Source organism: Chenopodium album, chromosome 1 (assembly GCF_948465745.1).
Source record: "Chenopodium album chromosome 1, dcCheAlbu1.1, whole genome shotgun sequence".
Classification (NCBI taxonomy): domain Eukaryota; kingdom Viridiplantae; phylum Streptophyta; class Magnoliopsida; order Caryophyllales; family Amaranthaceae; genus Chenopodium; species Chenopodium album.
Window position 1 is genome coordinate 77,734,634 of NC_137834.1, and position 72,089 is coordinate 77,806,722.

A 72,089-nucleotide genomic window follows, 5' to 3' on the forward strand; every position below is an offset into this window, starting at 1 on the left:
TGAATTGTAGGTGTTACTTGTATTCTGGGGTTACTTGTATGGGTATTACTGGTTTTGGTCAGGGGTTACTTAGCTTGTAGGGTGTTACTGGTTTTGTCAGAGGTTACTTGTAGGCGTTACTTGTATTCTAGAGTTACTTGTATGAGTGTTATTGATTTTGGTCAGAGATTACTTGTAGGGTGTTACTGGTTTGGTAACCCATACAAGTAACCCATACAAGTAACCCCACGGTACAAGTAACCCATACAAGTAACACCCTACAAGTAACTCATACCAGTAACACTAAAATATAAGTAACCCCTGCCGCACCATGTGGCTTGCCGCACTGAAAAACCTCTATTTTTTTTTATTATTGTAAAGAGGACCCTAATCATATTTCAACCCTTATGATTTTTTTAGTCTAATATTTACGGGTCAAACACTAAGGAGATAAGAGCCTTATCAAGTTAGTCAACAATAAACACTAAACATTTATTAATATTACGGTTAGTTACTATTAGATTAAAACACCAAACATTACTAAATACTTTTTAAAAGTAGTCCAACTCAACACATTTTGATTTCAACCCAAAAAATTCATGTCCTTGGACTTTAAGCCTAGCCTAATTTTGGCTTAGAAAAATAAATCCCAGTCAAATCGCCTAAACAAACCAAACCGTCCCATTAAGATAGGAAAAATTTTGTCAAAATACTTGTACGATAAACTAAAATAGGTAGAGTTTGACTAATGTGGTAAACGAGGCAAGTTTGTTTTGACAAATTGATTTTGACTAGTTCACTTAGATAACCCAACCCATATTTACTTGCTCTAACCAACCACTTCCAAACTAAAAATACTTAGGCCTTGTTCGGTAATAGCGTTTGAGCTAGTGGTTAGTGTTTTGACCGGTCAGAGTGTTTGACAAGGTAGCGATTTTAGTAGCGGTTAGTGATAAATGTAGCGTTTAGGTAGCTTTTCTCAAACGTTAAAAATAATACTTTTTAGAAGTAGCGGGTAGCGTTTGACAAAATTTATTACTTTTAAAACAATAATTACATGAATTTTGATATATATTAGTATTGCAACCGCTACTTTTGTCAAACACTCATACTATCAACCGTTACCTTGACAGCTAACCTCTACCTAGGGCTGTTCATCGGTCCAAGATCGGACAGAACCATACCAGATCGAAAATTAAAAATTTTAAGAGCAGAAGATCGGACCGATTAAGCTAGGACCAAATTCGGACCAAACTGAAAGAATCGGTCCAAAACCTGCACTGGACCGCTTTGAGAATTTTTTTAAAAAGATTTCTAATTTTTTTTTAATAATTTTATGGATAACTCGAAACAAGTAAAGAAAAATCTACACTTTTGCGTTTTTTTTTTTTTTTTTTTTTGGTATATTTAGTACAAAAAAGCTCATAAATTTAAAGTTTTCTAACCTTGTTAAGGATAATCTTAACCATTATTTAAGGTTTCACGCATATTTTTAATAAAAAAAATCGGTCCGGTCCAAGACCGGTTCATAGGGTACGGTTTTAGACCGGATCGAACCGAAAAAATAAATTTCTATATCTAAAGACTAGACCGATTAATTCGGTCCGGTCCGATCCGAGGTGGTCCGGTCCATTTTTTCAGCCCAAGTCCATTTATGAACACCCCTACCACTACCCACTACTAAGGCACTGTTTGATTCACCTTAATTTGGCTGAACTGAAATTATTTTTACTGAACTGAACTTATTTTTATTGAACTGAACTTAATTTTACTGAACTGAAATTATTTTTACTGAACTTAAATTATTTTTACTGAACTGAAATTATTTTTACTGATTTTCTATTATAATTCTTCTTTAAGAAAACTGAATTTTACTGAACTGAACTTATTTTTATTGAACAAAAATTATTTTTACTGAACTGAACTTATTTTTACTGAACTGAAATTATTTTTACTTAATATTATTTTTTTAAGGTGAAGAGAACAGGGCCTAATTGACCTCTACTCGCTACCTTAACAGCTACCTGCTACTCAACCGCTAAAAGCTACCCACTACTGCTACTTTTGCTAAACAAAACCTTATACGAATTATTTTAAGGCCTGTTCTCTTCACTTTATTTTCAGTTTAGTTCAGCTCAATCTGTTCAATTTCTAATCTCCTTATCTCATAAAATATTCAGTTCATCTCCAATTAGTTCAATTCAGTTTTGTTCATTTCAGCTTAGTTCAATAAATCAGAACAAACCCTTATTAGTTATTTTTTCTATATTTCAAAAGATTATCTTATACAAGTAGTTTTAATTTTTTTTTTTTTTTCCTAACATTCCATTAAGTTTGTCCTATTACTATCCCTACTACTTCCTCAATCCTTTTCACCCTCATTAACCTCACTAAACGAAAACTTTAAAATTAATTGTACTCTTCAATAAGTTCTTTAAGGAGCAAATCCAACAAGACAAAGGGAGTAGATCTCTTCACCACACTAACCATTACGGTGTACTCCGTACTTAATAAATTAATAAAATCCTATCTCGTACTCTTATTTCGGTTGACATTGAAAGAAATAATTATGCTCTAATCATGGCAAACAATGCTGAGTAAATTGGGCAACTTTATTATTAATTCTAGGAAAAATTGTTAAAAATAATTTTAATTTTGGCCGGTTCGCTCAAAATAATCCTAATTTTGGATTATTTTTAAATAATCCCAACTTCCCGTCAAAAAAAAAAAATCCCAACTTTAGGGGTATTTTGGTTAGTGTTTTGGTCCATTGTTTTTGGAGGAATGACTAGGAAAAAATCTTAATTAGAGGCATTCATTGATGCTAATTACACTTATTGAACTAGAAAAATAATGTCAATATCTTGGGAGCTTTCTTTGATCGGTAGAAACCGTAGGACAGGGGAGTAAATGTTAAGTGAGCAATTGTTTTGGACTTCAATTCTTAAAATTTTTGGCTAGATTTCAGAAAATAAAAGCTTGGGCTTATATTTATGTTTGGATTAAATAACTGTTTGGACCTGACCAATTGGTCTTAAATTCGAGTATAGGCTTTTTGAAAACAAATACAACTGTTTGACCATTTTAAAAAGTTTTTTACCGAGTAGATTGTTTTGATAGTAAAAATTTGAAAGAAAATTTTAAAAACTCTTTTTAAAAAACTTCATGCAAGGAGCTTTTTGGAAGAGTTTTTAATTTTTTGGTTGTTTTATATTCTAAAATAATCACTTAATCAGTATTAACACTTTTATTAAAAATAAATGAGAAGGTATTGTGTGCGGATGGATGCACAAACTGTTTAGTGCGGGAGGTTGACTAATATATTTTACTCGTTGGCTGATATGTTTAATGTGTTGGCTGATATATTTCATTTGTTGGCTGATATGATTTTTTGTTGGCTAATATATTCCTTTTGTTGGCTAATTTTTTTTTCCTTTTGTTGGCTGATATCAGACATCATTTGGCTTATATGTTTATTTAGTTGGCTAATATATTTATTTTGTTGACTGATATGTATATCTTAATTGTTGGCTTATATGTTTATTTTGTTGGCTTTGCTTTTATTTGCTGATTTCATCCTTTTGTTGGCTGATATGCTTCATTTGTTGGCTAATATGTTTCTTCGGTTGGCTGATTAGTACCTTTTGTTGGCTAATACATTCATCTTGTTGACTGATACATTCCTTTTGTTAGACTGATTTCATCCTTTTTGTTGGCTAATATGCTTCATTTGTTGGCTGATATGTTTTTTTGGTTGGCTGATAAGTACCTTTTAATAGTTAATACATTCCTCTTGTTGGTTGATGTATTCCTCTTATTGACTTATAAATCATTTGACTGATATTTTACTTTTATTGGCTTATATGCATCATTTGTTATCTTTTTTTTTTTTTTTTTTGACAGCGGAGAAAAAGGAGACTAGCTCCCAATAGACTCGGGACTACCAAGTGCGTACAAATAAAGACTGGGAGAGAGTTTAACTCTCTTTACAGAATTAAAACAGGGAAATAAACAAGGGATGGGGGTACAATTTTCGAAACATGCTAAACAATGCAAATGTGAGGGTTCCCAAACTTCATCATTTGTTATCTAATATGATTAACAACCAACAATTTTTTTTTTTTTACTCTCTCCTCTTTCCCCTTCTTCCTCCCTTTCTTCCACTTGTTTCAAGTGAGAGTGAATGATTCATTTCATTTCATTTCCTTCTAATCAGCCGCAAATAATATACGTACCATGCCAATCTCACCGCACCCACCAACCACCAACCACCGAACCACCAACCCCAGCAAGGCACCACCGCGACACCGTCAAGCCACCACCTCTCCCTTAAACGCGACTGCCAGATCTTTTACGAAAACCCTACACAACCACACGTTGCAGTCACGACCAGCCACAATCCCACCAAACCACCCTAACCTCACTCACTACATTAACCCACGACCCTTCCAAAATCACAGCATCACCACTAGCGAATCGAACCACCACCGGTGAACTCCTCCAGCGAATCGCACCTCCGTAATCACCGATTTCGAGATTTAAAGTTTGTTTCATCAGGTTTATGTGGGTTGGGTTGATTTTCGAGTCGAGTATATTGCTCCTTCGATCGATGGTGCAAGGAGATACTCGGCAAAGACGCCGGTAAAAATGACAAAGTAGGGGAAGGGGGATTTTTGTAGAAGAAAGAGGCAGTCGTACGTTTGCACCCAAAAGTTTGTGAAAAAAATAAATAAATAATTACAATTAGCTAGTCAAAAGTCGTTAATTCAGACAGTTAAAAGCTAATAGCTAGACAAAGCAGCTTACACGTTACAACTAAAAGTCCCTAATGCTACACGATTATACAAAGGCTCGTTTTTCTTTACTCCCGTTAAATTGTGTCACATACTTTTGGACCCTCAATTCGATTCAACTATATTAAATTCAATATAGTTAAGTTTAGATTAGTTTATTTCTTCTCATAATTATCCTATATTAAGTTTATTTTATTGATGTTAATTATTTATATAATAATTAAATAATGGAAAAGAAAAATCCAACCTTTGCACTTTTTCCTTACAAAAATCCAACCTTCATATTATTCCTAAAAAATCCAATCTTTGCACTTTTTCCTTACAAAAATCCAACCTTCATATTATTCCTAAAAAATCCAACCTTTATACAACTATACCCCATCTTCTCCAATAGATCCATTTTACCTGTGACCAGGTAAACAGGTTAAAAAAGATTTTTTTTTTTTTTTTTTTTTTTTTATTATTCTCTCATTTTCCCTTCTCACTCCCCTTCTTTCCCTCCCCTCTCTCCTCAAACACTGAAACCACCAACCCCACCTCCGCCACCACCATTCATCACCGCCGTTTCATTCCATGTCTCCTCTCCTCCCGTCCCTCACTCTCATTCTCCCTCTCTATCTCTCTCTCACCTCATTCTCCATGGATCAACCCTCACCCAACCCAAAACCCCAACCTCAATTCTCACCACAGGAACAAATGGATGGCCTTTGATCAGCAAAGTTCTCTTTAACTTTGTACTCGATTAGTAATTGAGTTGGTCTGATTCACTTTGCTGATTATATTGACAAGTGTTGGGTCGTCCTTGGCCTAGCTTCTTTAAATTGCACCAATAAATACAAAAGGTATCACAAAATAAATTAGTCGTAATTGCTAAGAGGACAATGAAATTGAATTCAAGTATAGTTCTTGTTTAAACATTTATAACACTTTCCAAATTTTACATAATAAAATCGTACCTTTAGATTAATGACCACGGGCCATTGCACTTATATGTGGCTTAAATTGAGCTAATTCGCAGCAGTAGTTCAGCAGTTCTACACATCTCCGGCTTTTACGGCAGTACAAATTCTCAATGAATGCCCACATTTTTTGACACAGTACAACATTAGTTACTCGAGTAATTTGAGATAATAACTTGAGCTAATAACTCCAGTCATTCATAACTCAATGACACCCAGGGTAACCTAGTAGTTACTAGTTAGATACCAACAAAGCATTTTGTGTTTGTTGGTAATTTGGTATTAGTGAAGGAATATTTAGGTGTCATGATAATACCATCTAATCACAAATTTATATCAACGCACATTATTATGATCATTAATGACTCAAGTTATTACAGATAAGGAGTTTCCTATTTAAACGACAAGTAGCACATAAGTTAGCATATTGTTGGTATGTACTAGATACGGATATGCCCCAAACAAACTAACATATGTGTATTGCTTATCCTACACAACTATAAAAATAACTGGTTTTGTAGAGTCATTCATCTTAACAACCAAGAACAAAAAAAAAAAAAAAAAAAAAAAAAAATGAACAAAAAAAAAAAAAAAAAAACTATGTATACGCAGTATATTGGATACTAATACGCTCGGATGTCGGAACACGCGAGTAAAGGTAAAATACAGTCCCTAAACTTTTGTATTTGTGCACTTTTAGTCCCTGTCAACTTTTTTGTGCATTTTTGGTCCCTCCTCCACCACTTTAGTGTTTTCTAGGCAAAAGTTTAGGGACTAAGCCTAGTCACCAATAGTTTAGGGACCATGACTCATTATATTATTTTGTTTTTTAAATTTTTTTATGTCAAAATTTTATTTAACACCCCCATTAATAACAATAAATAAATAAAAACAGAAAGAAAAATTCCTTTATTTTTTCTTTAATTAAAAAAAAAAACCTATATTCTTATTTAACAATTATAAAAATAAAAAAGCCATGTAATTCTTTTATCACCAATTCACATTGCTGCTACTCAATCCCCACCGCAACTACCACCAAACACAGCCCCTGTCTCCCCTAACCTCCCGTACCGCACCATTACCAACCTTGCAACTTGCATTAATTCACAACACCACCACTTCTGCTACTCCTCCTCTCATGTCGCCGCAACCGCATCTCCCCCTTCGCACATCTCCACCATAACAACCTAATTCACGCAGTCGCATATCCAACATCAGCTCGCCATTGCAATCCAAACCAAAGCCTAAAATGTTTCATCAACCGTAGTAATTTTAAGCCTTGTAATCGTACCACCCGAATCACCATTAATTCCACCATTAGAGAACAATTACATCTGCATTTACCCAGATAAATCCTTAAATCCGGCCAAATTCAACCCATTCTTAAACACCCTTAAGTGTGAGCAATTGTTGATGCAAGCTTTTGTGGGGTCATGGTGGGAAGATTAGGGAGGATTCAGCGGAGATTTCGAGAGGGGAAATTAGGGTTTGTTCATTGTTTTGTTAGTGGTTGAGGTTGGGTTTTTTAAGGGGTGGGAGCCATTTTCGAAGGAGGAGAGGGAATTGGAAGCCATGGGTGAAGGGAGGAGAGAGAAAATTGGGAAGGGGGTGTTAGGAAGAAGGGGAGAGAGTAGAAGCCATGAAAAGATAAAGCTTAATTTTATTTTTTTCTGTCAATTTTTTTTTATAAAGAAATGTATTATTTTTAATTACTTTTGATTTATAATTGAAGCTGATTTTAAAAATAATGTTGTAAAAAAAAAGAGTAAAAATGACAAGTAATTAAAAGATTCTTTTTTTAATAAATTCTAAAAAAAAAGGAAAAAAAAATATAAGTCATGGTCCCTAAACTATTGATGACTCAACATCCCTAAACTATTTTGCTGACTCATAGTCCCTTAACTAATGCTTAGTCAGCATAGTCCCTAAACTTTTGCCTAGAAAACACCTAAAGTGGTGGAGGAGGGACCAAAAGTGCACAAAAAAGTTGTCAGGGACTAAAAGTGCACAAATACAAAAGTTTAGGGACTGTATTTTACCTTTACTCCGGAACACGCCAACAAAGTCTCAATAAATGGCCTCATTTAAATACTCCATAGGAAGAAAAGAGGAGGGAAAAGCTACTTAGCTTGTTAGCCATACTATGAAGCTAGTACACAAAAAAGTAGGTTGTTTCAGTCACGAGTAATGACAGGGTGAAATCTTAGACCGTCCAATTAATTTTGGAATAATTTAAACATTAATTAGTTGTTATTTACATATATGTTTGTTATTTACATATATATATATATATATATATATATATATTGACAAGGGATAAATGAAAAAAACCTAATACATATTACTACTAAAGCAGATAAAAAGAACTGCAGCCTCTCCTGTAATCTGGTGTGCCCTGTGAACACGATGTCTGTCTGCCTTGTAAATACCACAATGTTGAAAGGTGGATCCGAGACGTTGTATCCGTTGTACAAGCCATAGATAGGATATATCCCCCTTACCATCGCCTCGCAGAAGAGAGACGAGATTGTAAGAATCTGTAAAAAGCAGAGGCGACTGGACGTGATGTTTCGAAGCCCATTGTAGGGCATGAAACAAGCTAAGGCTTCCGAATGGAGAGGTGAACTGCAAAGTCCGAAATTGCTCCCTCCAATAATCCTGTCATCAAGAGGATCAACATTATCAAGGCACCATCCCATTCCTGCATGTCTTGTGTCAGTGTACCAAGCTTCATCAATCTGGATCTGAACCAAGTTAGGGCCTGTACGAGATCTCCCCAGATGGGCGACATGAAATCCTGGCGGGGGGCAAACCCCCCTGAATAGAAGAAGAGGGGGAAACTTGCACAACATCATCTGCATCCATAAAGATAGTGTGAGATTGTAGGATATTCAAGATGTGCAATTCAACAGGTTGCGTTATAGGCGTATCAGGATTGAACACTATGTTATTCCTAAATAACCAAAGCCCCCAAAGAGTGCCAACAAAGGTGCTGATGTTAGAACTCAAAATTCCATCCTGACTAATGAAAATTCGGATATAATCCTGGATCCAATCTGAGAGAGAAAGGTGTCCATGTAGTTGTGAGTGGATGTCCAAACTTCCACCCCTCCATGCTGCCCTGGCAATTTTGCAATCCCTAAACAAATGATTAAAATCCTCAATGTGTGTGCTGCAGAGGTCACATGTCACATCCTGAATTGGGACTCCCCGGTGGTGGAGCTCACTTTTCACTACCAAAGCGCTGTGGAGTAACTTCCATAAGAAGAGTTTCCACTTCGGTTGTAAATGAAGGGACTAAAGGGTTTTCCAAAAAGGATTAAAAAGTTGAGGAGCATCCTATTGTATGAGGAATGTGTAACCCGTCTTGACTGGATAATTCCCGGAGACAGTGCGCTCCCAGAATTGGAAGTCAGCTTCATTTACCTCAGGCGCTTCCATAGAAAGAATTGTCACTAGTGGAAAAATCCTCATCCGTAACGGGCAAAAAGGGGCCATCCGTAACGGGCAGCGTCCGTTACGTATGCGGCCGTTACGGATGGCCATTGTTATTCGTAACGGACACTGTCCGTTACGAATAATGGGTTATTTGTAACGGGCACATGAAATGTCCGTTACGAATAACCCCGTTATTTGTAACGGACATGATATCTGCCCGTTACAAATAGTGTGTAACCCAATTTTAAAAAAAATCCAGCACATGTTGCTGTGCTGGATTAGCTATCTTGCATAAAAATTATAGCACAATTATTTTATTAATTAATTGAGATAAAAATATACTTCATATTTATACAATGAGAAAAAAAAAACATTTATTATTGCCTAAATAATTAAAACTAAAAACCTTCTGCTACATTGATTCTTTTTAGTCCAAAGCTATTTAACTTTTCAATGATCTTCTTAGTCCAAACCTTCTGCTTCATTGATTCTTCTTAGGCCAAAGCTATTTCTGCATCAGCTCAATCTCTTGCTGAAGGCCCCGTACTTGATCTGCAACATCGAATAATATATTGGCCTCTTGAATCAATATAGAGCCAATCCACTGGACAGCTGATACAACAATGGATTCTGCCATGGTTGTGATCTTTCCTTGGTGTTTACCTTAGTTTTCCTGTTGATTTCACATAAATGAATCAATATTAAAGATAGTCAATTCTAACTTACAACAAACACACACGCATTACAGGGAAAAAGAGAATTATGAGGTGCCTGACAGATCCTACTATAGCAATGAACCTTTTATTTGGGTGAAATTCTTAGATCTTTTCACAATTGAGGAAAGCTTATTCTTCAAATAACCAGAAAGATACATCAATGAAAGTAAATAATACTTATGTAACCAGAAAGATACAAATGCAATATATCTTACACTTTGGTAATTCAGGGGTTGTCCTATTTTATGGGTTTTAGGGTTTATCGTCCATGAATTTATTTGCTTCCGCTAGCACTCATAACCGTTACATACTCAATGCAACAATGACAATAATTTATTCATATATATGATCACAGTTTTTCAATATACTAGCTAATGCAGTAATTCATATGACACAATGCAACAGACAACAGATAGCACTTTATTCAAAACTTCCAACACACAGCAGATAGCACTTTATCTTCCACAGGTTTTTTTTATCACTAGGCCTAATCCTTGCAGTACTGGCAGACATGAACAAATTATTTCACACTAAAACTAAAACTAAAAACTAAAATGTCAAAAAAAAAGTAAAACCTTAAATCATGAAACTCTTAAACCTTAAAGTCAAATCAGTAATCAGGTAATGCATTATAATCAATTAATGAATCAAGATCACAAAATTCGGATTCCAGGAAATTCTTAAACTTCAAATCATGTTCATCAGCTAAACACATCAAATACTTAAAACTCTGTTATAAATCTTTAATCATATATCATTTTATCCAATTTTTCAATTCAACAATCCAATAACTTTGATGTACAAGGATTCATATAAAAATGAAGCAATCAATCCACAAAACATGAACAAAAAAAAAAAGCATAAAAATCGTAAAACAATCTAAAATCCAAATAATCAAACATCAAAATTAAACATGAAAAAATTCATCAATTAATCTACTTCATCAGATCTGAACCAAAAACCAATCAAATTATAGAACAAAATCAATTGCAAAAAACAGTCAAACCAAAATCAATTTGAGGTTATTTTAGTGGCTTCAACTTTACAAAATTAAATTAGCTTTTAGGTTGCACACATGAGGTGTTGAGAGAGAGAGAGAGAGAGACACCTATGCACACAATGTATAACTGATTTTTACTTATATAAATCCCCCCTCCCCAAACAGAGCCTAACTCACTCAATAAGCATTTTCTCTAGTAAAGCCAAAATGCATACCTGTAGCTCCCAAGGGATGTCCAAGGGCTATTGCTCCCCCATTAACATTAACTTTCGCTGGATCGAGGTTCATCTTTTTACAACAGTAAACATACTGAGATGCAAAGGCCTGCATTGAAAATGGATGTTACAAATTTGAGAAATGGTGTTGAAGTCACCAACTGAAAATATGAGGCAGCTTGTTCAGAGTGCTAACCTCATTTATCTCAAATAGATTGATATCGTTAAGCTTTAAATCTTGGCCCGAGTTAAACATGTATGACAGATGCTCCACAGCTTTTGATCCACTAACAACAATGCTTTGCACCTGTCAAAAGATGTTTTCTATTTGAGTATCTGTTACTGAAGGCAACTGTAAAATTTGAGATTGCAAGTGAATTTACATACACCGAGTACTCAATAATAAACTCACTATGAAAGAAGAACTAACTGTCAATTTGATATCTGACCAATTACTAGTCACAAATCAGATATATGACAAAACCAAATTGGTAAAATTGGTCCAATTCCAAACCAAACCAATTCAATTGGGACTGATATATACCTTTTTACATTAAATCATGAAAATCTTCATGATTTGTATCTACTCATATTACTTGATCAGCCCACAAATAATCCTCTGATTAGGCTTGAACATATATATTAAAAAATAGATTGATATCGTTAAGCTTTAGCTCGACATATTTCACAGCAGCAAGAATGGCAAAAGCTGGGCCAAACCCCATAACAGAAGGATCCACACCAACAGCAGTAAAGCTCCTAAAACACAGGATTAATAGTAGCAATTCAACCTTACAAATAAACTACAGTATTTCTCAAACAACAAACTCACAAAATCAAACAAGTGCGGAAAATTTAAGATTAAAATACACAATTGAAACCGAAATTCATTTCCAACACTATTACTTCCTCTAAATCAACATGCAAACAAAAAACATCAAACACAGAAAACATAATTCAATTATGAAATTCGTAAAAATGGAAATTCAAACGCAAACAAGATCTAAAATCATAGCAGAAAATGCAGAATCAATAGAAAAGAGAAAACACATACAAAGATCCACGATTGTAGAGGTCGATAGAAACGGAGATACGTTCGACGCCATTGCTGAGCTTTGTAAGGGTAGCCTTCTTGTGAGCTACAGTAAAAGCTGATTCCGAATCCCCCATTGCTGAGATTGAACATGAAGCAAGAATCATAGCAAAAATTACAAACCCTAATTGATTGATTGAAGCCGCCATTATTGAATTCTCTGAAGTTGCAGATTGAGAATTGAAAGGGGAGAATTTTCGAAATGTGAAGAACGAAAGAGAAGCGGAAAAATTCCCAAAACTAAGTCATTTAAATCGATTTTCCAAGAAATAAAAACAAAATTCCCAAATATAATTTTAAAATCCAGAAAAATCATAGAACTTGAATAAAAAAAAGGGTAACAAGTAACAAAAAATTAAAAGAAATAAGATCTAAGAACCTTGTAAGCGGTGGTTTCCAACGATCTAACCTTTGATTTCTCCGTTGCCGTTAGTGACTTCTTCCTCTTTTTCACCTCTTATTTCACTTCCTCCTCTTGGTTTTCAACAATAAACTAGCAAAAATCATTCAAATAAAAATCAGATTATAATCTAATTATAAAACCCAAAAATTCTACCAATTTGAATCTAATTGCTACAGATCTAGTAGCAAAAACAAAACATAAATTTAAAAAAAATGCATAATCAAGAGGAAAGAGAATATGGAGGTAAGCAGAGGTGGTAAAGAGAGTAAAAGAGAATGAATCTTGAGGAAAGAGAAAGACATTGAGTTCTAAAGAGGAGAGAGAAAGGTAGTGAGTGAGTGAAAGAGAAAGTTAGAGGATGATTTCTGAGGAAAGAGAAAGAGAGGGGAGTGAAGGCTGAGGAGATGTGTGAAACCCTAAGTAACTAATGGGCTCATCTCACCAACGCCTGGACCAATCATTCGTAACGGGCCCATGATGTCCGTTATAAATAGTATACTATTCGTAACGTGCGGTATTTTGTCCGTTACAAATATAATAATATTCGTAACGGACATTATTTTGCCCGTTACGAATACTATTTATTCGTAACGGACACTATTTTGTCCGTTACGAATAAATAAGTATTCGTAACGGACACTATTTTGCCCGTTACGAATATCTTAATTGTAACGGGCAAAGCTTTGCCCGTTACAAATAGCCTGTTACGAATGAGATTTTTTCCACTAGTGTGTAGAAGCATCCAAGGGTGTGAAACACTGTTGAACCTTAACAACATCCCAGGATAAAGTCTGCGGATGAATGAAGTAATTGACCGTCCAATCTTTCGCTGCATCCAGAAGGATACCTAATTTGAATTCCGGAATAGTACCATTGACCCAGTTAGCTTGCCCTTCAAGTATGGAGTGGCCATCACCAACTTTCCAGCTGCACCCTTTGGAGAGCATTGCATCCGCACGAAGAAGACCACGAAGGCCGTAAGAGCTTCGACCCGAATAACGTCGAGTAGGAGGTGGAGTACAAGAAAGGAATTGAGCACGGGCTGTAAAGACTCTGGATATGAGCAGCTGGGGGTTGTGAACTATTCTCCAAACTTGCTTCATAAGAAGAGATTTATTTAAAGTCGAGATACAACGAATACCCAATCCCCCCATACCCCTGGGAAGATGCATCTCCTGTTTACCAACCCAGTGAATACCCTGAGTTCTAGAATGAGACTAGAAAATTTTTAACCACAGGGAATCAATTTTCCCTGCTACTAAAGCCGATATTTCAAAGCAAGAAAGAAGATGAGAAGCCATAACCACTAGAATGGAGTTAATGAAAATTAACTTTTGAGACTAAGAAAGACGGGCAGCATTGAGCGTCGTAATACGGGCGACTATTTTATCGATAAGAAACTGGAAACAATCCTTTTTCTTCTCCACAAAGTCAATAGGGGATCCAAGATGATGGTCAAACACCTGAACCTGTGTCATCCTTAGAATGGCCTTGAACTCAAATTGAGCAGGCAAAGGAGTGTTAGGGCTGAACTTAATTAATGACTTGTGGAGGTTAAGCTCCTTTCCTGAGATTTTGGTGAAGCGTTGGATGATATGTAGGATATTAGTGCAAGAATAGGTACTAGCTTGAAAGAACACCATCGCATCGTCATCAAAGAATAAATGGGAGATTACTGGGCAGTCCTTGGAAATTTTAATACCCTGAAACAGTTGTAAATCTTGTCCCAAGTGAAGCATTCGGGAAAATATATCCATGCAGAAGAGGAAGAGAAAAGGGGACAAAGGGTCCCCCTGGCGAAGGCCACAATTAGGCCTGAAGGAATCAGAAGTATTCCCGTTGATGAGGTGTTTGTAGGAGACCGTAGAAATGCATTGCTGAATCATTTGAAGCCATCGAGCAGGAAATCCATAGGCCTGAAGAACTTGTAAAAGGAAACTTTAATGGATTCTGTCGTAAGCCTTACTCATATCAATTTTGAGCGCAGTAGTCCAATTGGCACCAGTCTTAGCCGAATTAATTTTTTCCATCAACTCATGGGACATAAGGATATTATCCGACATAACCCTGCCTTGGACAAAAGCATGCTGAGAGTCAGCTATAAGCAAAGGTAAGTAGGGCCGAATCCTAGCTACCAAGCACTTAGAGGCGCATTTGTAGATTGTATTACAAAGGCTAATGGGGCGAAGATGTGTGACTTGCGTTGGTGAGGTAATCTTTGGAATCATGACCAGGAGTGATTGATTCCATTCCTTGAGAAGGAAACCAGAGTGAAAGAAACTTTGAATCGTTGCAACAACCGAATCCCCAACCTTATGCCAATGAAGTTTGAAAAATTCAGCCATCACACCATCCGGATCTGAGGATTTACAGTTCCCCAAATCAAACATAGCATCTTGTATTTCCGCAGCAGTAAAAGGTCGTTCCAGATTATTAACCTGAGCAGAAGTAAGCAAAGGAAGATGCAGTTCCTGCAGGACAGTATCAATCTTCGGATCATAAGTTGGAATAGCATCACACTTAAAAGTTTCCTTCGACGAGTGGACAACAATTCTTTGGACCTCATGTTGACCACTCTGTAAAACACCTTGGTCATCAAACAAGGAAGAGATGGAGTTCTTCTTTTGACGACACTTGACCTTTGAAAATAAGAGTTTAGAAGAGGAATCACCGTTTAGAATCCAATTCTTCTTACAACGCTGTCTCCAGAACTGGAGTTGTAACAATATATTTTCTTTTGAATTAACTATATTGGATAAATACGAAGAAGTGTCTAAGATAGACTGAATTGCCTCCCCTTCCATCGAAAGGTCGTCACTGAAGTTTTTCCAATCCACACCCCAAAATTTCTTATTATTAAGGCACCAGTTCCTAATAAGTATTCGAACCGAACCCAGCTTTTTTGAGAGAGAAAACATAGGTGATCCGACAGTTTGCATCTGCCAAGTGTGTGAAACAAAGTCATGGATTTGTTGGTAATTAAGACACCAATTATCCAATTGATAAGGTCTATTGGAATGTGAATGAAAGGGAGAGTCTTCAAAGATAATGGCCGCATGATCCAAAACAAGAATGGGTTGATTGAGCAACCTGCTTTCCGGGAAATTCATAAACCAATCAGGGGTCATGTAAGAACGATCTAGCCATTGTAGAATGAGTTAATCACCATCCCGATTATTTGACCAAGTGTAAGATGGGCCTTTGAAAGGTGTTGAGATAAGACTCGATTTTAGTCTAAAGTCAATAAAGGACTCCCACCCTCTAATAACATTTGAACCACCAATCCTATCATAATGATGCTCGACCTGATTGATATCCCCAATAATCAAGGTATTAGGAACAATAGCCAACAAGTCTAAGATTAGGCCTCAAACTTGGGGACGATCTTCTAAAACCGGAGCACCATAAGCAAACATTACACATTTATCTATTTCATTAGGAGTTTTTACATTACAAAGTACAACATTCGTAGAGCAAAAGACACAAGAAATATCTTCCGAACCATACCCAAAAACAACTAAGCCACCACTAGTACCTAACGCATCCTGGTTGATGGGAGAAGGATCTTACATTGTGCCAACACCTTCACCGAGTAGCGATATGAATTTGAGGGTATGTGATCTCATAGATGTTGAAAGGGGTTGCTGGGATAAGGTGGTGATTGATGCCACATTTGCAGTGACTGATAGGAGGGCAATCCTCGATTTGCCTCTTTCTAATTCTTGGCCGTGTGATAGACGGTATTGGTGGCCTACATCGAACGGTATTTATACTGTTAAGAGTGGGTATTGGCTTGGGCGTCTTGGGAATTTGAGGACTTGGGAGCTGTTTCATGGATCAGGTGAGACAGACTACTGGAGTTTGATATGGAATATTGACGGTCCGCCAAAGCTAAGCCACTTCCTCTGGAGAGCGTGCAAAGGGCATATGGCAGTCATGGGGGTGCTACACAAACGTCATATGCAAGACTCCATGGCTTGTACAATTTGTGGTGCAAATGAAGAGAAAATTATGCACGTTATCTTTCACTGTAAGTATGCAAAGGAAATTTGGGCAACTAGTGATTTCTTGGAGCTTTTAAATGAGGCCCCTGTTTCTTCTTTTGCTGATTGTCTAGTGTGGTATGCGAAGAAAATTAATAAAGACAATTTGAGGGTCTTTGCAGCCCTTGTTTGGGCGTCTTGGTATTGCAGGAACTTGCACGTGATGGAGAAGGATGATAGCTTCAATCCTGTCATGGTGGCTGCTGGTTTTTCCAGATTATGTGCTGATTATTTCCTCTATAGAGCACGAGTTGGGGGTGTAGTGAGGGGAGCTCAAGTACTATCTGCAGCTCGTTGGTTGTGTCCTCCAACTGGGGTGTTTAAACTTAATGTCGATGCTCACATTTCTGGTCAGGGATTCGTGCAGCTGGGGGTGGTGTTTCAATGTGACCAAGGTGGTTTGTTGGCAGCAGCGGTGAAGAGAATTAATGCCAACTGGACCCCCGAAATGGCAGAAGCAGGTGCAGCTAAGTATGGGGTTGAATTGGCACTAAGGTTGGGCTTCGATAAGGTCATTCTTGAATGTGATGCAAGTTCTACTGTTCGAGCAATTCAATAGCAAACTACGGGTGTAGCTCCTATTTTCCTATTCTATGAGGATATTGCTAGATTGAGTGGTAGTTTTTCTTATTTCTCATGTAATCACATTAAGCGAGCGGGTAATACAGTTTCTCATACGGTGGCTAGGTGGGATACAAATCGATATGAGGAACGAATATGTATGAACTCTTTCCCTCAAACTCTCCATACTTTGGCGGAGCTTGATTTAATATAATTTCGATCACTCGGTTTCCTTAAAAAAAAAAGTACCTAACACATCCGAGCCCTTGACAAAGGCGGGATTATTACAAGCAAGCATACCAGAAACTACATAAACAGGAACCTTATTTTCACTAAGAAACAGAAAGTTAGGTTTAAACCTATGTACAAGCCACAAAACATAAGGAAGTTTAGGGGAGTTATAGTCATTTAAGCCCCGACAATTCCATGATGTAACAATCATGGACACCTTGGGACCTGTGAAGGGCCAGCCGCCAAACCAAAAGCCACACGCGAAGGAGAATTAATAGTAGCAGAAAGAGCAGTAACATTCGACCAAGTTGGAGGTGCAAAAGAAGCAGCAAGAACATCAGTTTTGTGATATTTTAAGGTGGAAGTAACCCAAGTTTCTGTTGCCTTCCTTTTGTTTCGAGTATGAGCAGTATGTGCCTTATTGAATTCAGCATTCAAAAAGGCAGAAGAAGAAGAGCCATGAAAGCCCAAGTCAGCAGCCACCGAGACATCAGAGAAACATTTCTCATGTGGCGTAGGACTTAGTGGCGGAAGTGAGAAGCCACCCTTGCTGTACAAATTAAGGTTTTTAATTTTCCGACGCTTTTGATACCAAGTGGAGCCAGCATAGCCAAAGAAAGGGAGTTGCTCATAAGATCTGCAACGATAAAACGGGCCTTGGTGACCACGCTTCTTAGGCAAGGCCGCATCAGGTTGTTGGTGCGGGTATGGTTCCGGTGTAGAACGCTTGGAGCGCTTAGAGGGCTGCCCATCAGAATTATTCCGAGCAGAAGAGAAAGACCAAGAACCACAAGAAGCCACTGCATCCGAAATTGAGAGTGAAGCAAAAAGAAACGGAACATCTCCACCCATAGGAGCATGTCGAACAGAAGGTGCAGGGGAGTCAGAGCATGAATCATCTGAAAGAAAGCTGTCCTCCATCTCGGCTGACATTCGAAAGCCACCCCCCACATTAGAAGTTGTTCTAAACCTTGTGAATGGTGCGTATGGGTCGCCTACAGGGACAACAACTCTATTTTCAGCAATAAACCTTGTTGAATTGGGTTTGTGATACGATTTTGGAGTAGTAGGATCAGTTTCTGAAGAAGTGTTGTCGTTGTTCCTTTGCTCCAAAACAGAACCGTAGACAGAGGCCGAAGAGACAGAGGTCGGTGATGTAGAAGCAGGAACCACATTACTCGTGTGAGACATGTAGCCATTTTAGTAGACTCCATTAATGGGAATGAAACCAGGTTCTAAATTATCATTATTATCCCTGCAGGATCAGCAACATTCGCGTGACCATTCGGTAGAGTATTATCCCCCCCCCCCCCGCACCTGACAAATGTGAGTCTGAATTAGCAGAATCTTCGCCTCCTTCAGGTTCCTGATTATCGTCACCATCTTGATCATTATCATTATCATCCGGATTTGCATCATTATCCTCAGAATTTTCATTATTATGACCATTCAAATCATCATCATCATTACCCGAACTAGAACTATCCTCATTAAAATCGAAGTCTTGTGCCAAAACAAGCAGATTAACTCCAGTATTTCGATTCCTGAAATTTGCCTGAGAGCCTTCGATCATATTTGTATACAAGGGCCGAGTATTTTGATTGTAAAGCACTGTTAAACCTTGAGATTCAAACGTTTCCAATCTAGCTTGAATTCTCCTATTAGCCACATAATCGGAACAACAACAGAATTCTGAAAAGTGTCCTACACACCCACACTTTTTGCAAAATTTGAACACACCCTCGTAAACTAAAATATATCCATATCGGCTCAGATTCTCCAGGAACGAAACATCCAGGTATTAAAGGTTTTGAAAGATCAATTAAAATTTCACTGCTAGAAAATTGCTAAATCTCGACGGAAAATTTCCGTCGGAAACACCCCGTTTTCCGACGGAATTCCGTCGGAAGCAGTTGTCGCAATATGTGTTGTAGCAAAAATGACCTATTCCGACGGAATTTCCGTCGGAAAAAGGGTTTTCCGACGGAATTCTTTCTGTCGGACAACATATTCTGGCCTAGGAAAGTCCGTCGGAAATTCCCAACGAATATGATTCCGCCAGAAAATTCCGACAGAAAATTCTATTAAAAAAAAAAAAAACTGCACCCCACCCAGAACCACCAGCCTCCACCCAGAACCACCAACCCCACCCGGAACCACCAGCCTCCACGAAGAACCACCACCCCCACCCGAGAACCACCGCACACCGACCCCAACCACAAACCCTTATCCCACCACCACCAACACAAACCTAGTAAATTAAACACCACCACCACAAACTCAGTAAATTAAACACCACACACCACCACCACAAACCCAGTAAATTAAACACCACACACCACCACCACAAACCCAGCAAATAAAACACCAAAAAACGAAAATTAAACCCATAAACACGAAAATCAAACCCCAACAAAACGAAAATCCCCCCAAATCGAAAATTAACACCAAAAAACAAAAATTAGCCCATAAATCTAAAAATTAACAACAAAATCGAAAAATTCCACACAAAATAAATCAAAACCTGTAGATCTACATATTTAAACAAATTTCGTTAAAAAAAAAACATTAATTTTGTTACAGGAAATATATAAATATACAATTATCTAATAAAATTCATAAATTTACATAACAATTACAAAAAAGTAACTAGATCTACAATCTAACCTAAATTAAAACTAGATCTACAAAACAAAAACCTTGAGAGTGGGTGGCTCGATACGGTGGTTGTTGACTTTGTAATTGTTGCGTCGTTGTTGTTGCGGGTTGATGTTGTGGCGGTCGTCGTTGTTGTTGCGAGTTGATGTTGTGGCGGTCGTCGTTGTTGTTGCGGGTTGATGTTGTTGCGGATATAGACAAGAGAAAGATAAGAGGAAAGGAAAGGGAAGAGGAGAGAAGAGGAAATGGAAGAGGATAGGCGAAAGAGATTGAAAGAGAGGAGGGGCTGAGCCACAGAGGGAAAAGAGAAATGAGAAGAGAAGAGGAGAGGAGAGAGAAAGAGTGAGAAGGAAAAGGGGAAAGTGAAAAGAGGCGGAGAGGAGCGGTAGATGTTTAGGGTTTTTTTTTAAATAAGTGATTTTTTTTAAAAAAGAACTTCCGACGGAAATTCCGTCGTAAATTTCCGACGGATACAAATTCCATCGGAAAATTAAATTTCCGACGAAATAATCCGTCGGAAAGTACATATTTTTCGACGGAAATTTCCGACGGATTTTCGAGGGAATTTTTTATTTCGTCGGAAATATACGACGGAATATAATTCCGTCGAAATTTTTGGTTTTTCTGACGGAATTTCAGGTTCGTCGGAACCTTTCCGTCGGAATTCGACCTGATTCTTGTAGTGTTTGCCCACGGAACTCAGGTTGCTCAGGTAGCCCATCCCCATCATATTCAAGCGTCTCAACCAACCCTACAAGGTCTAGGGTTTTGACAGCCCATTCGGGATCGAGATACCCAAAAGGCAGCCCATAAACATGCACCCACGACCTCGTCATATCAAAATTAACATTAGCCGGAATAGTAAACCTATTACACCTACGGACATTGCAAATTCTACCATCCAAAACGAAGGAGTGTTGCTCAAGTATCTACGTCCGCTAAAATTGAGCATGCAAAGACAAAGTAACAACCAGTACGATGGACAATAATATTACCTCGTGTGAGCCATTGAGTATCGACCATCTGTTGAACGAGCGACCGACATGGAGGATTGGGCCCAAAGAATCTTCCAACAACCGCCTTGTTCCAGTCAATATTAGTAAGATAATGCTCCAAAGGTTGGTTTAAATACACACCCGATTGATACACGATCCAATGATTGGAATTTGCCATATTAAAAGCCAACACAGGACAGAATTTTAAGGGGAGAAGTAAAGACGTGTACTAATTGAAGAACAGAGCAGTAGAAATTTAATTATATTAGAAGTAAAAATCTGGAAGATGAATTTTGGGTAGGTAAATCCCAATTATAATCGTTAATGAGGAAAAGGAGACACTAAGGTGTCTTGCATGAATACCACGTGTAGAAACAGGAAGTAAGAAGTGGTGAGCAAGCTTGAATGGTGGGGCAACTAAGAATAAGACTTAAGAAATAGGAAAGGCTCCTCAGAATGTAAAAGTTGAATAAAAAAACTTAAAAAGGATTGATTGGTTAACAATTTAATAATCTTGGCAGAATAAGACTAAAAAACCAAGAATTAATTGTTAGTATTGGAGGAGAAAAGGAGATTGAAGCTGAAAAAACCTCAAGAACAAAGAAGAAACCTTAGAACCCTAGGCACCGACTCAAATTTTGAGAGAGAATTTGACCCGCTAGCTTAAATAGAAGAGATATATACTATTATTTACATAAAAATAATTGATAACTATTTCGTGCTTTATAGCAGCAAGACAACATTCCCATTTTAAATTTTGGCTCTTGATTGACACATTTTTCGTCAATCAAAATAGATCAAAGTGTATATGACTATATTCTATAGCTCAAAAATAAAGTGAAGATCACATTTATACTTACACTAGCTAGGTACAATATTGTCCAACATAAACTTCTTCAAGAGAGCTAAGGGTCTGTTCTCATAAACTGAACTGAACTGAACTGAGTTGAGCTGAACTGAACTGAACTTAACTGAATATTTTATAAGAGAAGGAAATTAGGAGCTGAACTGAACTGAAAATAAACGTATGAGAAAAGGACCTGAGTTGCATCTTTTTTGAAAAAGGGTCTTCCACCGGAGCTTGTGATTGGGGCTTGGTTTTCTGTAAATTTTAGGAAATTTTGTCTAAAATCACCTATTAAGAGTATGTTCTCATTGACTGAACTGAACTAAATATTTTATAAGAGAAGGAAATTAGGAGCTGAACTGAACTGGACTGAACTGAACTGAATTGAACTGAAATGAGCTGAACTGAACTGAACTGAACTAAATTTCAACGTAAGAGAACAAACCTGTAAACACCCATTTGTGTCTCCCCACAACCAAACCCAGTGATGAGTGTCTTTCACGTCGAATCATAATCGAATGAAACGAAAGTGTGGAAAGGTCTAGTGTTGCGGAAAGTTTTATTTCTTTTCTCTTCTCTCTGTTTTTGAAAACATTATTTTAAGAAAACAGCCAATCCAGTTTGGTTGGTCCATGATATGGGTCCAATAGTGGTGTAGTTGGATGGGGTTTGCAAAGACCTTTCTAACGGTATATTATAAGCCCAATTCCGATGAATATTGAGGAAGTTATGGCCAATTTACTAAACTGGACCTGGTTTGAGCTTTAAGTACGGCCCAATGATCTAGGGGAGGGCCTAATATGATTTATCATTCCTAATGCAATTAGGAATGGTTTTGGTCTTCTAGAACATTCTAGAAGGTTCTTATCATTCTTAATTCAATTAGGATTCTTCAGAGTTTTAATTAGATCAAATAGCATTTTCGACTGAGATTATATTATTTTATCTTCCAGTATGGGAAATTTATCAGATTTTCGAAAACGCGTTGAATTCCGAATTGGCGTCCAACCCCAGGCCTTGGCGCCTGGAACCAGGATTGGCGCCAGACGCCAGCATTGGCGCCTGGCGCTAGCCACTAGTCCTGGCGCCAATGAGCCAGGGCTGGCGCCAATGTGTTTTTGTGGTCTTCAGACTCTGTTTTGATAAATTATCTTTTTTGGATGATTTTCTCTATAAATATCGTATCAAAAAACTCCGTTTTCATCATCAATTACCATTCATTAATTCTCTTCATCTACAAACAATTCATCTCTTTTCATCAATTTTCAATAACATTAATTCTTTAGCATACTTTCATCTTTCTTTTCTAACTTTGCTTTTTTAATACAAAATTCCGCATTCACAAGATCTAGAAACACCTAGCCATATTCGAAGTTGCCTTCGCCCTAGACGTGAAAGGTTTTAATTTCTGAGGGTTTGGTCCCAAATCTCTCTTTCAATTATTTAATTTAATTGTTTTGATTATTATTTTCCTTGAAGTTACTAACGTGTGTATTTTGTTATTAGAAAGAGGTACGAGGCATCCAAGTAAGTACTTTAATGGTTTTATTGATATTATGATGTAGATATCATGTTTATATTGTTATTAGGATATTCCTAGTATCATGTCTAGGGTATTTTTAATATTAAATATGATTGCTATGATGCTTCCTATTTTCTTCCTAATGTTTATTCATGTTAGTATCATGTTAGGGTTAAAGATTTGATTTTTGTTGCTTAGTGACATGCTAGGGTTTGTTATTAATCTTGTTAGTATCATGCCTAGGATCTTGCTATGCTTTAACATGATTATGATTATTATGATTATGATTGATATTGTTATTATTATAATTATTATTCATGATGTTATTTATTTATTATTGTTTGATCACCTTTATTGCATGTTAAAGGGAATTTGTACTTGTAATCACGCTTAATAAGATATTAATAATCTTGTTTAGGGTTAATTGTGATTATAATTCAAGTGATCGCCAATAATAGTTTGTTTGTGCATTAAATTCAACCAACATAGATTAAACAGGTTTAGGGTTAATCCTATTGATTGTATGTTAGTCAGAAAGCGCACATGAATACGAACAGAATAAAGTAGAGGCCTATTATTAGGGCAGGTTCAATCTCTTTTAGGTTGGATTTGTACCATCATCCCCGAACCCTTATTTGGTTCATGACCTTATGGAGTTGACGATCTCTTGGATCGTTAAGGGGTGTAACCTTCACCTCGTGAATGGTTTACAAGTTCCTAAAAAACTTGTTGGCGACTCTTTTGCTCTATCTTCTTCCCTTTTGGACGCCACCGTACTTTAGTGTATGATCACAGTGGGGTTCAAGCTAGTGGGATTTTTAAGGCTTGAAATTATTCCCCACAGTTTTTGGCGACTCCACTGGGGAGGATTTCTATTTTAATTCCTGAATTTGTTTCGGCAATGATTTAGAATGAGTGGATGAGACTCGAAAAGTTCTAAGTATTTCATGTGCGTAATTTTGATTAACATTATTTTCATATGCATAAAAAGGTTCTCATTGGAAAGACCATCCGTAATGAGTAAAAAACATAAGGATTTTTACACGTAGGAAATTTGAGAAATGTCTTTCACAACTAGGACTGAAATAACACCACGCGAAACTGGATGATTTTATTGAGCACAGAAAGCTGCTGAGGCATGTGGGAAGTAGCGTCAGGGGCCAGAGCTTGGCGCCATACTTTTAGCCGTAGCGCCAGACGCCAGTATTGGCGCCAGGCGCTACAGTTAAAAGTTGGCGCCAGTCTCTGTTTGCTGGCGCCAATTTCCCCCAATACCGAGCCAGAAATATGCGTTCTAATTTCGACCGGTTTTTCGTATTGTTTGCTCGATCCTACTTCCTGATTGAATTTTTTCTCACTTTTCTGAAACCCATATGTGTTCTACATATGGACATAACCTTCTGGGAATTCATGCTCTATCTACCCGATTGAACGCTCCTGGCAACAAAGGGTACATCTAAGAGGTTGAATTCACCAAACCATGGAAGTGAGTTTTTTCTAAAAACTCGCGGTGTTCTATCCACACGCGTTAACCCTTCACGGTTAGGCTTCTACGCGGTGCATCTGAACAATTAACCATGGACCCTATTTGACTAAACCATATCCCGAACTTTAGAGAACTAGAGCCATGGTTAGGTTGCGAACTCATTGCATCATGTTGTGCCTACTTGACTAATTGTGCATTATTTGTTGTGCATATATATCCTATGCTCCTCTTAACCGTTTGTTGATTTGTCTTGAGATTATAATTGATGACTTAAAGAACTTTGCCTAATTAATTAATTAATTAATTAATTAATTAATTTGAATCAACAAAATTTTTTCTTTTAATCGGAATTGACCTAGTACGACTTTAGGCATACCCCAGTTGACTAATAATACCGAAAACAGTCCCAGACCGAGGCTCCAATATTGGTGCCAAAATCTGATCTGTAGCGCCACTGTATGGTGTGTAGCGCCAGACATTTACTAAAAAGTCTGGCGCCAATCACCATATTGTGACGCCAGTTCTGTCGCTTGGCCGACAGTTCGGATTATTTGTCGAGTCATCACCTACTGTCTAATTAGTCAGTTTTCTGTTTAAATTCGGTTAATTTTGCCGACAATAATGCTTAATTAAATCATTAATCGAGTCTTGGTCACATAGTCTAGCCACATGGTCATGACACGAGTCTTAACATGTCACCTACATTCACTAGTCTTAGCACACACTTTGAGTACACATCACCATGACCATGTCGTAGGTCCATGCATGAGTCGGTCTTTCCGTCATTTGAGTTGGGGGGTACATTCTAATTCTTCATATCCCTCCATCTAAATCTTTCTTCACATTCTTCCATCTTTCTTCACCTCCTCCATCCATTGCATGTTGAATAAAGTTTGAGTCAAATAATTAACAATAAATATCCCCAATTTCCTTTTCCACAGTACTTGGTCGAGGAGAGAAGGGCGATTAATCAAGGACAACCGCTTTATTCAAGTCTCACTTTTTGATAAACCGATTCGTCAAAAGAGGAAGGCTAAGAAGATAATGGCAACTCAAGAAGAAGTCAATGAGCTTAGGAACCAATTGGTTACCATGACTGAAACACTGAAACTACTCACCCTCAAAGTTGATGATCCCGTGAAGCAACAACGGATGGACCTCATGCAAGAAAGCTTGAGCAAGCTATCTAGTGACTACAAATTTCAGGACATGAGTTCGCAAGGGGTCTCGCTGGACAAGGAACTTCTTCCGCATAAGTTCAACGCCACTGACATCCCTAAATTCAAGGCAACAGATAACCCTTACTTCCATCTAAGAGCTTTTGAAACTATAATGAGCATTAAGGGTATCGATAAGAGGGTTTTCCCCTCTCTGTTCCCACTATCTCTTGAAACCGTTTGCCAACAATGGTTCTTCTCCCTTGACAAGGAGAAAACCTCTACCTGGGAATTGATAGCAAACGCTTTCGTTGATAGGTACAAGGGCAATATTCAAGTTGAAACCGATCATAGACAACTTGAGATGCTTAGACAAAAAGAGAATGAAGGCTTTACTTCTTTCTTTAATAAATGGAGAGAAACTTCCGCCAAGATGATTGAGGTCCCCACCGAAAAAGATTCCGTGAGGATGTTTATCAAGAATCTCCAAGAAAAGTATTCAAAGCACTTAAAATATCAACACAACTTGAATACTTTCAAGGCCGTCTATGACATAGGTATCGAGATTGAAGATGACCTCGCAAAGCAAAAAGCTACTAACAATAGCAACCACGGTGGCTGGAAAGGAAAGAAGAGCGACAATCCTTCTTCTTCCGAAAGCACCCACTCTAGTAATAATGTTAGTACCTTTGACCATAATGATGTCTTAGCCGTGGACAATCAAGGATCTAAAAGGAAACCCAGGCGAGAGTTCACATCCATTGGAATGACCTACGATGCTGCTTTCAATCATCTCTATGATCGAGGATTAATCAAACCTATTGGCCCTACCGAGGATCCAACACCAGAAAATCGATCTTCGAGATGGAATCCAAATTCCTATTGCAAGTACCATCGAGGAAACGGTCATACCACCGATCAATGCTACAGGTTTCAAAATCTCATTCAAGATCTCATAGAAGCAAATAAGATCCCATTGCCTCTAGCTAGCGAGAAGACTGGATGATGTCGGAGCAAACAACACAAGACAAGAGGCGAGCTTCAATGACAAGATTTCATGACCTCTTTTGTCTATTTCTTTTTCTTTTTTTTTTTTGCTTTCCCCAATAAGTCTAGCATAGGCACCTTTTCTTTTCCTTTAGATTATTTTGTAGTTTTTCTTTTCTTTTCCCTTTTTAATAAAATGAGCATTTATTTCCTTGCATATGATCATTTCATTAAAAAAAAAAAAAAAAAAAATCCATGTCGAATTAAGCACAAGGTATACCAATGATTTGAGGCACCTCTTGTAGCCACATCATATCTCCTTTCGCCCTTCAATTATACGATCCTTTCTTCATAAACCCTTTGAGCCTCGTCTAACGATAGACCTTTCTTTTTTCAACCTACATCTATCTAACCTTGGGATGGGATGGTGTGCAACTAATGCAATTTTCAATTTCATAAAAAGCTTGAGTAATTCAAAAAATAGCAAAAATAAGCAAAAGCAAAAATAAATGAAAGTGTACAAAAGGGCAAGTGTTCCAATGTCTATGATGTGAAAATATCTTTGATAAGAACACGTCTCAGATTGCGTCTCTTATCGAGTGCTCGGTACCGTGCCTGAGAAACATGAATGTCAAGTGAGTGATAGACCACATGATCGAGATTGCCCACACTTATTAAAATAAAATAAATGCTAAAGCAAACGAAAGAGCTAAAAAAAAAGAGTAGAAAACCTCAAGCATAAAAATACAAATATTCAAAAGCAAGGTTGCACACCTTGGGGGCTTATCTAGGGTCTTGAGCCTTTATCCCCTTCTTCTTTAAACCTTTAGCCTAACCACGTTACAACCCTTAAAAAGACCTTTTTGAGGTATACACACTTGTGCGAGGTTTGACTAGAGCTACGTTCGGCCTGATTCCTAACGGATACGTAGGCAACCTCCCATCGAGGTGCGGCCGTAATAAAAATGCATTCATATTCACATTCACACACTTACACCATGATCATATCAAGGGATCCCCTGTGCTCATCCCTATTCATTTAGAGCTAGACTTGGGGGCTTGATCCCTACATCATTAGCTTACCTAGCCTAAGAGTCACCATTATTTGGCTCTTTTAACAATAATATTTTCCCACACACTTAGCTCTTGCGGCCTAGCTTTAGTGTCACTATCACACACCGCACAGATACACGACCAAATATGCTTCCCTTAGGAACCCTTTGTCATGAAATCTTAACGTTGAAGCATGCCTTGTCATATCAACATCACTCATCAATCATAATCATCATAGCATCGAAGTATGAAGTGCTTAGCCTCCGTGCCTAAGTTACCCAAATACTTTCATTATGGAGTCAACCATTGAGATAGCCTAGGATGAATTAATCCTTGCACCTTGAGAGATAGTATCAAACAACATTTGACTAAGCTCATTCAACATGCATTCGAAAACTTTGATTTTCTTTTTCACGTCTTTCTTTTTCGGGAGAAAGTCGGTACCCTCCACAAAATTGACAGAAAATTTTTGCTTTTTTGCATTTTTCGAGTCGCACGATCACATTACAATGCACACACGAGTCATGTACACATTGAGTCATGTCGTTTCATATCACTTTGATTTGAGTCTAACACATGTGTCATTACACTTCGAGTCGAGTCAACCTCGAGTCAGTCAAACATATCGAGTCAAGTTTATACCTTGAGTCGTGTCAAGTCGATGAGTCAAGCAACATTAAGCCTTAGGTCAACCCTAAGATAATTAAAGAAATTGGCAAAGTTCTATAGTCAAAAATAAATACAGGTGCAGCAGAACAGGGAAGACCCTACTCCAGCGCCTGGCGCTAGAGATATCTTAGCAACGACAGAGCTCGAAGCCTCCCAGAAAGGTGATTTCGACCTCATACATCAATTTCGGGTTCCTTGGTACGCCAGTTAGCCCCTATAAGCAATTTGACATGATTAGTAGTCGGTTTGATTACAATTGCAATAAGTGATTGACCTGCAAAAAAAAATCGTCTCACTTAGCTTAAGCGCCTAAAACACTGGCTCATTACAATCGGTTCAAAAGCAAGCACTTAAACGACAATATTTCCAAATATGGATTGTCGCGCATTCTTATTAAACGAAAAAGTTTTCCAAAAATTGGATTGTCATCCCCAACTGACAATATTTCCAAAAATGGATTGTCGTGCATTTTCTTCAACGACAATTTTTCCAAGATTGGATTGTCATCTCTGGCAAAGTTTCCAAGCGTGGATTGTCGTGCTCCTTCTTTGTTTGGCAAGTTTTTCCAAGTTCGGTTTGTCATACATTCATACATCGCTGGCTAGTTTTCCAAAATTGGATTGTCATACACCCAGTTCCCTATAGCAAAATTTCCCAAAGGATTGTTGTAGGTCTCTACTCATCATAAATTTCGGCAAAAGTTCCTCAACGTGGATTGTCTTCAGCAAGTGGCAAATTTTCCCGAAGTGGATTGTCGATCGACTCTTTTTTGCAAATGTTCCAAGACGCGGATTGTCAATAGTGGCAATATTTTCCCAAAAGGATTGTCGCACAGCGTTGGCAAATTTTCAAGGTGGATTGCTTTCAAGAGTTATATTCCAAGATGTGGATTGTCGATCGTAGCAAAGTTCTTATGAAAGATTGTTACGAAGCATTGGCAACTTTTCCAAAAATTGGATTTTGGCAAATTTTCCGAGGTACGGATTGTCGCTTCATCGTGACAACATTTCCAAGGATGGATTGTTACGTGGCATTGACAACTTTCCCTAAATCGGATTGTCATACATCATACAAGAGTTGTGTTGGCAACTATTCCCAAAGAAAAGAGGATTGTCATCACATCAAAAGCACCGACATACTGGTTCACAAACAGCAAAGCGCCGACGTACTGGCATAGCAAATATTAAAAAGCAGTGATCTTTTCGAAGACTATCACAGCAGGAAAAAGAAGTTCTTTGTTCAGAACGTCAAAGCAGCAAGGTGGTATTCCCTAGATTGTGGAGAGTTGTCACAAACAACTGAAGGTAATTTTTGGCGAAGTTGTCTTCGATCATATTCCCTTAGGCATGGAAGATGGTCAATGCGGATGAGGATTGTTTCGAGAGAAATAATCTTCGATAATGTTCCCTTGGACGTGGAATATTATCAATGCGGAGGAGGATAGTTTCAGGCGAAGCAATCTTCTAATTTGGAAGCAGTTACGGGCGTAGCAGTTTTCAAGCGGGATGGCATTCTCTAGCTTGTAGGAGGTCATCAAAGCAAATCGGTTACTTTAAGAGACGTGTGCTCGACGGTGCAAGATACGCCTTTCTTAACTCTTTTATCTGTTTAACTAATGCTAGTTTTGCAGGTATCGGCGTTACAAGATTGATTTAGGATCGCAGAACGTTCTGAATCATTCTCCGTCCCTATAGTTACTTTGACTTTCGTTTTCGAAACTTGCGTTTCTCCAAACTCAGTCAAAGTGGGGGCTTTTGTAGACACCCATTTGTGTCTCCCCACAACCAAACCCAGTGATGAGTGCCTTTCACGTCGAATCATAATCGAATGAAACGAAAGTGTGGAAAGGTCTAGTGTTGCGGAAAGTTTTATTTCTTTTCTCTTCTCTCTGTTTTTTAAAACTTTATTTTAAGAAAACAGCCAATCCAGTTTTTTTGGTCCATGATATGGGTCCAATAGTGGTGTAGTTGGATGGGGTTTGCAAAGACCTTTCTAACGGTATATTATAAGCCCAATTCCGATGAATATTGAGGAAGTTATGACCAATTTACTAAACTGGACCTGGTTTGAGCTTTAAGTACGGCCCAATGATCTAGGGGAGGGCCTAATATGATTTATCATTCCTAATGCAATTAGGAATGGTTTTGGTCTTCTAGAACATTCTAGAAGGTTCTTATCATTCTTAATTCAATTAGGATTCTTCAGAGTTTTAATTAGATCAAATAGCATTTTCGACTGAGATTATATTATTTTATCTTCCAGTATGGGAAATTTATCAGATTTTCGAAAACGCGTTGAATTCCGAATTGGCGTCCAACCCCAGGCCTTGGCGCCTGGAACCAGGATTGGCGCCAGACGCCAGCATTGGCGCCTGGCGCTAGCCACTAGTCCTGGCGCCAATGAGCCAGGGCTGGCGCCAATGTGTTTTTGTGGTCTTCAGACTCTGTTTTGATAAATTATCTTTTTTGGATGATTTTCTCTATAAATATCGTATCAAAAAACTCCGTTTTCATCATCAATTACCATTCATTAATTCTCTTCATCTACAAACAATTCATCTCTTTTCATCAATTTTCAATAACATTAATTCTTTAGCATACTTTCATCTTTCTTTTCTAACTTTGCTTTTTTAATACAAAATTCCGCATTCACAAGATCTAGAAACACCTAGCCATATTCGAAGTTGCCTTCGCCCTAGACGTGAAAGGTTTTAATTTCTGAGGGTTTGGTCCCAAATCTCTCTTTCAATTATTTAATTTAATTGTTTTGATTATTATTTTCCTTGAAGTTACTAACGTGTGTATTTTGTTATTAGAAAGAGGTACGAGGCATCCAAGTAAGTACTTTAATGGTTTTATTGATATTATGATGTAGATATCATGTTTATATTGTTATTAGGATATTCCTAGTATCATGTCTAGGGTATTTTTAATATTAAATATGATTGCTATGATGCTTCCTATTTTCTTCCTAATGTTTATTCATGTTAGTATCATGTTAGGGTTAAAGATTTGATTTTTGTTGCTTAGTGACATGCTAGGGTTTGTTATTAATCTTGTTAGTATCATGCCTAGGATCTTGCTATGCTTTAACATGATTATGATTATTATGATTATGATTGATATTGTTATTATTATAATTATTATTCATGATGTTATTTATTTATTATTGCTTGATCACCTTTATTGCATGTTAAAGGGAATTTGTACTTGTAATCACGCTTAATAAGATATTAATAATCTTGTTTAGGGTTAATTGTGATTATAATTCAAGTGATCGCCAATAATAGTTTGTTTGTGCATTAAATTCAACCAACATAGATTAAACAGGTTTAGGGTTAATCCTATTGATTGTATGTTAGTCAGAAAGCGCACATGAATACGAACAGAATAAAGTAGAGGCCTATTATTAGGGCAGGTTCAATCTCTTTTAGGTTGGATTTGTACCATCATCCCCGAACCCTTATTTGGTTCATGACCTTATGGAGTTGACGATCTCTTGGATCGTTAAGGGGTGTAACCTTCACCTCGTGAATGGTTTACAAGTTCCTAAAAAACTTGTTGGCGACTCTTTTGCTCTATCTTCTTCCCTTTTGGACGCCACCGTACTTTAGTGTATGATCACAGTGGGGTTCAAGCTAGTGGGATTTTAAAGGCTTGAAATTATTCCCCACACATACCCTAAATAACACTTTTTGTAAAACCACCCACAATAAAAATTGTTACCTAGGACCACCCAAAAAATTAATATTTATGTTGTAAAATGTCACCTATCACCGGAAATTTTACCTTGATTAAATTTTTCGGCGTTGACCCTAACACGTGCCTTGACTTCCTTTTTTTTTTTTTTATTCTTTTTCTTTTTTCCTCTCTTCTCTCCTTATTCTAAAACCCACCCTCTAAACTTCATCATTCCATGGCCTGATTCCTAACGTTTCTTCATCTTCTACTCCTCTCCCCCTTGTTTGTCTTTAATTTTTTAAATTAATTTAATGTCTTTTGTTTCTTTTTTGCCCCAAATCAAAGAGGTTGATTTCGTGTGGGTGACTTGTTTTATCTAGGTGGGATACGAATTAAGGATAATTCAAAGGATGTTGCTACTATCCAATAATGGGTGATAAGAATTTCAGAACTTAAGAAGTAAAAATGGAGATTGAATTGAAAAGAGAATAGGGAAGAAGAGAGGAGATAGAAGAGAGGGCACCAAAGATATCAAAGGAAAAAAAGAAAGAAGGGGGATCTCGTGCAAGTCATGTGCCTTAAGTCAATGCTAAAGTTTATGGTTATTGCCAAAGTTTATGGTCAATATTGAAATGTTAAGTCAGGTGGTCATTGACAACAAAAATTTTAATTTGGGTGGTGTTGAGCAACATAATTTTTTAAGTGAGTGGTTTTTGACAAAAAAGTATTATCAACATGTAGTTTTAGACAAAATTTCCTTAATTATAATTATACTTAAATAACTCTATTGGACTTGTAAAATATTGTGGTATAAAGATTAGAACAAAGTTTAAATATTGATCTTTTATCATTTCGATCAAAGATTTGTCACTTTCTTGCCGAATAAATGCCAAAAATACCTCTGATTTTGATTTCATATCTCAATCACCATACACTGAATTCATTGCACAATAATTTTAAATAAAAAAACAGAATCAAAATCAAAACTGAAGACAACTACTGCACCACCAATAGCAACACCCAACATATTCATGAAACCATCAATCCCTTCAATTTAAACTCAACAGAATAGATCATATTTATCGGCAAATTCAGGTTAATCTCTTTGATTGCTATAAGATGTTAATCTAGGGGCTCTATAGGTATTTCAACCTATTTAATGAAGGACAGAATTGTAACTTCCTGCTCGTGACATGTACAAGTAGCCACGTATAAGGTGACTATTCAGCAGAGCTCACTAACGGCTTTAAACCTTGATTTAACGCCATCTCTTGGCTGTAAATTAACTCTACATCGACATCTCAACCTCCAAGCATCTTTCTCTCTCCTTCGACATTCTCAACCCAGATAATGGGGCAAATTGATTTGGTGAATTCAACATGCAACACGAATTTGTAAGTTGTAAATATGAAGTAGTTCAATTAAGAATCACTACCACCAACTAACCCAGGTAACACCTCCACAACTTCCACCGTCACCTTCACTCAGCCACCACCAGACCCGACCTCGATTACCGCTCCGTTCCAGTGAATCCACCGTTGATGAGTTGCTCAAACTTTTCCTGTTTCAATGGAGATTGGAGAAAGATAGTTGAGTTTGTTGGGGGAGGGAATTTGGGGGATTTGATTTTGGAGCTATGAACAGCGATGTTCCGACGATTTAGGGTCGTCGGCGGGTTAGCTGTACCGGACGCCGACAGCGAAGGGGGAGGGGAAAAGGTTGGCTGACTGGTGGAGGTGGTGGTGTGGGTGGCTAGCGGTGGCTGTTATTTATTGAAGTGTTTTTCTTTTTTTTTTTTTTATTAAAATAAAAAAAAAGGAAGCTACTATAGTTAATTTTAATTAACTACTACTATAATTTAAAAAATTAAGTATTAAATGAAATATGGTTACTGCATTCAAAAAAAAAAAAAAAAAAAAAAATGAAATACCGTTACTATTGGAATAAATTTTTTAATTATGGTCATTTTGTGAAAAAAATAAAAAGAAGGTCATTGATTCATTTCATGGCTACACTTTTGGAGGGTTACCATTAAAAAAATTCCCAAATTAATATTAACATGTTGGTAAACCTATCCGGCATAACCACATGAAGTATGGAAACATTATTTGAATATGGAAAATAAACTCTCACCAAAAAAAAAAAATCAAAAAAATCAAAAATAAAAATTCAACCCAATATTAAAACAAAGACAATTGATTCCTTCAAAAAAAAAAAAAAAAAAAAAAAAAAAAAAAAAAAAAAAAAAAAGACAAAGATAATTGATTCCTTCAAAAAAAAAAATTAAAAAAAAAAAAAGAAAAAAAAAGATAATTGAATAAATTAAAAGTGAAAACAATCAAACAAATGTAATTGATATAAATTGAAATAAAGACACTTTCAAACAAAGCTATTAAATTAAATTGAAGTTGAAACACCTTTGAACAAGCCGTGTTGAATCTATTTTAATTCAAATGCATTCTAAACGAATTAAATGAAAGGCCACAAGGTAAGCTATACTATATACTCCGTACTAAACTCATCATACATGTATCCCAAAAGTACACGTGTCGCATTTACATTAAAAATTTTGCCACCCAAATTTTTTTACCTTTTCTCTTTTTCTTTTTCTTAAAAAATAACGTAATTTTTTTTTTTTAATGAATAAGAACTTACGGAGTACAATAATTTATAAAAATATTTTAAGCAATGTGTATCTAACAAAGTAACAAGGGAGTTTTAAGGATAGACATTAAAAAAATTCAAATTTCAAATAAAAAACGATATGTATAAGTCAGTTCATTTAAACTAAATTATTTTTAATTGGCTTTTATTATTTTCAAGTCTTGTTATAAATTCATGCATTTGCACAGGGCAAAAACTAGTCGAACATAAAGAAACTCATCACATTGAAACAAAACAAATTGAATAAAATGAAAGTCAAATGCATCCAACAAATCAAATTGACTTAAATGAAAGCCAATTTCATTCAACAAAACTAATTAAATCAATAAAAAGTCAAACACATTCAAACAAAAATTATTGAATCATATGAAAGTTGAAATCACTTGAATAAACAAACACATTCAAACAAAAATAATTGAATCAAATTAAAGTCAAACTCACTTGAATAAACAAACACATTCAAACAAAAATATTTGAAATCAAATTAAATTCACACTCAGTTGAATAAATAAATTGAATCAAAGGTAAATAAACAAATTGAATCAAATGTAAGTCAAACACATTCAAATAAGACCCATTGAACAAATACCAGACAAATGAATTAAAAAAAAAAAAAAAAGACATTTGAATCAAATGTAAATCACATTCAAACAAAACTAGTTGAATAAAAAGAAAGTCAACTGTATTCAACAAAACTAATAACTGCATGAATCAAATGAAAGTTAAATGCATTCAATAAAACTAAATGAATTAAAATTAACAAAGTCAAACAGCCCTAAAAAAAATTAAAGTCAAACATATTCAAATAAAGCTAATTAAATCAAAGAAAGCGAAATGTATTAAACAAATCTAATAGAATTACATGAAAGTCTAATTCCTTTGACAAAGCTAATTGAATTAATAGAAAGTCTGTGTCAAAAGAATTAATAAAAAGTCAAACAAATTGAAACAAAAATAATTGAATAAAATTAAAGTATAAAATGTAGAAAAAACAAATTGAAACATATATGAAAGTCAAACACATTCAAACAAAGTTTAGTAGATCAAATGAAAGTCAAATGAATTCTACAAAAGCAAAATGAATGAACGTTAAATGCATTCAACAAAGCTAACTAAATCAAATGAAAGTAAATTACGATAATAAAACTAAAATAATCAAATGAAAGTCAAACACTTTCAAACAAAGGTAATTAAATCAAATAAAAGTCAAATGAATTCGTCTACAAAAGCTACTTGAATCAAATGTAAGCTAAGTCAAACACATGCAAACAAAATTAAATGAATCAAATTAAATGAACGTCAAATGCAATCAACAAAGCTAATTAACTAAATCAAATAGAAGTGAAATACATTAAAGAAAACTAAAATAATCAAATGAAAGTCAAATACTTTCAAACAAAGGTAATGAAAGTCAAATGAATTCAATAAAGTTAATTGAATCATATGAGAGTTAAAAACACTATACTTCGTATAATAGTTTGGTTTTGATTTTACTTGTTTTATGGTGTTTTTTTAGTTCCTGTTATTTGTCAAGTACATATAATTTGAGGTTTATCCGAGACGAGTTTGAGTTTGGGGTGGGTCTAATCCACTCGTAAACATATTGATTTGAGCTATAACGGGTCCAGTTTTAACCGAGTCAATATCGAGTATCTTGTTCTTTTTTCCACTTTTTCTCTTTAACTTTTGTATATATTGTACTTTTCACCTTTTTTAAAAAAAAAAAGAAAAAAAAAATGTAATTCATGCATTTTCTCCTCCCATTTCTTAAATACTCCCTCCATTCTACAATGATGTTCATGTTTGGAATCTTTCACTTTTAAAAAATAAGAGAGAATTTTCTAAATTTCTCTTAGTCTATAAGAATAAATATAGTAATATAGAATCTAATTTGATTCGTCTTGGTGAGTACATTGTTACGGAGTACTATCTTAACTTTTATTCCCTTTGTGTTTTAATAAGTGTTACACTTTCACTGACACATAATTTTAGACAATTTAATTGATTTAAATAAAATAAGAGGTAAGTGGGGTAGTTAGAGTATTAAAAAAAATTGTAAAAGAAAAATAGTGAGGTAAATTGGTAACGGATTTGGGTGGGGATTACAGGAGGAGAGATATATAATATTAAAATGTAGTTTTTCGCCAAAGAAGGAAATATAACACTTATTAAAACACAGTTGCATTAGATATGGCCCTTTTATTCACCTTATTTTCACTTATTTAGGAAAAATAAATTCTACATAAGTTCATATCAGGGTCAATAAGTTCTGATAAGTGTTACACAAGTAGAATTACAACTAAAATAAGTTTGTATAAGTTGATTAAGTTCAGATCAGTGAAAATTAGGTGAATAAAACACACCCTAAGTGCAGCCCTTATTAGAACATCAAAGGTCTATTATTTTTTGCTAGTGTGACATTAAAGATATTTACGGTAAAAAATGTATAAAAACTTGCATCGATTTACATAAATAGGAACATTATATTGATACGGAGGAGTATGAAAAAACAAAAATAGAAACTATAATGAAAAAAAAAATAATAATAAAATGAAGTCAACATTATTAATGTTATAATGCATACATTGCAGGAAAATAAAAAATTAAAAAGAAAAATTAGCTTTCACGTAGGAGAGTGGGAATGTGGAATCTGGGAGAGCAGTAGGTAGTAAATATTTCCTTTCAAAAAAAAAAAAATTACTCGTAGTAAATATTTAAAGTTTAATTTTTTGTTTTTTTTTTAAATTTATAAAAAATATTATTAGCTAGCAACAATTAGTACTTTATATTCCCAATTCTCAAATGCTGCTTCTTCCTATTCTCTCTCCTCTCACGCTACAGACCGCAACACAACTAGATCGTCCAGATGACCACCAAAATTATGTCGGTGATATATAACTATGGCTGGAGAATATCAGAATACATCGATCGACTCACATGACTTAGGCGAGAAAAGCCCCTATATATTTTGGCTTCGTAGATGTCTCATGATTCTCCAATTGCATATTGAGGGATTTTTTGGTTTCGTAGATGTCACATAAATCTCAGATCAACAAACGACGGGATCCTTAGAGCAACCCAACTCGGAGATGACCAGTTCAAGAAATACGATTTTTATTTTTATTTTTTATCTCTAAAAAACGAAAGCAGATATGATCAACACCATATCCACAGTATACTCGTATACTTGAACAAAAGAGGTAAATTCATTTCATTAAATTCACACAACAACTACCAAGTTAACTAACGTCGTCTACCAAGTTAACAGATGGTGTTGTGACGGTAGGCTATAGTTAATTTGCATTCATACTGACTTGGCAGATGACTATGATAACTTATGTGCTGGCAACATTTACTGTTCACCAATATTACCAAATGTGCCATTAGATTAACAAGTCTCGTTGATAAAAAAGATCAACTGGGGCTGCCTCCATATTTATTTCTTGATTATCAAATACTAGAAATCACATTAATCACATTACAAATCACACCCTTGAAAACTCATTCATTACAGATAAACTAAACTAATTTATTAAAACTTGACAACTTCAGGAATATGAAGAGGATACTTATCAATACAATCAACCCAAGGACTATCTTTGCTAACAGAAGTAACACCTCGTAAACACTTCCAAGTAGCACTATTACACTTAAACCCACTTCCAAACCCAATTTGCCAAACTCTATCACCCTTCTTCATCCTCCTTTTGGCCTCAATGTAGGCCAACTCATACCACAAAGACGACGACGAAGTATTTCCAAACCTATGTAGAGCCATCCTAGATGGCTCTACATGCTCACCTGACAACTGAAGGTTCTTCTGGAGTTCATCAATAACCGCCCTACCACCAGCATGAATACAAAAATGCTCGAACGCCTGCTTGAAATCGGGTATATAAGGCTTCCATTTGGGGTTAACGAGCTTCCTCCCGATCAAAGAGAGTAGAAAAAGGAGTTGCTCGGAAGTTGGTAGGACTAATGGACCTAAAGTAGTAATATTTGATTTTAGCGCTTCGCCTGCTATAGTCATAAGGTCTTTTGAAAGTGCAGTCCCAACTATACCACAATCATCTTCTTTTTGAAATACACAGTTATAAGCCTTGTCATCGGCTCCTTTGTGTGTTCTTACTACGTGCAGAAGGCGGTACTTAGCCCGCCTTCTGTACGCAGTCTTGTTAGAAAGAAGAATAGCCGCTCCTCCCATTCGAAACAGACAGTTTGGGAGGAGCATTGCTCTTTCTTTCCCACAATAAAAATTCGGGACTAAAATTTCCGTACTTATAACGATCGCATTAGAGTTAGGATGAGCCTGTAAAAGATCCTTAGCTAAGTCTACTGATATTAATCCTGCACTACAACCCATCCCAGATAAATTAAAGCTCTTAATATTACTTCTTAACTTATACTTGTTCACCACCATTGCTGACAATGACGGAGTAGGAGAAAACAAACTACAATTAACAATCAAAATATCGATATCCTTTGCCTTAACTCCGGTACTGGTAAACAGCTTGTCGAGGCAGCTGAAGATAACATCCTCAGCTTCCTCGCGAGCTGCAGCTATACTCGGCGAAGGCGGGATGTAATGAATAGGGGCAGGCAAACACGTCTCTTCGCCTAACCCGGAACGTTCTAGAATCCTCATTTGGAAGTCTACACTTTTCTGGTCTTTTACTATGTGTTTGGAATGTTCCATAAAAGCCGAAAATGGAACCCTAAGCATAGCGGGTGGCTTAAAACAAGCGTAGTCCACCAAGTACACGGCCCGTGGGCGGGACGTGTAGTACAAGGTGGACACAAATACAATAACTAACAAAGACGATATAATTTGTAACGAGTTAAGGTAATGGAAAGACGAGAATACTTGGATGATCTCACACGGGCCGTGTTGGAGAAGGTGTAGTAAGATGCTTAACATGACTGGAATAAGCAAGAGAGTAATGAAGTGATTAACTAAATATTGGTAACCGAGTTTTACGTATTTGAGCTTCACTGAGCTTAAGAAGTCGGGTAAATTTGGGGTCATTTTTTGTTGTTGTTTGTGAGTTGAATTGCAAAGAAAGTGTAAAGAATGAGGTGAGATTTAAAGGAAACGGGAAAGGCAATGAATGGGGAGACGGATGAGAGAATTAAATGAAGTTACAAGTAATATAGCTAGCTAGCGTCACTCAACGCTCTGAATTGTGGTTTGTTATTGATGGCTACATTTATTCTTTCTACTTCCGACCCAAAAACTAACCTTGCTTTGTTTTGTTAGGAGGAAGTCCGCACCAATAATTACTCGTTATGATTAACAATAACAATTGTCCATTGGTTCTTTTACACTACTGTATTATATTCAAATATCATAATTTATTCAATATTAGTCACTTAGTCAAGGACAATTGTTATGTTAGTGACTTAGTTAAGCTTTGGATTATATTAGTCATGCACTCATGCTCATATAAACCATCTTAGGTTAGTGACTTAGTCATGCTCATATAAACCATATTATGCTAGTGACTTTAGTCATGGTCATGTAAACCATACAATATTCAAACACATGCAATAGTATATCTTATATTTCTAACCTTTTTTCTTGATTAGTTTCTATAATCTACTGTATTTCTTTACTTTTCTTGTTAACTTGGTAATAAGATTATATGTTGTAGTAAAATAAAAGGTTTCCTCCCTGTCTGGAAATTTAATAAGTGTGAAAATGTTTAATGCTTAATATATAATATTGTTTACATTAGGTTATGGAAGAAACTTGCTGGCCATAATGCGGCCAATGCTAAAGCAACTACAGTATATATTTTATAATTTGTATTAAGAGATTTTCTATGTGCATGGAAATCTGGTAAACTAAAAGTAGCATTTTCATGCTGAACACAAGAGTCAATTCAATTTCAGTACATGAAGGAATTGAATTGAACCTTTTTAGGACAAGAAAGAAACCTTTTAAATTAAAGATCAAAAGAGAGATTTAATTAAGACAATTAATCAAAAGAGTTGAATTGAAGTTTATTAAAAATACTCGACCAAAATTAATTATTCTCAATAATTAAATTCTTGACAAAATGCATGAAATGAGATTGGATCGAGGTGGAACTCCTAAGATGGTAGTACATGATAAGGTATAGATGAAATAAATCACTTTTAGTATGTATAGGACGGCAATAATTATTTCTTAATATGCTATATGGCTAAATGTTAGTCATTCATTGTCACACACATCTCACATGTAGTTACTATATCAACTATAGACATAAAAATTATTGATCCACTAAACCCGTGATGGGTTAGTATCAAATTAAATAAAATCCACCAGAATCACCATCGGTCCCATTTAATGCATTTTTGTTAACATAGTTAATACTAGTTTAATTTACATGTATTGTTTATCATAATAGATCACCATACCGGGACAAAAGTTTACTTGTCTTAGGTTTTTCGGTCTTTCTTTTTTAAAAAAGAAAGATACCCGATTAGCTTAGATTTTGCCTTTTGTTACAAGGTTTTCTACAGACATTCAATATAGATGGCGCCACGTAATTGAAATTAGCTAAGTTTAGGATTGGAAATTAATTATGAAATTTGGTGCGACTACAAATATGACGAATGACGAACCGAGTGCATCAAACTTTGATGCATGATATGTATAGTACATAAATAAATATATGGGGGTAGCTAAGGCGATTTTAGGGAGGTAAAGCCATAAATACGTACGATATCTGATCTATGATGTTTGAATATGGGTTCAGCTGAAAGTATTCCTTATTTTAGTGGAAGGATACCTCCTTTTTAACTTGTAGCTAGTACGAGTGGTACCTGAATTTTATGTTACTCGGTACTCCTAATAAGCTACTGTATAATAATAATGTAATTATATAAAATGAATTTGTAATATATAATTAAAACATATGTTCTTCTAAGTTGTAATAATACAGATTAAAAATATTTTATGATGCTTGTATTATCGACACATGCCAATTATTACTCGTAACATTCAATATGAGTTTGATGGAGTGTAACATTGTTCCCAAACAACATAGACAAAATATACTACGTATATAAGTGTCCCACGTTGATTAAAAAAATAAAAAAATAACTTTTATTACTCATATTGTCATATAATTTCGAGATGAAATTACTTTGGACTAGTGAAATAGAAAACAATAATAGAGAATATAAAAATTAAATAGGGTGATCAATTCTAGAACCTTTCCCTTGGACATCAACTTTCTTTTTTTATAATTGGACATAATCCCATTTAATCTGTTACTTTTCCATCTTCTTGGCCTGTAAAATGGTGCTTTCGTGTGCACCAAAATTTTTCTTTGTTGAAATGAAAATGACATGTCATTTTCAAAGTTTTGTTATTTTTATGGAAATTTATATTATTATATATGTATTGGACTATTGGAGAATATATGTTACTAGGTTAATTCCCGTGCCATGCACGGTTATAATTAAATTTTACAATAAATAAATATGGTGTTAATTCAACAATAATTTATCCAAAAAATTTATTTGTAACAAAATAACTTAATTTAAATGTACAGATTATTGAATTGGATTGTATAAAAAATATATAGTAATAGAAACTTAGAAGATTTAACGTTTGTATAAGAAAATTAAATTATTAGCTTAGGTAATTAGGTTAGTACCCATATACGAACTCATATACATTTGTCCTTAAATTTTTGACACACTTTGATCGGCATAATATAAAAATTTATTTGAGTTCATTTTACTTTAGGATAATTAGTATTCCGTAATCAACTTTTTAAATATATTTTAGTTTGTGGATAATTAGAACAATTAGATTTAATTTTTCAATATATGTTATGTACGAAGTATACTATAACAAAATTATTTTGTTCTTATAAACGTTATGTATAGTTTTAAGACTAATACTTCGTAAAAAGTATGCTACCAAAATTATTTTTCATTAAAATTGATATTGATAATATTATAATAATCTTGGAAAACAATATATTCCAATACCTTATTTTTTAAAAGCTATGTTAGTATTTTTGTAATTAAAAGTTTCCTAGTATATAAAGAATATATGTAAAAAATTTAATTGAGTAATATTGGATTAAATATGTTGTCAAAATAGAAATGACTATTATTATAGGTTATAAATATATAGATGTCATTAAAATATGGCAAAAAAATTAAAAAGGAAAGGGAAAAAAAAAAGGCGGGAAAATTTTTAACCAGGAAATGACAAGTGTCATTCCTGGTTTTGCCTTTAGTATAAGTTATTGATGATTTTTGTAATTAAAAGTTTCCTAGTATATATAGAATATATGTAAAAATTTAATTGAGTAATATTGGATTAAATATGTTGTCAAAATAGAAATGACTATTATTATAGGTTATAAATATATAGATGTCATTAAAATATGGCAAAAAAATTAAAAAGGAAAGCGGAAAAAAAAGGCGGGAAAATTTTTAACCAGGAAATGACAAGTGTCATTCCTGGTTTCGCCTTTAGTATAAGTTATTGATTGATGATTTTACGCTCATCATTATTCCCTTGAGTTCCTTAGACCATTATCACTCATGGAGTTATGGTATAAAAATGTATACCATCCCTCTCTCTCTACCACTTTCTCACTTGAGTTACTTCTCCACATTATGTATACCACAATATAATATACTTTCTCCAAAAATCACCCCACGCATGGTATAAAAAAAGTTTACCACCACACTTTCTCTCTCTTATATCTATTATTTATACAATTAATTTAATTATAAATATATTTAATTTTATTATTGGAAATAGCTACTTAATGTTTGTAAAGTTAATTAAATAAAATAAGCAATTTAGGTGGTAAAAAGCGAATTCAAAAAAATATATAAAACTATATCAATATGGGTGTCTATGTGTAGGTCTTGAAAAATTATGAACAATGGTAATTTTTTTCATGATTATTTACTTTAAAAAAATTTCTTAAAGTGCAATTGAAAAAAAATATTAAAAGATACATGATAACAAGGCCACATGGCGTGACCTGATTGGTTCATGTTACACTGGGACCAAAGCAAATGCTTACCATGAGATGGTATATACCATCAAATGATAAAATATTAAAAGATACATGATAACAAGGCCACATGGCGTGACCTGATTGGTTCATGTTACACTGGGACCAAAGCAAAAGCTTACCATGAGATGGTATATACCATCAAATGGTATAGTTTTATAGCACCAATGTAGTAAAAATATGCAGCTTTTGGATGAATATTTACACCGTGGTATAAAATTATACTATGAGTGTTGATGCTCTTAATGTTCTTATTCAATTTGGAAATTAGGGTTTGTTTGGTTCACTTTATTTTTGCTTATCTAATCTTGTCTGGTTTGGTCTGATCTGATCTTATCTGATGGTCTGGTCTGATCTGATCTGATCTGACTGTCAAGTTTGACCAAACTTTGACCTTAAATATATGATAATCTATACGGAAACAAATATCAAGTGGGGTCTTGTTACACTACTAGAAAACAACCAAATTACGAAGGAAAAAATTCGTTGGAAAGACCTTGTTTTTTGTCGGAAAACTCGTTTCCGACGGAATTTCCATCATTTTCCGACGGAATTTTCGTTAGAGCTGGTTGTTGGAAAACGGTTTGTAGGATAAATGACCTTTTCCGACGAATATTCAGTCGGAACCACTTTTCCAATGGAAATCATGCATCGAAAGAGACATTTTGGCCCGGAAAAGTCCGTCGTAAATTTCTGACGGAATATAAATCCGTCGAAAATTTCCGACGAAAAATCCGTCAAAAAATGCTTTAAAAAAACCCACACCACCTCTACCAGCCCACCTAACCCGTACCACCACCCAATCAAACGCCCAACACCACCCACAAAGCGACCTCAACACCCACCAAAACCAATAAACCACCAGGCCACCAGCACCCACCTTACACTACCAACCCAAACCCTCACCACACCCACCCAAACCCTAACCGAACACTAACCAAAACCCCACCAAACCCATACCTAGATCCACCCACCTAAAACACCTAAACCCTAACCTTGATCGAACCCTAACCAAACCCACCTTATCTTACCAAATTAATCCACCCCACCCTAACCCTTAGCCTTGGCGGCACCCAAGACCACTGCCACCAACAAACATAAAAAAAAAAAATTCGCCGCCATTGACAAGTCCACCGCCACCGCAATTCAACTACAATTCACCGTAAAATTTAAAAAAATATTAAAAACCAAAAATAAGTTAGAAAAAAAAGTACATACCTTTTCACCAACAAAACCCCAAAATTGGCTCGAATTTGGGTTTTAATGGTCAAATTTGACCATGAAAACTCTAGATCTAAAGTTTTAATAGTCGAATTTGACATGAAAACCATTAATTTCTAGAAATCGACAAGAAATTGACGAGAAATCGACTTGAACACCACTAAACATACTAACCGGCGTCTTGAACACCGCCATACTCGTCGGCGTCTTGAACACCACCAACTAAGAACAGAAGAAAGAAAGAGAAGAGGATAGAGGAGAGGAGAGAGGGAAATCTAGAAGATGAGGTGCAACAGGCAGAGAGGGAGAAGAGGAAGGAGAGAGAAGAAGAAGAGAGAGAAAAAAGAGAAGAGGCACAACAAGGGAGAAGAGGAAGGAGAGAGAAGGAGAATGAGAGAGAAGGAGGAGAAAAGGAGAAGAGGAAAGAGAATGGGAACAACGGAACGCATGGAAAAGGATTTTAGGGTTTCTTTAAAGATTTTTTAAAAATTATATTCCGTCGAAAACTTCCGATAGATTTAAATTCCGTCGGAAATGGTACTACACGACGGAAAAATCCGTCGCAAAAGTCAAAATTTCCGACGGATTTATATTCCGTCGGAAATTTTCGACGGATTTCCCATGGAATTTTTGAATTCGTCGGAAATATCCGACGGAATAAAAATCTGTCAAAAATTTCGAATTTTGCGACGGAATATTGTGTCCGTCAGAACCATTCCGTCGCTATTTGCCTGTTTTCTAATAGTGTTAGATTCGTAATAATGTGCATTTTACTGTTGTGTGATTTTAATAATTTTTTTCATTACGAAATTAAAGATATTTAGCGATAAAAAACTGCATATAAAACGATAATCTGATCTAAACTTATTTTTTCTAATTTGATCTGATCTGAACTTATTTTTTCTGATATGAACCTATTTTTTTCTTCTGAAATAAGTAAAAATAAGGTGAACGCCTTATTATAACGATATACCCTGTATTAATTTTTCTCCAAAGTATCAATTGATAGATCACGATGAAGGAGTTTTGCTTTCGATAAGTGCAATTACTAGATATATCAAGGATCACTAATATGGAGATAATAAGTTCGTTCTTTTGGGTCGTCATTATCTGTTGCTAGACTATGATCATTGATATTTGGGATAGTCAAATAGTCAAAAGCCCACTAGAAGGGATCATATGAGGTCACACAACAAAGGTATTGGGTTAAGCAAGTTAGAGACCCATTTATGGGCCTCATGAACAAGTAACCAATCATGAATTGGATTGGGCTAGTATAGTTAGATTAGAGTTAGGATTTGGGCTTTGTCATGGACTCTTATTTAGAATATGAGATCTATAAATAAAGTCCATGCCTAGGGTTGTATGATACAACACAATTAACAGTTAATTGTGCACCAAACAACCAGTAATTCAAAACCTCTCTCTATCTCTCTCTGTACCACACGCCTATCCCCTCCCTTCGTGGTGGTTCGTGATTTGTTCGTTGCTCGTTCTTCTCCATAGAAGGTCAATTGAAGTGTTCGATTGCGACTAACTACCATTAATGGAGGTCTTAATCTGTGCCTGTGGACCAAGTAGAGGAATCACGCTTCAAAGGTATTAATTCTAATTCTTTATGTGTTATGCATGATCTTGGGATTAGGTGCTATATGAATATGATTCATGTTTTCCGCATTCGTACCTATAAACTCCTACAGTGGTATCAGTTAGCCTATGCATGTACATATATTGAATATTAATTCTTTGATAGTCCACAACTTTAATTCAATTAGGAGGGAGAATAATTTAATTATGGGTTAATTATTATTTTAAATGTGATTTAACAATATAGAATCATTAAAAGTTGTTTAATTTGCTCCGAAGTAGCCCTAAAGCACTCGAAAAATTCGAACCCCCTCACCATAATTTCAAAATTTTCGAAACCTTACACCCTAATTTGTGAAATTTTGTGTTTTGGTTTTGATTTAATTCAATAATTATATGTTTAAAGAATTTAATCTATTTGATTTCATGTTAAATTATGAATTTTTCATGATCAGATCAAATTATTTAATTTAAAAGTTAAATTGAATTGAGGATTAAATTCATGAAGAACCCTAATTTTGAAATTGAATATGATTTAATTTTAAAATTAAAAGGACCACATTAATTTAATTTTAATAAAATGTTTTGTTTTAATTAAAAAAAAGGTTTTTGGGTGCGGCAGCCGCGGCTGGGTGGCGCTGCCATGGCGACTGCCGCACCGGTGGTGGTCCAGGATGGAGGGTGGGTTAGGCAGGAAGTCGAACAGGAGCAACACAACAATGCACCACAAGTTGCGTGTGCTGCTGCTGCTGTTCTTGCGTCGCTGCAAGGCAGCGTACACCGTGGCCAGCTCCGGTTGGCCACACCATGGTGGCTGGCGCATGTTTCAAAATAATTTTTTTATTATTATTTTATTTATTTTGGAAAAAAATCAGATTTCAAAATTAAAATTAAAAGGATAAGTTTTGATTTTGAAAAGATAATTAATAAAATTAAAGTTGTTATTTTTGTTAAGATAATTATGGAGCAAAAGATTCTATTTGGATAATGATTGATTTAATGAGATTATCCCATAATTATTTTTGATAATAATTGATTTAAAATTATGTGATTGGCTAGCAATTAGGATAGAATCTCCTAAATTAATTAGGATAACCATGGAAAATAAATATGATTTGACTCTATCTCTTACCTTAAATAAAATATATGATATTTTATGGTTGGTTAGAAATAATATATGATATTATCTAATTGCAATAATTAATTAATTAAAAATATGAGATATTTTATGCCATGTTTCCTTAATTATGATCATTCGATGTTGTAGTTTAGGAAAACATGATAAGTGATTTATTATGTGGCACTTTATAATATATGATATTATTTATTGCTATATATATAGACTAGTATGGCCCATAGATTCTAACTACGATTTGCGCATCGTTTCGTATTTTTGTAATCTAAATACGGTCTGCGTACCGTTAAGTATTTTTGTAATTTATTTTATTTTATTTAAGTAGTAGATAGAATATAATAGTACACAGGTTACAGTTGATCCAAGAAGCCAATGGAGTGAAGGCCCAAAGGAGCCAAATGGATGAGATCCATGAAGATTCAAGTGGGAGTCTTTATTGCTTTATTAGTTTTCTTAGGATTAAGGGGCCATACTATGTCATGTTTTATTTATGCATTAGTAGATTATGCATGTTAGATTTTATTTATATTGATTGATGATGCGCTAGAGTTCACTAAATAATCACAACATAATAAATCTAGGTCTCGGTAATATTGAGGTTGCTTTTCCAGTTAAAAACCCAATGAAACCTTCGATATTTATGATAGGTCATGCCAAAGCTAGGTGTCATATTATATCTTGGGAAAGTTAGGGTAAATCAAGTTTTACAATTTTAATTGGTTATACTCAACAAGGTTACCTAAAGAGTTTAGAACCTTGAAGCTAGGGTAATAATTAAACATTTGATGAGTAATTATTCAACCAAGAATTACAAATGTTGTAATTAGTAAAGAGTTTACTCACCTTGAAAATGTAATGTTTGATGATAGGGCCAAAGTCCGGTCAATTATTGCACAATTAAATCAATAGGGATCAATTAAAATTGAATAAAATGTTTTAAAGTTACCAATAATTAATATCGCTTATGGTACTTTAAATTTATTAAACATAATTATTGAACTTTGCCTCGTTTTGTTTTTGTTTGTAGATGAATAACCATAACGACAACACTATTTTGCCAAAGAAGCTAAATTTAAGGCTGAATCTCATAAACTTTAGGGAATGGGAGAACGAGCTGAGAAATGTTCTCATAAGCCAAAAGCTTGAATCTTGTTTATATATACCTGTTTAGAGCGAGTATACTAAGGGTTATGAACCTGAAAGGCCGTGCGGAAATTTTTTCGGACGCAGAGAAAATCAAGAATCTCATTTTGGAATCTATTCCAAATTGTTGGAAAAGAAAATTCAGGAACTATAAGCTAACCAACTTGCATAAATGTCTTCGTGCTATCTGTCGAGGTGGCATTGGGGCATTAGGAAGTGGAGGCTTCAAAGATCATAATGTAAGAGAGGTCGTTAATTTGATCCCTCAGATTTACTATTCTTGGACTGACAGTATAAGGTATGTGGCTTACAATGTTCATTGTAAGATAATGGCTAAGAAACTCATGACTGGTCAGTCAGTAAGGACCCATGTCACTGAAATGATTGATTTGTTCAATCAAATGGACGTCCTTGGGAAACCGTTCGATGATGACTTGACAGGGTAAAGTCGTATCCCCTAATCAAAAATAATTACCTAAGTCCTCTAACTAAAGTAGATAGGGAAGTAGGGTCGAACTCCACAGGGAAACAAGTCTTTCTATTCCTAATTAACTAAAATAATCTAGATTATGAAGTAACCAATATTTATATGTGAATAACAAACTAAACTACGGAGATTGAGAATAGGGAGAAAACAATATATAAAAGGATCTAGGGCATAGGTTCACCAATAAATAATACTCCAGGGTAAAACATAGTAATCAATCATTGACATTGCATAAATAATATGATTAACAGGCTCTCGCAATTTATTAATCAACATAGATCTAACAGGCTCTCGCAATTTACTAGATCTAAGTCCTTATTGAAAATATCCTTTAATATCAAATTAACATCTGCTCGATTCATCAATTCAATATTGCTATACTTTTACAAGCCGTAATTGTAAAGCGTTAAAACAGTTCAATAAGAAATTATCATGCAATACCAATAATCAATAATAGTCAATCATCAATGCATCAATTAACCAGATTGTAAAGGGCTTTCGCTACGTATTACAATCACAGAATTAATCTACCGGTATTAAATCTCATCTCTCGAATCTCGAATTAACCATTTATAAATTAATCTGTCTATTGAAACTAGACCTAAACATCAATTCTCATCTGTCGAATCTCGAATCAATATTGTCAAACTCATGCATAAAAGATCAGGCCTAATCTAGTCACAGAGCATTAAATCAATCAATAGGAAATTAATCTTGCATTGATAATTAACAACAATAAATTACCCCTTCATATTATTTATGGATCCCCATAAACCCTAGAAATAAAACTACTCACACATAATTAAATCTAAACTAATCAAAGCAATTAAAGGAGATATGATGAAAGAAAGAAAATAAATAACTGAGATTAAACCAAGAGTTGTAGAGAGAGAAAATAATACTAAGAGTTTAATTAAGGGAGAGAAAGAAAAGTTAGAGAGAGAAAAGAGAAAAGAAAACTAAACTAAAACAAAAACAAAAACAAAAACAAAAACTAATAAAAAACAAAACTAAAACTAATGAAAAGGAAACTAAAAACTAATTAATCTCCCCCTCCTATACTACGAACTACTACTCCTACTTATAATAAAAAGCCCACAAATCCCACTAACTATAAAACACTCCATCAAAGCCGACATAAGCAAACCAGGAGCCCACAAATTAACTTTCGCCCAGCTGACTTTCTTTTGGGGACTGGGCTTCGTACTTCGTTTTGCTTTGGGCCCAAGATCCTTAACTTGCTTGCTCATTACTTGATCCGAAATATTAATTTGGATCTCTTCACAAGTTAAGCCCTTGTTCACCGAACCAAATTTCTTAAACTCGGCCTTGAGCTTTAAATATACGGTCACAAAATACAATCCGACTCCAATATCTTTGTAGTGGATCAAATAAGCTCGGGAATTGTCATAAATCTGTAAATTCCTACAAAATAATACCAACTCTACAAAAACACTAGAAAACGTATATTAGTAATAAAAATAGCTCCGTAGAGCTCATATAAGCACAAATATGATCGTGGGACGTGGGACGGGGAATAAAAATATATATAAAATAGACTCATCATGACTCCGTGCATGACATAATCTTGTTCTCACTCCACGATGGTTTTGAATTTTTGATATAGTTAGGCTCACTCATAATGATGAGGGCTCGACTGTGACATTAGTCAACCTTTTACTCAACCATGTTGAGGAGTATTTGAAAAGGAGACAAAGTGAATGCTTCTATAGTGGTGATTAGCTTCGCCATACATCAGGGTGTCCCCATTATCCACCAGTGAAAACAGAAGGTAAGGAGTTACTTGATGTTTTGTTGTAGAAATAAATCTTACTTCTTCTTCAACTTGGGTATTCGATACCGGTTGTGGAGCTCACATTGCTAATAACATGCAGGGCCTTAGAGGAAGTAGGAAGCTAGCAAAAGGAGAAGTCACACTCCGAGTAGGAAATGGAGCAACGTTTCTACACTTGCTATTGGAGATTATCATTTGAGACTTCCTTCTGGTTTACTTTTGGTTCTTAATAAATGTTATTATGTTCCAACACTTACCAAGAACATTATTTCAGTTCCTATTTTAGATACTGAAGGTTTTTCTTTTGAAATAAGAGACAAGTATTGTTTTATTTCCAAAGAAAATATGTTATATGCTAAAGCAAATTTATTTAATGGCTTGTATGTCTTAGATTATACAACTCATGTCTACAACATAGATCATAAAAAGCAAAGAACAGATGGATCAAACCCAACTTACCTATGACATTGTAGGCTTGGACATATTAACCAAAAGCTCATCAAGAAATTACATAAAGATGGACTCCTTTCAACATTTGATTATGAATCATTTGAAAATTGTGAGTCATGCTTGCTTGGTAAAATGACTAAGTCACCCTTTACGGGTGTAGGAGAAAGAGCAAGTGACCTCTTGGGACTCATATATACGGATGTGTGTGGACCAATGAGTTCAAAAGCTAGGGGTCAATATAGATACTTCATTACTTTTACTGATGATTTAAGTAGATTTGGATATGTTTACTTAATAAAGCAGAAGTTGGAAGCCTTTGAAAAGTTCAAAGAATTACAGAATGAGGTACAAAACCAACTTGGGAAAACAATTAAAACATTACGATCTGATCATGGTGGTGAATATTTGACTCAAGAATTTGATGAACATCTGATAAATTGTAAAATTCTTTCACAGTTAACTCCTCCAGGGACACCACAGTTGAATTGTATGTCAGAAAGGAGGAATAGGACCTTACTAGATATGGTTCGGTTCATGATGAACTTTACTGATCTTCACATATCATTCTGGGGATATGCATTAGGAGCAGCTGCGAACATACTAAACAGAAGCCCATCCAAAGTAGTTGGGAAGACACCAAATGAATTATGGACTAGAAAAGTTCTAAAGTCGTATTATCTCAAGATTTGGGGTTGTGAAGTCTATGTTAAACGTTTACAAAGTGACAAACTCGGCCCTAAATCAGACAAATGTTTCTTTGTGGGTTATCCCAAAGAAACAAAAGGGTATTACTTCTTCAATCGCGAAGATGATAAAGTGTTTGTTGCTCACGATGGTGTCTTTTTAGAAAATGAATTCCTCTCTAGAAAGCCAAGTGGGAGTAAAGTGGTTCTCGAAGAAATTCGAGACGAGCAACAAATGAATGTGGATAACACCACATCAGAGGCGAGGGCACATAATCATGTGTCGGAGCAAGCTAATTCAACTAGCGAGACTCCTATCGTCCCACTTGAATCTAATTCTTGCGAAAATCTTCAAAGAGTTGAAGAGAACATTTCTATTGATGCTCCTACCCCACGTAGGTCTGACAGAATCAGAAACAACAGTTTGTTGAAGTTCTGATAACTGAGGATTCTGAAATCTTCTTATTGGAGAATGAGGAACCTTCTACCTACAAGCAAGCTTTGGCGAGCCCCAACTCAAATGAATGGCTTGAGGCCATGAAATCCAAAATGGAATCGATGTCTGAAAATGTTGTGTGGACCCTGGTGGACTTGCCTAATGGGGTAAATCCTATTGGTTGCAAGTGGGTTTACAAATTTAAAACAAACAAGGATGGAAATGCCTATATCTATAAAGCAAGACTGGTTGTAAAAGGGTACAAACAGATTCATGGTATTGACTATGATGAAACCTTTTCTCCAGTAGCAATGCTTAAGTCCATTCGGATTCTTCTAGCGATTGCTGCATTTTTCGATTACGAAATTTGGCAGATGGATGTCAAATCCGCCTTTTTGAATGGGTTCTTGATGGAGGAAGTGTATATGACACAATCTGAGGGTTTTGAAGATCCAGAAAATCCTGGAAAGGTATGCAAACTTCGGAAATCCATTTATGGATTGAAGCAAGCATCAAGGAGTTGGAACCTTCGTTTTGATGAAGCAATCAAACAGTTTGGTTTTCTCAAAAGCGAAGAGGAACCTTGTGTATACAAGAAGTTTAGTGGGAGCAGCATAGTTTTCTTAGTCTTGTATGTAGATGACATACTTCTCATGGGGAATGACATACCAATGCTTGAGTCAGTCAAGGACTAGTTGAAGAGTTGTTTCTCTATGAAAGACTTGGGTGACGCCGAGTACATTTTGGGAATCAAGATTCATCGAGACAGGTCTCGAAGGATGATTGGGCGGAGTCAAGAGACCCATATTGATAAGGTTCTTGATAAGTTTGAGATGTCAAAATCCAAGAGAGGATTTCTCCCCATGTCTCATGGCATTACGCTCAGTAAATCTCAATGTCCGGTTATGCCAGACGAGATGAGACGTATGGCGATTATACCTGATGCTTTGGCAATAGGGTCGATAATGTATGACATGATTTGTACAAGGCCGGATGTTTCATATGCTCTAAGCATGTGTATCAGATTTCAGGCAAATCCAGGAGAAGCACACTGGACAGCTGCCAAGAACATCCTTAAGTACTTAAGAAGGACTAAAGGAATGTTTCTAGTATATGGTGGCGAAGATGAGTTGGTTGTCAAAGGTTATACGGATGCGAGTTTTCAAACAGACAGAGATGATTTTAAATCCCAGTCTGGATACATCTTCTGTCTGAATGGAGGAGCAGTGAGCTGGAAGAGTTCAAAGCAAAGCACTGTTGCAGATTCTACGACAGAATCAGAGTATTTAGCTGCTGTTGAAGCAGCCAAGGAAGCAGTTTGGATAAAGAAGTTCCTGACTGAGCTGGATATCGTACCAAGTGCTCAAAAGGGAATCGAGTTGCATTGTGACAACAATGGCACCATTGCTCAATCAAAGGATCTTAGGTCACACTTCAAATCAAAACATGTTGAGAGGAAGTATCACCTCATTCGAGATATCGTTGGCAGAGGAGATGTCAAGATGTGCAAAGTTCATACGGATGAGAACGAATGTCTCTGATCCACTTACTAAACCCGTTTCATTGCCTAAGCATGAGAAACACACTAGTGCAATTGGATTGAAGCTAATGATGTAATTTAAGTTGTACTTGTTTTTGAGAAAAACTTATTAATTATGTAATACATTCATCTGCAGAATTATGTTTAATCAGAAATTCATCATTTCTCTTATTTAATAGTGGTTTCAATATCAAATAAAATGTCCAAAATAATTATGGATTGATGGGCTCGTCAGGTTGATTTATTGAAATAACCTAGTGAATGAAACCCCACGGGTGAACTAAATTCATATATTATTTAAGTTCTTAGTTCGGAATCATTAAACTGGACATAAATGATTTCAATTAATGGACTAGCATGTAAGATTGATTGGATAGCGGAGTTTCATGGGCTATAGGAGCGTAGTGATGCTTGGTTAATCACATGGATATGCATGAATGACGCATGATCGAACTATAGACCTACTTTGAAGCTCAAGTATAGAGCTTCCGGATATATTAGTGGATTCCTTTGACATGAATGGAACATTGATTTCATTCAATGATTGATGTAACTATGTACATTCAAACGTCTTCCCGTAACTGGAGATTATAAAGGGTGTTTCCTGGTTACCTCATGATTTGAGTGGGAGCCTTGGTTGCCACAAGATTGGATTGAGTCTACCTATTTTAATTAGGAATGTGTCTTGGCCCCTTGAGGAAGGAGAATTCAGAAAATGTATGGCCGTACTCCAATGGATTACAAAGTAATCATTTGTTTTGTAATTCTAACTTAGTTTCTCAAGAAAAGATTTGTAGATTAATATGATCACGACATGAGATGCAATCATATTATCAAATCCACACACATTGACTTAAGGAATTTGACTATTGTGCACTCGTCTCAGACAAGTGGAAGATTGAAGGAGTTATGTGTTCGATAAGTACAATTACTAGATATATCAAGGATCACTATTATGGAGATAATAAGTTCGTTCTTTTGGTCGTCATTATCTGTTGATAGACTATGATCATTGATCTTTGGGCTAGTCAAATAGTCCAAAGGCCACTAGAATGGATCCTATGAGGTCACTCAACAAAGGTATTGGGTTAAGCAAGTTAGAGGCCCATTTATGGGCCTTGACAGGGTAAAGTTGTATCCCCTAATCAAAAATAATTACCCAAATCACTAACTAAGGTAGATAGGGAAGTAGGGTCGAACTCCACAGGGAAACAGGTCTTTTTAATTCTAATTAATTAATATAATCTAAATTATCTAAGTAACCAATATTTTAAATGTGAATTCTATACTACGAAGAATGAGTTTAGGGAGAAAAGAATCAAATATAAGGAAACCTAGGGTCACAGGTTCACCAATAATTAATATTCCGGGATAGAACGAAGTAATTAATAATTAACAATGCACAAATAACATGATTAACAGACTCTCGCAATTTATTAACCAACAAAGATCTAACAGGCTCTCGCAATTTATTAGACCTAAGTTCCTATTAAAAATAGCCTTTAATATTAAATCAACATCTGCTCGATTCATCAATTCAATATTGCTAAACATTCACAATCAAATTACATCTGCTCGATTAATAATCTAATTGCAAAGAATTAGAACAATTCAATAGGAAATTATCATGCAATATCAACAATCAATAATAACAAACTATCCCTTCATATTAATTATGGATCCCCATAAACCCTAGAATTAAACTACTCACTAATCATCATAATTAAACCAAACAAATAAATAAATAAGAACATGATCAAGAAAACAATTGAAATAGCTGAAATTAAAAAGGGAAGAAATTGTACCAAACTAAATCTGGAATTAATGAAGGAATTCAGAACAAGAGTTAGAGAGAATTTAAGAGAGAGAAAAATACTAAGTAGAGAGAGAAAGTCTAAGAGAAAGAAAGGTCATTAATTATCCGTACAAAACGTATAAATACTTCCCCTAAAACACGAATTAAACTAAGCTTAATCAGGCTCTAGAAAAACACGCGCCCGATCGGGCGAAGGGGCGCCCGATCGGGCCCGCCTTTTTTTCTATGCCCAGTCTAAAGTGCCGCGCCCGATCGAGCCTACGCTCACCCGATCGGGCGCGCCTTTCCTTGATAGCATTCATGGGCGCAGCCGCCCGATCGGGCGTATGCTTGCCCGATCGGGCCCGGTCTTCATCTTCAAGGCTTAGACTTCGATTGGGCTAGATTTCTCGGCCCAATCCATATTTCCTCTCGGGTCTCGAATACATGGTCCAATTGCCTCGTGATCCAAATAACCGAGCCCTTAATCAACGGCTCGATGGCTTTAGCCGGCTTTGGGCTCCAAAAGCGGTCGTGTTCCTCCAATGCTCGTAGTTGCTTCATAAAAATCCCGGGAAAATGCTCCAAAGGTGCAATTCCCTGCAAAACTTAACCAAAACTACGAAAACACTAGAAAACACATATTAGTAATAAAAGTGGCCCTAAAGGGCCAAAAACACTACTAATTATGACCAAGGGACGGGGGTAAAATACTATATAAAATAGACATATCAAACTCCCCCAAGCCAACCCTTTGCTTGTCCCTAAGCAAAGAGCTCATCAATGAACATATAAAACATACTTCACCCCAATCAACAAATCAAAAGCCAACGATTCAAGGTAAAATTAAACAAACATGCTTCAACGTCAATCAACCCTATTCATCTAATCACCCTTCCTCCCCAACAATTGTCAAGTAGAGCAAACCACAAGAGCATATAGAATTCAAGACTAGTGCTCACACACTCGACTCTCATTTATGTGGCGAGTAAAGAATGTACTCGATCGCTCTCCACCCAACCCCTTTAATGTGAACAATGCCCTCCCAACTCACACTCTCGTGTGTATAAAAACATTGAACGCTCATCCTACTAGTCGACTCGAAATATGTCAAGTCATAACTTGCATTGAAAAACAACACTTTCACATTTACATAACTTCTATTCACAAGGTCGGAAGGTCTTTTAAGCATGTAATGTAAGGCTAGGGTAAAGGTAGGATAAATTTGGGATTATGTGAGAGAAAAGCTATGCATTAAGGGAGCCAAATCCTAATAAACCCATGATAAAAAATAATGATCATACACATCTCCAACATAACCAACTCCAAACAACAATCCACCAAATATACTCCAAACAATAAAACAATCCCAACACTCACAATTTCACTCATAAAAATATGATAATGTAGAACAAGAGTGAATAACAAACTTTGAACTCATAACTTGAAATATTTACATTGAAACTCAACCCTTTTTCTCTTTCTTTTGATTAACCTTCACTTAGAACATTTGAACATCAAGCATTTTTTTCTCTTTTTTTTCTTAGAAGTTCACTTTCTTTTTTTTCAAATTTCTCACTTTTTTTTTTCTTTGAACTTCCTTTTTTTCATCACACTTTTATTTTTCTCAAATATTTACAACTTTCAACCTCGTAAAAACAAAAATATGATCAAAACAAATTACTTCTCAAAACCCACCCAAATTGTGCAAATAAAGTGCACACTACAAACTCCCTCACCTCACTCACTAATAGCTCCCCCAAGCCAAGCTTGGGACTAGTAACCAATGGGGCAATTAAGGCTTGTAATGTGGCTATAAACAATAAAAGGGCACAAGCAACAACATGGGTGACAAGAAGGGAACAAATGTATCTAAATACTCTGAAGGCTACCTAAAAGAATGAATGCCTTCGTCCTCCTCATGTGCATAATAAAAAGTCATGAAACACTACTCATAGTTGCAAATCAATACTCAAATTCATTGACATACCAGGAATCATGGAACTATCACACATTTCCTAACCAAATCAACTAGTCAAGCAATATATTCACAAGTAGTTGGACAAAATTGACGCATGTTTAGGAATCCAAACAATTAGACTTCAAATCATGACCAACAAATCCACAATATTCATCATCAAATACCAAGAATCAAAACAATTTTCTCAAGTATGGGGCACAGGGAAGCATGATTTACAATTCATTGGAACGTATTTTTGAATTTTTTATTTTTTCAATTTTTTTTTTTGTATTTTTCAAATATAAGAAAGCAATAAAAAAAACTACACTAGGAAAGCAAATAAAAACTATACTAGAAAGCAAATAAAGAGAGAAAAGGAAGAGAATTTCCAAGTGAAAGAACACCCCCCCAAGCCAAATCAAGCAATGCCCTCATTGACTTGGGAGAGTAGCCTACTCTTCATCCTCATCCATCCTAGAGTACCCCCCACCGTGGCTAGAGCCGGCTCCTCCATGGCTAGAGCCACCACCACCATACCCCGAACCACCGGCATAGTAGTTAGGGTCTACATTCCCACCCATACCCCCATATCCGTGGACCAAAGAGTAGTCCACATAAGTACCATAAGCACCGGGGTGAGAATACCCTCCTTGGGGGTATTGGAACCAATCGGGAGTAAGGGAATCGGGAGGAATAGCCCCCCGACGGGCATAATCATCATACATTGGGTAAAGGCCCCTCCCAAGGTTCCTCTCAATAAGACCAACCCGCCCATCTAGGGTGCTTAACCTAGAGTCTAGGTTTTGCATCATGCCCTCAACCCTCCCTTGCCCCGTCTCAATGCGGTCTAGTTGGCTCCTAAAAGCCGAAAAGTCATATGGGGCATTGGGGTCGACATTGTAATCGACCGAGGAAGTGGGCATGCCATAGGTGAAAGGTGGGGGTGGTTGGTAGTGGGGTGAGTGGTGAATGGGGGATTGATGAATGGGGGATTGGTGAGGTTGTGGTGAGGGGTGAGGAGGTTGAACCTCACCTTGACCATCTAACTCGAAAGTGTAAGAGGGCTTCCCCCTCTCAAATTTGGTCAAGGCGGGGTTGGGTAAGGTAAAGGCTTGGTCCCTCCTACCCGATTGTCGGTGGACAATCCACCAAGTATCACTCCCCACCGGTTGTACCCAATTCAAGCTCCCTAAATAGGGTAGGTCCATTAGGTTCGATCCCACAACTTTCCTATGGCCATCGGGGTTCCAACCTAAGTGTTTCCTAGCTATATGGGTCACTAAACCCCCAAAGTATATAGGTGCTCTAGACCTACTAGCCTCGGCCGCATTGGCCGCCCTTTGGAAATGGTTGGCTATCCTATGGGGTATATTTAATTTTTCAGCATTAGGAATTATATAGGAAGCCAATAATTCCAATTCATCCCTCCGAACATTTGCCGGTTCATGCCTCCCAAAAATAGTGAGGCCGGCAAATCTTTGCCAAAGTTTGGGGACGGGATGTTGAATCCACGTCCCTTTGGCATGTTGGAGGTTCACCAAATCCTCCCCTGTTAACCTCTTATAGACCACGGCGATGTGGTCTTGAGAAGGTTCAATAGGCTTGTCCGATTTCAAGTCAAACAACTTACCAAATTCTTTTAAAGTTAATCTCACATTGTTGTTTAACAATCGAAATTGGACATGAGTGATAAGTGCATTCATTTTGATAACATTAAAACTTGATATAAATTCCAATGTTAAATAATCATAAGTATCGTGGCACATTTGAAAAAACCCACTCATGCCTATGCCCTTAAACAATTTTTCTACGTATTTATCAAGACCTAGCCTAGCTAAAGTAGGATGATGAATGAAACGGGTAGAAATTACCTGACGATCGATGAGGTTGATCATCCGAACCCGTTGCTCCTCCGAGGTGATTACAACCTCCTCCCATCCCGGAATTTGAAGGTCCGGGTTGATTGTTGGTTGTGGTGCACTAGAGCTCTCACCCCTTTGATTTCTTGAACGCTTGGAGGCCATTATCTTTGAAAATAGTAGAAAATTTGAGGTTTCTCCCTCTTAGGGTTTGAGAAAAGTTGAGAGAAAATTGGGGAAAATTAGTATAGAGTGTAGAGGAAGGTGAGGGGAGATGGAATATGTAAAAATTTTTGATTTTGGATGGAAGAATTGGAGAAGATCTTGGATTGAAGTGTAAGTTTAAGGTTTGAAAATGGAGGTTTTAGAGAGAGAAAGTGAATGAAGAAGATGAAATAAGGAGGAAATGAGGAAAGAAAGAAGAGAAAAGAAAATAAAGGGGGGTCGGCCTGAAGGCGCGCCCGATTGGGTGAGCCTCGCCCGATCGGGCGAAAGTGCGAACATCCAAAACTCAAGTTGCGCGCCCGATCGGGCGAGCTCCGCCTGATCGGGCGCGAACGCGAACGAATTTTCGCCCTTTTTCTCACCCGATCGGGCGAGCTTTGCCCGACATTTCTTTTTCTTTTACTCGATTTTCCAAAAAAATTGCCCGATCGGGCAAGCTTCGCCCGATCGGGCGAAAATAGCCCCTGAATCCAACTGAGCTTGCGCGCCCGATCGGGCAATGTCGCCCGATCGGGCGAAATTGCTGCTGAATTCTGGGTAGCTTGCGCGCCCGATTGGGCGAGCCTTATTCTTCGATTTCGTTTCTTCTTCAAAAATTTTCTAAGTCTTTATACCCTGTCAAATTCATACCTGTACAACAACACTTAAAACTGGTGAAATATCACTCTCCTCGCCTCTCTAAAAAAATAAAAATAAAATAAGAAAAATTAAGGAAAAGGAAAACTAGCCTATAAAGCATGAAATACGGGTTGCCTCCCGCAAAACGCTGGTTTATCTAGGTCCCGCACGACCTTCTCACCACCTTGAGACTCATGTTGGAAGTGGAGTTAGGAGAGTCTCCTCCACATCTCTAATGGTAGCACCTTCATGATACACTTTCAACCTTTGGCCATTCACCTGGAATTCTTCACCTTTGTCATTCACCAACTCTACCGAACCAAATTTGTTTACCTTTGTGACAGTGAAGGGACCGGACCATCTAGACTTCAACTTTCCTGGGAAAATCTTCAATCTAGAATTAAAGAGAAGAACCTTATCGCCCAGTGCAAACTCTCTTGGTAGGATCCTCTTGTCGTGCCACTTCTTGGTCTTCTCCTTGTAGATCCGCGCACTATCATATGCCGACAATCTAAACTCATCCAACTCATTGAGTTGGAGGAGTCTCTTCTTACCCGCGACCTTAGAATCCATATTAAGCTCTTTGATTGCCCAAAAAGCTTTGTACTCCAATTCTACGGGAAGATGACATGCCTTACCATAGACCAATCTATAAGGTGAAGTACCGATCGGTGTCTTAAATGCCGTTCGGTATGCCCAAAGTGTGTCATCAAGCTTCATGCTCCAATCTTTCCTTGACTTGGCTACTACCTTTTCTAGGATCGCCTTGATTTCCCTATTAGAGACCTCAACTTGACCACTAGTTTGAGGGTGGTAACTAAGCCCTGTTCTGTGATATACGCCATACTTCTTGAGGAGGTTATCCAATTGTCTTTCATGGAAGTGGGTACCCCCATCACTAATAATCGCTCGTGGAACACCGAACCTGGGAAATATGATCTTCTTGAAGAGCTTAATGACTACCTTGGAGTCGTTTGTTGGTGAAGCTATGGCTTCTACCCACTTGGACACATAATCGACGGCTACAAGTATGTAACAATTCCCATTGGAAGATGGGAACGACCCCATATAATCGATACCCCAAACATCGAATATTTCAACTTCGAGAATCCCAGTTTGGGGCATCTCATGCCTCCGCGAAATGTTGCCAGTCCTCTGGCAAGAGTCACAAGCCTGCACAAAAGTGTTAGCATCTTTAAACATAGTAGGCCAAAAGAAGCCTGACTCATTAATCTTAGCCACCGTTTTAGTGGGGCCATGATGTCCACCATAGGGTGAAGTATGACAACTGGTGAGGACGCCGTGAACCTCCCATTCGGGAACACACCTGCGAAATAATCCATATGCACACTCACGAAACAAAAAAGGGTCATCCCAAAAATAATGTTTAACATCATAAAGGAATTTCTTTTTTTGTTGGTAGGACAAGTCAGGAGGTAGAGTACCACCCACTATATAATTAGCAAAATCGGCGTACCAAGGGTGATGCTCTACAACTGCATACAGGTTGTCATCAGGGAAAGAATAATCTATAGGTAAAGAATCCTTACCCTCATCATACCTGATACGTGACAAGTGCTCTGCCACTACGTTCTCTGCTCCCTTTTTATCTTTTATTTCGATGTTGAAATCTTGGAGCAAGAGAACCCAACGGAGTAGCCTTGGCTTTGATTCCGCCTTGGCTATCAAGTATTTCAATGCTGCATGATCAGTAAAAACAATAACTTTAGAACCAACTAGATATGATCTAAATTTTTCTAAAGCATAAATAACAGCAAGAAACTCCTTTTCTGTGGTGGCATAGTTGACTTGGGCTTCATCTAAGGTTTTGCTAGCATAATAAATAGCATGCAAAACCTTATCCTTCCTCTGTCCGAGCACGACTCCTAGTGCAAAGTCACTTGCGTCACACATGATCTCGAAAGGGAGGTTCCAATCGGGAGCACATATGATGGGTGCCGATATCAAAGCCTGCTTAATCCTATGAAAAGCCTCAAGACACTCTTCAGTAAAAATAAATGGGGCATCCTTGAGCAAAAGCTGTGTCAGTGGTTTAGCAATTTTAGAAAAATCTTTGATAAAGCGGCGATAAAACCCCGCATGACCCAAGAAGCTTCTAACTCCCTTAACATTGACTGGGGGAGGTAATTGCTCAATCACTGATATTTTAGCTTTGTCTACTTGTATGCCCTTATCAGATATAATATGACCAAGGACTACTCCCTCTGTCACCATAAAGTGACATTTCTCCCAATTAAGTACTAAGTTGCACTCCTCACATCTTTTCAAAATTTTAGCGAGATTATTTAAGCATGAATCAAATGAAGAACCATATACGCTAAAATCATCCATAAAGACCTCCATAATAGACTCTATGAAATCAGAAAAAATGCTCATCATGCAACGTTGAAAGGTATCAGGTGCATTACATAAACCAAAGGGCATTCTACGATATGCAAAAGTGCCATAAGGGCATGTAAAGGTGGTCTTTTCCTGATCTTCAGGGTGAATCGGAATTTGGAAAAATCCCGAATACCCGTCCAAATAGCAAAAGAATTTGTGATTAGCTAACCTCTCAAGCATTTGATCAATAAAGGGGAGAGGGAAGTGATCCTTTTTAGTGGCGATATTTAATCTACGATATTCTATGCACATATGCCACCCTGTGACAGTTCTAGTGGGAATTAATTCATTTTTATCATTAGTTATCACAGTCATCCCACCCTTCTTCGGTACTACCTGCATAGGACTTACCCACTTGGAGTCAGAAATAGGATAGATGATACCTGCATCAAGTAATTTCATCACCTCTTTCTTGACTACTTCCTGCATGTTTGGATTTAATCTTCGTTGGGGTTGAATGCAGGGCTTGTAATTTTCCTCTAGATGAATCCTGTGCATGCAAAAATCAGGGCTAATACCCTTGAGATCATCAATACTGTACCCTATAGCCTTCTTATGGATTTTGAGGACCCCTAGAAGTTGGGAAGATTGTAGGTCAGTGAGTGCAGTACTGATGATCACGGGGTGTAGTTCCTGCTCATCTAGAAAGACATATTTTAAATGAGAAGGGAGAGGTTTTAGCTCAGGTTTCTTGACCTCTGCAGGTTTTGATTCCTGAACTAAATTTACTACCTTCATTGTCTCCTTGGGGCTTAACTCTTGTAAGGAAAGAGCCTTTTCAATATCCTGTATCTCATTACCCCAAATGCTTGCATTGTCGCTAGATAAATTCCCGCAGAGAACTTCCTCCAAGGGATCCTTCGCAAGAACCTGTGGCAAGCTATCAACACAAATATCGTCCATTATATCAATTGTATCAATATAACAACAATTTTCCTCTAACATAGGCCCTTTCAAAACCTTCCCTAAATTAAAGGTAACATTATCGTCACCTACAGAAATGGTTAGTTTACCATTTTTCACATCAATAATAGCTCCTGCAGTATGGAGGAAAGGCCTACCTAATATAATGGGTATTTGTGTGTCCTCTGCCATATCTAAAACAACAAAATCAACCGGAATAAAAAATTTACCAACTCTGACAGGTACGTCCTCTAAAATACCTAAGGGATATTTTACCGAACGATCTGCCATTTGCAGAGTTATATTAGTAATTTTTAATTCCCCCATATTTAATTTAGCACATATAGATGATGGCATGACACTGACACTAGCACCCAAATCACATAAAGCTTTATCAATAAAAACATTCCCAATGTGACAAGGGATAGAAAAACTACCGGGATCCTTTAATTTAGGAGGGGATTTATTTTGCAAATAAGCGCTACACTCCTCTGTGAAAGCTACAATTTCTACTTCATTAAAGGCCCTTTTCCTAGTCAGAATGTCTTTCATGAATTTAGCATAAGCAGGTACTTGAGTGATTAAATCAGTGAAAGGAAATGTTACCTGCAGGTTTTTCACAACCTCTAAGAACTTACCGAATTGTTTATCAAGCTTACTCTTCAGTTGTCTATTAGGGAATGGAAGCTTGATAACTGGGCTCTGCACAACTCCTCCCTTATCCTGCAATTTACCCTGCACAGAAACATTAGTAGGGTTAGTATCTTTTTGTAGCCCTGCAGGGCTAGCAGGATTACCGTTTGGTATAGAGGAATCTAGATCAGGAACTGGTCCATCTTCCTTTGGCATAGGAGGTCCATCATAATGTGAACCACTCCTTAGAGTGATTGCATTAGCATGATCTGTAGGATGGATAGGTTGTGATGGTAGAGCTCCCTGCTGACGGGATTGTAGGGTATATGAAAGTTATGCAATTTGATTGTCCATGATTTTATTATGGGCTAGAATAGAATCAATTTGCGCATCCCTACTCTCCATGTACTTTTGCATATTAGCTAGCATCGCTCTAATTTCTGTCATGGCAGGGTCGGAAGATGATGAGGGTGATGCTTGGCTTTTCTGGCCGGCATTAGGATGATAATATTTTTGCTGTGGTGGGGGTTGCTGTTGTGGTTGTTGTGGAGGTGGAGGGTTTTGTACATTGGTACTCCGGTATGAAAGATAAAGATGGTTTTTATAACCGGCATTGTAGGAATTGGAATAGGGGTTATTTTGCCTATAGGTTTGGAAGGCATTAACTTGTTCCATAGAGCTCCTACAATCTTGCTCCCAATGACCTACAATTCCACAATTTTCACAAAAAGCTTCATGGTTAGCAACAGCAGAAACATTAGCTACAGAGTTAGGAGCAGCAGTAAGATTATCTAATTTTTGGCAAATAGATGTTAATTGAGCTTGCAAAAAGGATACGGAATCGACATTATGTTTTCCCTTATTTGCAAACCCCCTCGGATTCCCATATTGGGAATTGTGTATTGCCATGTCTTCGATAACCTGTCCTGCATCATCCACATTTAAATTCATAAACCTCCCACTAGCTGCCGAATCTAGTACTGATCTAGAAGAATTTCCAAGTCCATTATAGAACGCTTGGATCAATTGCCATTGTGCTAGATTGTGGTGGGGGCACTCCCTCTGTAGATCCTTGAACCTCTCCCAAGCCTCATATAATGTTTCGTCGGCCTCTTGAGCGAAGTTCCGAATAGCACTTCTTAGCACCGCTGTTCTCTCTGCAGGATAATATTTATTATAGAAATTCAAAGCAAGAGTTTCCCAGTCAGTAATACCAAGTGCAATTCTATTCAAACCATTAAACCATAATTTTGCTTTGCCACATAAAGAAAAGGGAAAAAGAATCTCCCTGATTTGGTCCTGCGTGACCCCGGCTTGTCTAATGGTGTTACAATATTGGCAGAAATCTGCGATGTGAAGATTAGGATCTTCACCCTTAGCTCCGCTGAACTGCTTCCTCTCTATCATAGTGATAAATTGGGGCTTGATCTCAAATTGAACTCCATCTAGAGCCGGAGTAGGAGTAAGGTGCGGGAAATCTGTGAGCTTCGGTTGCGAATAATCACTGAGTTTCTTCTGGGCCGTCATCTCTGATTCTGAATCTGAAGGAATATCTGTATCACTAGAATCAAGGGGAGGATCTCTTCGATCGTTGTCCTCCTCAGAACCCGCCAAAATTTGTCTATAGAGTCTCCTTTGCCTATGAAAAGAACGCTCGATCTCAGGATCAAAAGGGATGTCACCTGATCTAGAACACTTGGGCATAAACAAAGAACTAAAGACAAATATGAGATTTGCCTCAAAGAACTAATGTTCTCTGAGGCAAAAGGGGGATAATCTAGACTACAAAAATATAATCAGAAAATAAAAAATAAAACCGTTTCCCCGGCAACGGCGCCAAATTTTGACAGGGTAAAGTCGTATCCCCTAATAAAAAATAATTACCCAAATCACTAACTAAGGTAGATAGGGAAGTAGGGTCGAACTCCACAGGGAAACAGGTCTTTTTAATTCTAATTAATTAATATAATCTAAATTATCTAAGTAACCAATATTTTAAATGTGAATTCTATACTACGAAGAATGAGTTTAGGGAGAAAAAAATCAAATATAAGGAAACCTAGGGTCACAGGTTCACCAATAATTAATATTCCGGGATAGAACGAAGTAATTAATAATTAACAATGCACAAATAACATGATTAACAGGCTCTCGCAATTTATTAACCAACAAAGATCTAACAGGCTCTTGCAATTTATTAGACCTAAGTTCCTATTAAAAATAGCCTTTAATATTAAATCAACATCTGCTCGATTCATCAATTCAATATTGCTAAACATTCACAATCAAATTACAACTGCTCGATTCATAATCTAATTGCAAAGAATTAGAACAATTCAATAGGAAATTATCATGCAATATCAACAATCAATAATAACAAACTATCCCTTCATATTAATTATGGATCCCCATAAACCCTAGAATTAAACTACTCACTAATCATCATAATTAAACCAAACAAATAAATAAATAAGAACATGATCAAGAAAACAATTGAAATAGCTAAAATTAAAAAGGGAAGAAATTGTACCAAACTAAATCTGGAATTAATGAAGGAATTCAGAACAAGAGTTAGAGAGAATTTAAGAGAGAGAAAAATACTAAGTAGAGAGAGAAAGTCTAAAAGAAAGAAAGGTCATTAATTATCCGTACAAAACGTATAAATACTTCCCCTAAAACACGAATTAAACTAAGCTTAATCAGGCTCTAGAAAAACACGCGCCCGATCGGGCGAAGGGACGCCCGATCGGGCCCGCCTTTTTTTCTATGCCCAGTCTAAAGTGCCGCGCCCGATCGAGCCTACGCTCACCCGATCGGGCGCGCCTTTCCTTGATAGCATTCATGGGCGCAGCCGCCTGATCGGGCGTATGCTTGCCCGATCGGGCCCGGTCTTCATCTTCAAGGCTTAGACTTCGATTGGGCTAGATTTCTCGGCCCAATCCATATTTCCTCTTGGGTCTCGAATACATGGTCCAATTGCCTCGTGATCCAAATAACTGAGCCCTTAATCACCGGCTCGATGGCTCTAGCCGGCTTTGGGCTCCAAAAGTGGTCGTGTTCCTCCAATGCTCGTAGTTCCTTCATAAAAATCCCGGGAAAATGCTCCAAAGGTGCAATTCCCTGCAAAACTTAACCAAAACTACGAAAACACTAGAAAACACATATTAGTAATAAAAGTGGCCCTAAAGGGCCAAAAACACTACTAATTATGACCAAGGGACGGGGGTAAAATACTATATAAAATAGACATATCAGGCCTCATGAACAAGTAACCAATCATGAATTGGATTGGGCTAATATAGTTAGATTAGAGTTAGGATTTGGGCTTTGTCATGGACTCTTATTTAGAGATGAGATCTATAAATAAAGTCTATGACTAGGGTTGTATGATACAACACAATTAACAGTTAATTGTGCACCAAGCAACCAGTAATTCAAAACCTCTCTCCCCCTTTCTCTGTACCATACGCCTATCCCCTCCCTTCGTGGTGGTTCGTGATTTGTTCGTTGCTCGTTCTTCTCCATAGAAGGTCAGTTGAAGTGTTCGATTGCGACTAACTAGCATTAGTGGAGGTCTTAATCTGTGCCTGTGGACCAAGTAGAGGAATCACGCTTGAGGTTCTTTATCTCCTTTGTTCTTGTTCGATCGTACGTGGAATCACGCTTCAAAGGTATTAATTCTAATTCTTTATGTGTTATGCATGATCTTGGGATTAGGTGCTATATGAATATGATTCATGTTTTCCGCATTCGTACCTATAAACTCCTACACACGAAACACTTAATTAGGCCCCGTTCACTTTACCTTATTTTTGCTGAACTGAAATTATTTTTATAGAACTAAAATTAATTTTACCGAGTTGAAATTTTTTTTTGCTGAACTTAAATTTTTTTTACTGAACTTAAATTAATTTTACTGAACTGAAATTATTTTCGCTGAACTGAAATTGTTTTTACTGATTTTCTATTATATTTTTTCTTTAGGTTTACAGATATTTATTGAACTGAAATTATTTTTACTGAGCTGAAATTATTTTTGCTGAATTGAACTTATTTTTACTGAACTGAAATTAATTTTACAGAACTGAAATTATTTTTACTGAGTATATTTTTAAGGTGAAGTGAACAAGGCCGTACTTCTTAATTCTTCTTCAGCCCCCCTCAATAGATACCGACGAGTTCGAATTATGATTGATGTGAGAAAACCCCTTCGACGATATCAATGGATGAAAGATAAGAGTGGTAATTAAGTCAAGGTCGAATATAAATATGAACAACTACCATATTTTTGCTTTGCTTATGGAAGTATGGGACATTCTGAGAAGGACTGTGTAGTTATTATTGAAGAAGAGAAGAGCAGTAAGATGGGGTAGGGTATGTTCCTTAAGGCTTCACCAAGAAGAGGCTTTGTGCAAGAGGCAGAAGAGGTTGCTCAAATCTTTGCATCCTGAAAACTTCTGTATGTGACTAAGAATGAAGAGTAGTGTAGTGACAAAGTGGTCTCGAAGCATGATAACTCTTATAAGAGGCACATGGTAGTATTTTGAGGGAGGAGGAGGGAGTGAAAGCGCTGGAGGAGGGGTTTAAGGGGGTCAGCCATGCTCTACCTGATTCTCTTGATGAATCTGTATTACCAAACCCTGGCAGGCAAGCAAGGGAGTTTGAGAAAGGTGGATAGAAGAGTATTGATGTTAGTAGTGTAGCAGGGCCTTTTGTTTTTTGTGCTATGAAGAAAAAGGGGGCGTGGAAGAGAGTGGAGAGAGATCCGAAAGTGGGAAATATGGAGGTGGATGAGGAGGGGATGACATCATGGAAAATCCATACAAAAAAGAAGTATAGGGCATGTTAGTTTAAAGGTGGGGTTTAAGGATTTGGCCCGGGGGATGGAAAAAGGAGAATTATCGATTCTCAATCGGATGAAGCTGCTTTTTTTTCGACGCAGATTGGTTCAAACCAACCCCGTTAAGCATTATGAGTCTTCTATGTTGGAACTATCGGGGGATGGGCAGCCCCGAGACAGCTCAAAAGCTCCGAAAGTGGAGTATGCGTATTGCCCCTAATATAGTTTTTATCTCGGAGACTATGATCAGTAAGGAAGATGTGGAAATGAAAAAAGAGAGAATTGGTTTCTCTAATGCTTTTAAGGTGGCAAGCCGAGGTAAATCGGGGGGACTTTATCTTTTTTGGAATGAGGAGGTGACTGATTTTACACTTGTTTCTTATTCACAAAATCACATGTGTGGTGATGTGAAGAAAGGGGAGGTCATATATATAGAGATTTGTTAGTATTTATAGATGGTCGGATGCTGGGAATATATGTCGCACTTGGTCCCTCATTATATTGAACATTTGTGTAGAGGTGTAGAGGTGCCAATTATTTTTGGGGGAGATTTTAATGAGTTGTTCTTGCATGAAGAAAAGGAGGGGGTTCGGAAAGAGAGGGGTGAAATTGCTACATTTAGAAAAATAGTTGACACTTGTGAATTGAGGGATCTCGAATTCGAAGGACAATGGTGGACTTGGGAATGAGGGAACATGAGGGAACTCTATTGAAACTTGGGTTGTTAGGGAACATTTGGATCGCTTTTTGGCCTCTCCTTTTAATCTGCATCTTTTCCCTAATGCATATGTCGAACATGTGTTGAGGCATGGTTCAGATCATACACCTATCGTGGTTAGCACTAAGGAAAGAAATGAGAGACACAAAAAGCCTAAAAAATTCTTTAAATTTGAAACTGCCTGGCTCTTAGACAGTTCGTGTGAAACAGTGATTCGAGAATGAAGCTTGGAAGACGAATGTTTGCAGCAACATTATTATGATGAAAATGAGATTAATGGGAACGGGATTGATGAAATGGAGTAAGAAGACTTTTGATGACGTTGGGGGAAATATTGAGAAGGCCAAATGTGCATTAAAAGAAATACAAAAACAGCCTATCTCACACACTAATTGTGAGAAACGTGTGGCTCTAGAGGATGATATAGATGACTTTCACTCAAAGCATGAAGCTTATTGGGTTTTGAGATCAAGGGTACTTGAAGTTCGTGATGGAGATAGGAACACAAGTTATTTTCATCACAAAGCCACTCAGAGAAAAAAGAAGAATCGCATATAGGGACTCTTTGATGCTGATGGTATATGGCCAAAAGATGAGAAATGTTTTGATAAAATTGTTTGTGACTATTATTTGAACCTTTTCAATACTACTAACCCTTCATATGGGAGTATTGAAGAGGTGTTTTATCATGTAAAATCTTTCATTTCCGAGGAAAAACAATGGAGCTCTGCTTAGGCCGTACACAAAGGAGCAGATATACTTAGCTCTTAACCAAATGCATTAGTGCAAGACCCCGGACCCGGACGGTCTTCATGCAATTTTTTATCAAAAGTTCTGGCATATAGTTGGAGATTATGTAGTGAATTTTGTGAGCAACATTTTACATGGTAATGCTTCTTTGAATTCTATGAATAATACTAATGCTGCTTTGATCCCGAAAGTTAGTAAGCCTACATGTATGTCAGAATTTCGGCCTATTAGCCTCTGCAATGTTTTGTATAAACATGTTCGAAAGCTATTGTTCTCAAATTAAAATCCGTTCTCTTGGGTATAGTTACAGAAAATCAAAGTGCCTTTGTTGCAGGTCGTTTGATTACTGATAATGCTCTTATTGCGCTGGAAAATTTTCACATCATGAAAAAGAGAAGTCGAAGTAGAAAAGGCATAATGGTTGTGAAGCTTGACATGAGCAAAGCTTATGGTCGAGTAGAGTGGGGTTTCTTGCGAAAGTTGCTTCTTATGATGGGTTTTGATGGTAGCTAGCTGAACTTGATTATGGATTATGTAATGTATGTGTCGTACTATTTTATTATTAATGGAAGAGTGTGTGGTGCGGTGTCTCCAACCCGGGGGCTTCGATAGGGTGATCCCCTTTCTCCTTACGTTTTTAATTTTGGTTGCTGATGTTTTCTCTAATATGCTGAATAAAAAGTACAAGGAAAGGTGCTTCACGGGGCCAAAGCTAGTAGGG

General features: G+C 36.6%; 1 protein-coding gene, 1 long non-coding RNA gene and 1 pseudogene across 4 annotated transcripts; 1 reads left to right on the forward strand and 2 right to left on the reverse strand.

Moving 5' to 3' along the window:
* Window positions 1–9,456: 9,456 nt before the first annotated feature.
* On the reverse strand, window positions 9,457–13,012 carry LOC145558014 (uncharacterized). 3 transcript variants are annotated; one of them, XR_014092352.1, is made up of 6 exons: window positions 12,603–13,012; window positions 12,155–12,272; window positions 11,645–11,859; window positions 11,297–11,407; window positions 11,101–11,209; window positions 9,457–9,842 (listed from the first exon to the last, which is right to left on the reverse strand). It is a non-coding gene; the product is annotated as an uncharacterized LOC145558014 (long non-coding RNA). The 3 variants fall into 3 exon arrangements; XR_014092351.1 differs by lacking the exon at window positions 11,645–11,859 and having other exon boundaries at window positions 12,573–13,006; XR_014092350.1 differs by lacking the exon at window positions 11,645–11,859 and having other exon boundaries at window positions 12,603–13,005.
* A 3,136-nt stretch (window positions 13,013–16,148) lies between these two features.
* On the forward strand, window positions 16,149–17,198 carry LOC145635930 (uncharacterized). The gene has a single exon (XM_081687311.1). The coding sequence runs from the start codon at window positions 16,149–16,151 to the stop codon at window positions 17,196–17,198; it is 1,050 nt and encodes a 349-aa protein (XP_081543437.1).
* A 21,482-nt stretch (window positions 17,199–38,680) lies between these two features.
* LOC145604546 (3-ketoacyl-CoA synthase 5 pseudogene) lies at window positions 38,681–40,188 on the reverse strand (annotated as a pseudogene).
* Window positions 40,189–72,089: the final 31,901 nt, after the last annotated feature.

What these genes read in the sequence shown, in the direction of transcription:
- LOC145635930 (XM_081687311.1), top strand. Translation starts at nt 16,149, where the DNA reads ATGGGAGAAGGATCTTACATTGTGCCAACACCTTCACCGAGTAGCGAT.